We start from the raw sequence: 68,973 nt of genomic DNA on the forward strand, positions 1-68,973 counted from the left end.
AGTGGCCTCCCTGGGGACGGGGCTGCCCACAGAGGTGGCTGATGACCTCTGCTAGGAGGGCCCATCAGATCCAGGCTAGCCCGTTGGTCCCAGGTCAGCCCTGCAGGGCTGTAGCCAGGAGGGTGCTCTGATGCAGCCATTCAGCTTCTGGGGCTGGGCTGGGCATGGCCCAGGCCCCCGGGCCCTGTGGACAGGGGCAGCGGAGCAGCAGGTGGTGCCCAAGTGAAACCCACATGGAGGAGGCTCCGTGGCACTGGGGAAGGCTGGGCGTGGGGGCCGGGCAGGCCCTGCCTCCCTCTGACCAGCATTGTTGGGCAGGGGATGTGGGGCCCCAGGGTGAGGTCCTCAGGTCCTGGGATCCAGGAGATTCCAACTGTGCCTCCCAGGCGAGGTAAGGCTGAGACGCCCCTGTCCCTCCTTGCTTTAGGGACAGGAAGTCTGGGGTCTGTCCCAGGCTGGCAGACTAGGGGCAGAACCAAGGCCCGTGTGGGGCAGGAAGTGGCCCTAGACTCCAGCGGGGGTGGGGTGGCCTCCCAGGAGCAATTTCCTCCCTGAAACATCCTGCCTGGGCAGCAGGAGGGAAGAGGGCTGCAGCCCCGGCTGAGCAGGAAGGGCCTGGGGCTCAGCATCCCCTCGGGCAGGGCTCTGGGAGCTCCCAGGAGGGAATGACCTCATGGCATGTCTGAGCCTCCGGAGCTGAAAGGCTAGGCTGGGCCTCCCGCCAGCCCCCAACCCAAGCTGAGCTCCTGGGCCCGTCGCCTCGTGCTGGCCTCCCTTGAGTTTCTGGTGCCATCAGCCTCATCGTCCCTAGACCAGGAGCTCAGAGCTGGGCCGAGCCTGTTTCCCATATGAAGCCTGGCGGTGCCTGCACACGGCCGATGGATGGGAGAAGGGAGGGGTCCTGCAGGCAGTGAGCGGCCTACGTCGGCAGCCCAGCTGCCCCTGCTCGGGCCTAGAGGGGGGTCAGAGGCCCAGCCCCCACCCGTGTGGCCTAAATATAACCTGAGCAGGCGCCTGGCCGGGAATAGAGACCTCTGTCAGCTCCCAGCAGGTGCTAGCGGGAAGAAGGTCAGCATGATTGGCAGGGGTGCCGGCGGGCAGGCGGCCAGACTTGGGTCATGTGAGTGTCCGGTGGCACGGTCCGAGGGTAGGGCGGCGTGTCCTCACAGGACAGCTGGGTGCCCGGCCCGCCCTGCTCCAGGCAGCCCTGGCCCCTGCCCTTGCCTGCGCCCACGACTAAATGTGCTGCCAGGCCGGGGGAAGGCGGGCCAGCTCGGCACTGGCAGCATGGCTGAGCCCTTGTGCATGGGCCCAACCCTAACCGGCGTCCCTCTGTCCCTTGTCCCTGCAGGGTTCTTCTGTCCCGCCACCCTCAGGCCCCATCTTGCCCTGCGCGATGGTCCTTGGCCCGCCCCTCCCACAAAAAGAAAAAAAAAAAAACAACCCACAAAACTCTCCTCAACTAGCCCAGCTGATGGCGCTTAAGCCAGTGTCCCCTGGAGTCCCCTCTGGTCCTCGGCTCCTGTCCTGGCCTCTAGTTCCCCAATTGACTGTCAGGTGAGCCCCCTCGAGCCCCACATCACTGGGTCCAGGGCTGTAAGAACAGCACAGGGGCCAGCCAGGGAGGAGTCCCTATCCCTCCCTCCCTCAGCTGCCCTCCCCTGCCTCTCAGGTGGCATCCTGGGCCCCAGGTCCCCTGGCCTGTTTGGGAGCCCAGCATCGCACCCCTCCCTCTGCCTGCCACCCTTGAGAACGGTTCTCACCAGCTGCCCCTGCTGCCGTCCACCAAAGCACAGCCTTCTCTCCCAGTCTGTTCTGGAGAGAGGAAATGTCATGCTAAGAATCTGCACATACACTGGAAATACCAAGCAGACACGGAAGAGAGAAATCCTCCCTAGTTCCTAGCAGTGGCCCTGTGCGAGGGTCCTGGGGCAGGAGCAGCGAATGCAGGAGAGGAGGGGCCTGTGTGAGGCACTGCGGGCTGCCGTGGTCTGCCTGACCCTGAGAGAGAGAATGGGGAGGGCTGGCGGGGGGGAGGGTGGAGGCCGAAGAGCCTGAGGTACCCAGCCGCCCCGGGCGCCGTTGAGGTGTGTGCTGATTGAATAAGCCAGTGTTTGCCCAGCCCCTACGAGGTGCCCACCACTGTGCACACCGTGAAACATGTCACCATCTCGGGGGACAGAATTTTAGCGCCTTAGGCTCTGGAAGGGAGTCTTGGGTCCAGGGACTCTGAACAGAACCTTTGGGGAGTCAGTCCTACCCGGCCAGCCTGCCAGGCTTCTGGTACACCCCTAGCGATGAGAAGCCCACTCCCCAGAGGTGGCCTGTGGCATCTGGGGCAGCTGGCACAGCAGTGCTCACTGTGCAGGCTGGCAGGTGGAAATCCCCTCCACTGGGGGATGCACAGGGCCAATGTGGGGTGCCTGGTGGGGCAGGCCTTGAGCTCAGGGTCGGGTGGGCCTATCATTCCTGCCCTGGGCCTCAGGGCCCTTTGGGGACAGAAGTCCAGCTCTGAGGCCCTGCGCACACTGCTCACCCTAGGCTTGTTAGCTCTCAGTCTAGTTTTTCTGGTTTGGAGCCCGGGTACCCAGGCTGGGCCAGGGGGCTGGGGATGGGCAGAGGGGGGCTGTGGGTGGGGACTGGGCCTGGTGCGAGGGCATCCTGGGCCTGGCCTCACTGCTACCTCGTGCCCTCCCCTGCCCTTGCCTGTGGACAGGCGGGTGAGCTCCACCCTGGGCTGCTGGGGGACATCCCATGGGTTCCACGGGCTTTGAGGAGGGGGCCTGGTTTTGAGCCTGTCACTTGTAGCCTCTGGCTGGGTCACAGACCTGGGAAGGGACCCAGGGTACAGCCCCACAGGAGATTCTGTGGTCAGTGTCTGGGGCTGAGGATGGGACAGGTTTCCGGTGATCCCCGGCCTTAGTTCTCAGCCATTGGCCTTCCTCAAAGAGGCCTAGAAGCAGGCTCTGGGTGCCTGGGATGCTGCCTGAGGCTGCGGAGGTGGCAGGGACTCCACCCAGGCCAGTCCGGTGCCAGGGGCTCAAAGGGACGTCACCTGACAGGTGGGGCACAGGAGCCTGGCACAGGGGCTGAGGGCCAGCGTGAACTGCAGAGGACGCCACAGCGGGTGGTGGCCGGCACTCCGGCCCCAGGCAGGGGGAGCCCCCCCACCCACATAGAGGCGTCCTGCCCACCATTCAAATCCTGGCTCCTCCACTCGGTCTGGTGAGCCCCTGACCTCTCTCTGCCTCTGGAGGGGACAGACAGGGGACTTCCTTCCTCCCCACCCTAGCCCCCCATGTTTCACTGCCTGCCTCTTCTCTCAATCCTAAGTGCCTGGATGCCCTCTCCTCTCCTCACCTCCAGATCTGCCATCTGTCACTTCCCAAGACACATGTGGGGAAACTGAGGCCCAGAGGGTGAAACAAAATGCTGAGAGGAAGCGATGGGGCTGTGAGTGGGGTTGTGGGCGGAGCTGTGGGCGGGGGTGTCACGGGCCTTGCCAGCAGCAGTAGGCCCCCTAGGCAACCTGGCTTCAGCGCCCCCACACCCCCCCAGGCACATTCCCCGTCCCCCACTGCCTAGCAGGAGTCTACCCACAGCAGCGGCCTGGCTTCTGAACCTGGCGAGAGGCTGGACCAAGGGCCTGTGGATAACATCTGGGCCCCGAAAGTGGGAAGTGGGGCTACAGAGGCCCAGGGTGGGCGCCACCCCTAACTTTCCCACCAGCTACCCTTCCTCTGGGCAGCTCAGGGCACCTGGGCTCAAGACCTGCTGGAAAGCTCAATATTTCCCATCTCCATTTCAGAGCTGGGGAAACTGAGGCACAGTGACGTCATGTGTCTGTCCTCACAGCATGAGTCCAGCACTGTCCTGTGAGGTGAGTGATAGGGCCAGGCCTGGGACTGCCCGACATGGGTTTCCCGTAGGCATGGACAAGGAATTCCCCGCCAGGGGAGGGCTGATGAGTGCCTGGGCTAGCTAGGAAGCAGGGGCCATTCCTGCGTTCATGGTTTAGGCAGGTTTCCATCGGGTTTCAAGGGCGCACAGTAGGGCCAGCGAGGAGCAGACTAAAGTCAGGCGGTGACACCCTCCAAGCCCCCATGGGACAGTCGGGGCTCAAGGTGAGCAGGCAGCGCCTGGAGACGGGACATGGCCACGCTGGACTCACGCTCAGCTGGCCAGAGCTCCGTCCCTGCTCCAGACTGAGGCAGGAGGGCCTCAGCGGGTGGTGGGGAAAGAGTCCACACGGCCAGGCCAGCTGTAGGCTTTCTGGAAGCACTGTCCCCACCCTGTGCCTCGGTTTTTCCACCTGTAACATGGTGGAGAGGAGGCTTGTTGGCTGGCGGGTGGGGGCCGGGGTCCTTAGGATGGCCTACCTTGGGAGAAGCTGGGGAACGTCTCTCCCGCACACCCCCGCTCCCAGCTGGGCCTGGCTGGGCCTGCCTCTGAAACGTTTTTTGAGATAAGGCCTTCATTATTAGGCCTTAATCCCTCACTGGCCAACACAGCCCCTGCCTCCCTGCTCTGCTGTCCCCGACCCAGTCACCCCTTCACTTGTGATGCTCCAGCCCTCAAGGGCTCCCAGGAGGCTCCCAGAAGGAGGATGGTACCACTGAGTCCCAGCGTGGGGCCTGGAGTCTGGAACTCACGCCCCTGAGCCCAGGCCAGCTTCATTCAGCCTTAGCTGAGCATCAGGCTGCTCTGTGGTCCAGGCGATGGGGAGTCCTTTCTATATACAGAGAAAGAAACCCTATCATGGCCAGGTGGGGTGGCTCATGCCTGTAATCCCAGCTCTTTGGGAGGCTGAGGAGGGAGGATCACCTGAGTCCCAGAGTTCAAGACCAACCTAGGCAGCATTGCAAGAGCCTGTCTACAAAATTAAAAAAAAATAAAATAAATTAGCCAGGCACGGTGGTTGTCTGTGGTGCCAGCTACTCAGGAGGCTGAGGTGGGAGGACCCCTTGAGCCCAGTGGTTCAAGGCTGCAGTGAGCTGTGATTGCACCACTGCCCTCCGGCCTGGCGACGGAGCAAGATTCCATATGTTGCAGTTCCAAGTGAGGGAATTCTGCAGCACCCCAGGCAGACATCACCAATCGATCCCGGAGCTCTTGGCCTCTCAGCCAGGAAGCTTCAGGTGTCAGCCCTGAGCTCCAGGTGGCTCCTGCCCGTGGCTCAAAAGCAGCACGTGAACATGCCCGCCCTGCTGGTGGTGGGAAAGGGAGTATCTGTGGGCTCCGGGCCAGGCGAAGCCAGGCCTAGAGGGGTTCAGGGCTCCCATCTGGTGCTGGCAGCCGCGAGCAGGACCAGCAGAGTGAAGAGCCCACAGCGGGTCCCCCGCCCTCAGGTTTCAGGGAACCTCAAGGTGCCAAAGGGGTTCCAGCCTCGCCCCCACCTCCTGTCACCAGAAACTGCCGCCCAGGGAGGGGCAGGATTGGTTCAGGGCAGGGGTTCTCTCCTCCCCTCTGGCCCTGCCCCCACAAGGCCCGGGCGGGCGCCGAGGCCCAGCTCGGGCTCCAGAAACATTTGCTTTAAGTCTTAAAATATCAGGTTCCCGCATCATGGGGCTTCCCTTGGGGCCTGCTGGGCAGGCGGGAGGGATTTTAGGAGTAAGAAGATTCCCGCTCTGGCCCCCACCCCGCCAGCAGCTCTGCCTGCCCTCGGCCTCAGCTGAAACCAGCCAAGTGTTTTTGGGCTGGCTGGCTGGGCACCCACTCTCCTGCTTTAGAGGAGCCCCCAGTTGGCCCAGCCTCTTAGGATCCCTGCACCCTGCTCGGAACACTGGACAGGTGGAAGCCAGGCCCCAGTGCCCTGGGTTCCCACCCAGAGCTCAAGCTTGCTCCCATAGGAACATGGATGCCGTCAGCCAAGGACAGTTCAGATGAGGAAACTGAGGCATTGGGAAGGAGGCCTCCTTAAGGAGTGAGCCTTTTGTTTCTGGGGGTGGAGGTGTGCACCCCAGTCTGGTGCTCAGCCTCGTGCCAGTTGAGGGGCATTAGGAGCCTTGTAAAGAGAATAACACCAGCTGGGCAGAGGACCCAGTATTTGAAGTGGTGTCCTGGGGCAGGGACACTTGCATGGGGTCTTGCAGGTTAAGTAGGAGTTTTAGGATGGCCCTGGTGCAAAGGGTCTCTCGACAGGAGGAGCAGCCACAGCAGAGGCCTGGAGGGTGTGGGCTGGGGCCAGGTCCGCCAACAGAGGCCCGGGGAGGAGGTGGGCTTCAGTGCCAGTGAGGGGATGGGGGGTGGTTCCAAGGCTTGGAGCAGGCTTTGGGACCTGCTGCACATGGGGCTTGGGGGGACCTGAGAGCACTCCCTACTTTCGGGCTGTGCCACTCAGCTCCAAGGCGGTTCTCTCCTACCTCTGCTGCCCGGGGACCACTGACTGGAGGAAGACATGGCCCCCACGCTCCCTCACTCCCTCCCAGGCAGACCACCGGCCTCGGCCCCAGGGACAGGCCTCGGTGCAGAGTGGGAATTGGAGCCGGGCAGCAACAGCTGGGCCCACTGGTGCATCCCCCGCCAGGGCCCCCGCCTCCGTTCCCAGGCCCCCGAACCAGCCCGTTCCCAGGCTGCACCCCACCCCCGAAAACACACTGCCTGGGATGTGGGCAGAGGAGGCTTCGAGGGGCCCACCGGCTGGGAGGTCTCGCCTGTCCCCTGGCTACTGGGACGCAGGACCAGCCACCCGCAGGCCCTCAGGAGGCCCCACCTCCGTCCCTCGAGCTTGTGTTCATGGGCACTCCCCCTGCAGGAATACGCACTCCAGAGTCGGGGCCCGGGAACACGGCAGCGCTTGCCCTCCGTCCATCGAGGACCATGTCGTGGGGTGAGAACCCAGCAGTTCTCGGATCTGTGTCTGTGTAGAATCGTGTCGTGTGAGGGCTGCTGGACCTTCTCCGCACCACGCATGGACTCTCTGCTTGCTTCCCTGGGAGCAGGCACCTATGCTCCGCTGGCACACAGTTGGGGGTACCAACTTCCGTGGCCAGCGAGGCTGTGCCTGTGTGGCTGCCTGGTGCCCTTCGGAGAGACCCGCCCCAGGATTCTGGGATGTCTGACCATCCAGCTGCCTGTGCCCCAGGCCCCCGACACCCTGTGCTGGGGTGAATCTCCCGTTTTACATGTGGGGAAGCCAAGGCCGTGGCAGAGCCCTGTGGAGTGGCAGGGGCGTTCTGTGGCTCAATAGCCAGGGCTGCCAAGTGACACAGAGACACAGGGGAGGGGCACGGATGGATGCCTAAGACCCTCACTGTCTGGGCCGAACCCTTCGTGTCTGGGGCCGCAGAAGGCAGGGCTGGAGTGGCTCCCTCAACTCGCAGGAAGCAGGCGCTGTGTCCCGAGGATCTGCGGTCGCTGGAGCCCCTGAAACCCGAGCCAGCGGCTGGCCCTGGGAATGGGCGTCTGACCCCACTGCGGCCTCCGGGATCCCAGAGAAAATCCTCGAGGCCGAGTTAATACCACGACCAATTTTTATTTCAACAAAGTTAATTCTCAACAATGTGATACTAAGGGAGAGGGATTTTCCTGCTTTGGGGGAGGGGGCGGGGGGTCCTGACATGGCGCCGCCCCTCCCCCTACAGCTGTCCTCACCACAGGGCAGGGAGCAGGCCAGGAGGGTGCGGCGGGGCACGGAGCAGTGCCCCATGCCCCCAAGGAGGGCTGCCTCCCACGGCCCCGCCTGAATGCCCTCCCCCAACTTTCACACCAGCCCCTCCCCAACCCTGAGATGGGCCAGAGGACCTCTGAGCACCCCCACCTCTGCTTATCTCCTCTCTGACGGTCAGGTCTGTCTGTGACCTGAGCAGGTGGACTGGGAAGGTGTGCTAAGGAATGCATGCACTCCAGTCCCTAGTGGACCCCTGACCACGCCCTGTGGTCCCACCTGGGGAGCCCTCAGGGAGTAGGAGGGGAGACTGGGGGAGGGGGGCTCTAGGGCTTGACCTCACTGACCTCTCAGCTGAGCCCACGGCCGGACCCGGAAGCCACTCCTCCTGCCGGATAATCGATGGTCAGGGGGGTCCCAAGCCCTGTCAGAAATTCCTTCTGACAATGACCACATGGGCTGTCTCACAGGGCTAGGCCCTGCCATGGCCGCCCGGCCACCTCTCTCTGTCTTGGCCCACTCCATCTACCTTAGCCTCGGCCCCTCCGGCCTCGGGTGAGCGCCCACTATTCCGCACTGGACAGAGGGGATTCGGGGCCCAGGCTGGGTATGCCCCCGTCCCTGCTGGGCCTGTGCCCTCCCACCCCCTGCCCAGGGCCTGCCACCCAGTGCTGCAGGGGTGGCTCCCATGGGCACAGCCAGAAGAGCCCGTGATAGGAGGACAGACGGGTGCAAGGGAGTGACGTTTCCAGCCAAGAGACCAGAGTGTGCACAAGTTGAGGGGTTCCTCGCTCTGAGGGCACTGCTAGAGGGCAGGGGTGAGGCCCAAGGGCACCGCCGACAGGCCAAAGTCAAACCAGATGGGCTGAGGGCCCTGGGGGGCAGGCGGGCCATTCGTCACCGTTATCTGCCTCGCCGCCGAAATCACAAACACATTTTTAAGTGAAGGACTGGCTGCCACTGGCCTGCGGGCCCTGATGCTGCCCAGCTGTGGCCATATTGGGGGCGGGGGTGGTGTCAGAGGGAGGGGTGCCTGCTGCTCTGGACCCACACCCTCCAGGCTGTATACTGGGGGCTGCCTGAGGGGACAGAGGGGCTCCAGGTAGGGGGTGTAACTTCTGCATGGGGCTGGTGGCTCAGTGGTCATTCCATAGGATGGGGTTGGGGACAGAGACCCAGGAGAGAGACGAAGACAGAATAGGGGCAGTGATAGAGACAGAGATGGGTGCAGTGGGCCTGGTACTCATCGGAAACCCTCCCATGTGCAGCACCAGCCATCCAAGTGGCTGTGGCTGGTCCGTGTGATGTGGGCAGGGCCATGGGAGGCTCAGGGTGGCCTGTGGCTCCCCATCTCTTGGGTGCAGGTGACGATGGGGTCGGCGCTCCATGGGGCCATTGCTCTGGGAGCCGAATGCAGGTCCTGCCCGGTACCCGGCAGCCCCCTCAGCCCGGCACCCTGGACCCCTGGGCAGGCCCTCAGGGTTGGGGGGCGCCGAGAGAAATGGCCTGTGACGGGGTGGGCGTCCAGGGCGGGAAAGCAAACAGTGTCAGCGGCTAATGAGCGGGAACCGGGCCTGGGGCCGCGGGCCAGGGAGGGGCATGGCCATCCCTCATCCTGACAGCGGGCGGTGCGGGGGGGGCGAGAGTTGAGATGGGAGGGAGCTTGAGAGCCGACAGAGGGTCCCCTGGAGACCCGACCCTGCACACAGACAGACCGACGGACAGAGGGGAGGCAGCCAGGTCCCAGCCCCCAGCTGTCGCCTTGATGGGACCAGCTTGCCTGCTGAGCCTTCATTTGGAGGCCCCACCTCCAGACTTTGCAGGACAAAGGAGGCTCCACAGGGAGGGATGTGCCCGGGACCCCGCTTAGTGCGCACTAGGGAGTAGGAATCTGGCATCCTGAGGCCCTCTTATCCCACCCATGCGGCCTGGGAACTCTGGTCTCCCTGGGCCTCCGTTTCCCCATCTTTACAAGGCAGAGGAGGGCAGGTGAATCTCTGCTCTGATTCAACATCCTCTCTGCTCCTCCTCCCTGTGTGCAGCCCCAGCTGCCCTCGAGGCCCCGCACCCTTTCCGACAATCCTCCCCAAATCTGGATGCTCCCAGCAGGGCCAGTGGCAGTAGGTGGCTGACTCAGCCCCTGAGGGGGCCGCCCGCACACCTGCTCTCCTGGGGCAGGGAAGCTGTCCCCTCTTTGACAGGTGGGAAGACGAGGAGGCGACTGGAAGGGGGCATGGAGGCGGGACATTGGGCTGGGCTCTGGGCCTCCATGCCTCTGGCAGGCGGGCAGCTCCTGGGCCCCCAGCCTTCACCTGGGCAGAGTGGCCTCGCCTCTCATTGCCCTGAGCACCCTGAAGTTGCAGGGTTTCTGAGCAAGATGAGACTTTGGGAACACTCCTGAGTCCCTCCTGGCCCAGCCCCTGCCTCCATGGCCCCCCAACAGCCCAGTGGAGTGGCCTGGAGGTTCCTGCCTGAGAGGTATCCCAGCCCCTGTCCTGCCTCAGCCAGGAAGGGGGTGCAGCCATAAATTCACACCGCCAGCCGCCTGTGGGATAAATGTGTCATCGACTGCACGATTTACGAGCACACCCCTGGCCCGAAAGGCAGAGAAAATAAGCCTCTGTGTACACATGGTGCAGCAGCGGGCAGGGCCGAGCTACCATGAAGGGCGCACGGCAGGGGAGGCGGGGCAGGAGGTGTGAGGACACACGGGGGCATGGGACACAGACAGCGAGGTGGGACTGCACATTTCTGGCACATCCGCACTCACACACACAGTGGTGGCACTGGCACACTTAGAAGGTGGCCTGGCATGCCTGGGGCCACTGCAGGCTTGCCACCCAGAAGCTGAGTGGTTAGCCTTGAGGGTGACCCACTGTGGGGCTGTGACCTCTCCCAGGGAAGGGGGCCTTCCGGACCCGCATGTCACGTTCTCACCCACCCCAGAAGGCCCAGGAGGACGCTGGCGGGGAGGGGCCCTAGGGCGACTGCATGGGGAGTCAGAGGCAGAGCTGGTACTGCCTGACACAGGGGATAGCATCGGGAGATGGGGCACGTGGGAACAAGGGCTGGGGCAGGTGACGCCTTGGCTGTCCTTGGGGTCCCACCTCCTCCGAGGCTTGACTGGCCTTGTCCCGGAGGCCAGGGGACACAGACGGCCACTGAGCACACCCAGGCACCAGTGGTAAGGGAGCAAGACCATGCAGCCCGAGCCCTCACAGGCCTGCCGTCACACCTGGGCACTGCCAACCCCCGGGGAGGTTCCAGGTTTGTGGCTCCACAGGCGTCAACAAAACTCCGGCTCCGGCCACCTGCCACGCCGGTCCAGGTACACGCCTGAGAACATGGGGAGGACCACAGGGGGATTCCGGGAGCACTCAGGGCGGATGCGAGGAGGATCCAGGAAGGACTGGGAGGACCCAGGGGCACTTACAACAGCAGCACTGAGTCTAGCTAGGACTTGGGAGGTCCGTGGAGTCTTCCGGTTGGCCTTAGCGGGAAACGTCCTTCTGCCTGTGATCTGGGGATGCTCTCTGTGCTCCAGCTGGTCCTCCTGCTGGCCTTGCCACAAGGGACTCAACAGTGTGGCCCTCTGGGACAAGTCCCGTTAGCAGTGGCTCCTTGGCTCACAGAGAAGGGGCTGACTGATGTCCCAGAGACATCCCTGGCGCCCCTAGGGAGAAAAGGCCCGATCGCTGACCCCTAGACTACACATCCCGAGTAGGTACCTGTCGACCTGCTGAGCTGGAACTCCCCGAGCAGGGACCCAGAGCGGGACTCTCCAGGCTGAGAACCCCAGACCACGGACTCACAGACCAGAGTTCCATAGACCAGGGATTCCCATACCAGAGAGTCCCATGCCAAGGACCCCTGCCAAGGACCCCAGGGCAGGGGGGTACCCAAGTGAGGCATTTAGTGCCAGGGGAGGCCCTGGGCTCCCACGAACAGGTCTGCCCCCACTTTCCCCACAAAGAAAGTCAATGGTCTCCCACTCCTCAGCATGGATGCCTGGAACCTGCTTGGTCTAAGAGTGGCCGGGTCCCCCGGCCTCACCTATCACTCTGGGCACTGGTGCCTTCCCGGCCCTGGCCCCCAGGACACCCTCCTGGAGGAAGCCAGTGCAGTCTGTGCCAAGCGAGTACTTTAAGTGGGCAGTAAGGGCACGGGGCAGGCATGCTGGAACAGGCGCGGCTGTCGGGGTATCCCCCCCCTCTCTGGCCCTGCTCAGACAGCAGCCCCTTCCTCGGCATCCACAAGGACTGGCTGGAACTCTTCAAGAGCATCTTTAAATAAATAAAGCATAGAGAAAAGCAACCTTCCCCCAAATATAAATCACATCTAAATAGATTTTGAAGCAGACACCCAGGCAGAGCTCAGCCCTGGATCTGCCCATAGGCATCTGCTTGAAGCCCCACCCCAGCCTGGGCTGCCCTGAGAGGCAGGTACAGTGGCCGCATGGGGCAGGGCAGAAGCCTTGGTCTGCACTGTGGGCTGATGCTGCCCGGGACCCTCTCCCCTGGCTCACTGGACCCCCAGCCCTAGGCTGAACCTTTCTCCCCAAGAGGCGGGCACCCTAATTCTGTCAACATGGCCCAGCCAAGAGAAGTGGCTGTCATGGGGACCTGCTGGTGCCCTGGGGTCTGTGCCCCCACATCCCAGGGATCTATCAGGTAAAGTTTGACGGCTTCCCTTCCAGATCCTCCCATATCTGAGGGTTCCTGTATCCCACCAGGAGTGCAGTGACCTTGTGGGGCCGGCCGCAAGGTCCTGTGTGCGGGACGAAGACAGTGGAGTCGCACCTACGCAGCCAGGGGAGGGCAGGGGAGGCTGGCCCCTGTGGTTGAATGAGCTCTCGCCTCCCGGCCTCTTGCAAATCTGCTAGGATTGGAGTCCCTCCATTTGTCAGACATGCTTAAACACAGCTAGGTGAACGTCAAAGGACTTCGTACTGGGGGAATCCCAGTCGGGGGAGGAGGGAGCTGGCCCCTCAGGAGGGATGGAAGAGGATGTGGTGCCTCTGTCAGGTGGGGGTCCAGGGCCAAGGGATCTGCAGCCTGCAGCTCTCGACCCCGGCGGCCGGCGGGTTCCAGACAGGACTGCACACTGGTGAACGACTGATGATGGGAGATGTGCTCCCCTGACACCCCAGCACCCTACTCTCCTCTTTCTCTTCTCCCTGGAACGTTCTGGAAAAGCCAGACCCCCAAACAGGCTGAGCCAGGCACACCTCCAGCTGCTGCACGCCCCAAGCCCTCCCCTGAGGCACTGCCAGTGTTGGACTCAAGAGTTTGCTCTGAGGATGAAGGTGACGGTCCAGGGGACAAAGCCCAGGCCAGCCCAAGGACCGTCAGTGCCAGGCGCAGAATTCTAACATCTCCAAAAGTCTTGCTAGGCAAGGAACAGCCCCATTCCCAACCCCTATGGCTCTTTGAGACAAGCTGGGGTGATGTCACAGTGGACATTGGTGTTTCCTTGTGTACAATGCCCTTGTGCCCACCACGGGGACCCTGGGGGCTATCTGCAGGATGGACCCTGGAGAGGGGTTGCGGAGGCTGGCCCAGCTGGAACTACAGTGCTGAGGACACCCCACAGTTCCAGGGAGCACTCCCCGGGGCCCTCTCAAGCTTCTCCCACTGGGTACTGACTTTGCACCTGCCCTATGTGTATGCATAGGGGGTGCACTCATTTGTGGGGGCCCGCCTGGCCTATCTCTCACCACCTTCTGTCCCGCTGGCCCTCAGCACCCTGGAGGGGGGTGGCAGGAAGACAGGATGGAAGGAGGCACTTCCCCTGGGCAGAGACGACCCCCAGGAGGGCTTCACTGGGTGGCACATGCTGACTCCCAGCTCCTGAGGGGCCAGCAACAGGGGGTCTCCTGATGAGGACACAGAGTCACTCCCCACAGACGTCTCCTGTCTGGAGAGAGAAAGTAACGATGTGAGTGTGTACCTCCAGTGTAGACTGTGCTGGGCTGGGGGTGGGGCTGCTGGGGTTCTCCTCAGGGCTGTTTATTTATTTATTTATTTATTTATTCATTTTGAGACGGAGTTTCCCTCTTGTTACCCAGGCTGGAGTGCAATGGCGCGATCTCGGCTCACCGCAACCTCCGCCTCCTGGGTTCAGGCGATTCTCCTGCCTCAGCCTCCTGAAGAGCTGGGATTACAGGCACGCACCACCATGCCCAGCTAACTTTTTGTATTTTTAGTAGAGATGGGGTTTCACCTTGTTGACCAGGATGGTCTCGATCTCTTGACCTTGTGATCCACTCACCTCGGCCTCCCAAAGTGCTGGGATTACAGGCTTGAGCCACCGCGCCCGGCCTCTATTTATTTATTTTTTGAGACAGAATTTAGCTCTGTCACCCAGGCTGGCACGCAGTGGCGTGATCTGGGCTCACTGCAACCTCTGCCTCCCGAGCTCAAGCCATCCTCTCCCTGCAGCCTCCTGAGTAGCTGGGATTACAGGTGCCCACCACCATGCCTGGATAATTTTTGTATTTTTAGTAGAGACAGGGTTTCACCATGATGGCCAGGCTGGTCTTGAACTCCTGGCCTCAAGTGATCTGCCTGCCTTGGCTTCAGGGCTGTTTAAAGAGGGACAGACACAACCAAGGCCAGGCCCAGTCCCCAGGACCAGTGACCCTGAAGCCCCTCCTTCGGCCTGGGGTGGGCAGTGCTTTGAGAGCCCCTGCTGATTTATGGTCCTCCAGGGTGGGACGGAATTATGGCTGCAAAGGTCTGCCTCCCTCCTCCACCTCCCTGTTGGGGGTCAGCCAGGGTGGGGTGCAGTGGCTGTCAGCTGGTTTCCAGATGGGCTTTGCGGCAGGGGCACCCAGAGTGCGGAGCCCAGACACCCAAGCAAGGGCCCTGGCCCATGTCAGCAGGGCCACCACAGTGCCACTGTCTCTGTCTCTCCTCTAGACGTGGCTCCCGTCTCTCTCAGTCCCCATCTCTGTCACATGCAAGCCCCCCTTCCCCACCCGTTGGCGGGGTGGGTGGGGGTGGGACCCGGTGATTTATCACCTTCAGCCTGTCTTCCATCGGAAACACAGGGGGTGGGCGCAGACGCTGTGCTGAGCTATGGGCCCCCAGGGCCCCGCCACCCACTCCAATGTTGTTTCTCTGTCTGGGCAGGGGGTGCAGTCCTCCCCCACGTGGCTGGGGCTTCAGCTCCCTAGACCTTCCCCACGACCTCCTCCTCCACGGGGGCCCCAGTGAGGCCTCGGCTCATGGGGGTCAGCCCGGCTCTGAAGCTGAGGCTAGTGCCGCCCCAGGCTGGAGGGGATCCATGAAGGACCCCACAGGCAACTCTTCCCCAGGCGGAGCCAGAGGTGACAGAGCCTCTTTTCCTGCACCGCTGCTTGTCGCCGCCCCGGCATCCCTGGCAGAGGCTGTGCAGCCCAGGCTTTCAGGGTTGCCGGCCCCTCCCCCGCCGCGGGGCGCACAGCAGGGGCCCAATAAGTGTTTACCGAGCAAACACCAGCGGGACGGGGACAGAGCACCTGGGTTGACCCCCATCCCGTGCCCGGCGGAAGAAGTCCCTTATCTTCCCAGTTGACAGGCTGTCAGGGGGCCAGGGGAGGGGCGGGGGCCGCGCTCATCCCGCCCCGTCTGTCAGCGGCCACGCGGCGACCCCCTCCCCGCCCCTACGAGGGGCGGCCTCCCCGTCCCACTCGGTGCCGCTCGCCGCCAGCCTGGACAATCCACCGCCCCGACTCCAGGCCTCCGTTTCTCCGCGGACCCCCGCTGTCTGCACCCACAGCGCCCACCTCTTTCTACGCTCACCCCTTAGCCCCCGTTTTCTGCAGACCGCGAGCGCCCTCTGGTGCCTGCCTAGGGTTGTTCACGGCCTCGGTCACTCCCTCGCTCACTCACTAGCTGGCTGTGGACAGGCCTGAGATGTTGCTTGAACCCCCAGGTGGACCTTGAGGACACAGGCCTGAACGCCGTCCTGCACCACTTTCTCCTGGGCTGTGCATTTGCACCCCAAAGGCCTCAGTGAGGCAGAGAGGGGTCCCAGGGGGCTGTCTCAGCTCTGCTTCCAGCACAGACACAAAGAAAGCTCTGGAGCCCAGCAGAGAGCCCCCTTCCGGGATCCAGTTTCTTATGGAAAGTGGGGAGCACATCCCCTCCCTGTGCCCTGCTTAGACTGAGTTTAGAGTGTTGCACACGCGCTGTGTATGATGACGCTTACCTCTGACCGCCACTAGGAGCTCTGGAGGTGCCAGGCCACCGCTGGGGAGGGCAAGCGTTGCAGTTCATTTGTATAACGGGGGCCACTGTCCTCGATGTGGCGATAAGGCCGGATGGACGACCACAGTCGGCCGCAGCCCACAATGGGCCGGATGCCCTGCACCTGCGCACAAAGGCGGGGGTGGCTCCTGCCTCAAGTCTGACTGGCAGCCTGGAGATAGCATCAGCCCTGCAGGAGGGCCATCTATCTTGTCCCACAAAGGACAAGACAAAGGTTGTGTCACTGGCAGCCTCCCCGACCCGGTCAGTGGTGGTCAGTGATGGCCATTGGGGGCCGAGGGCCTTCCTGGGCCGGGTGGCCAGGACCTGAGGATCCTCATCTGGGGCCTCTTGGGATGCATGGGGAATAGTCTCCATTGTGCATAGGGCCAGCCAGGTGGGGGCCACACTTGACAGTGGCAGAGGGACCCTGTCCCTGGCACCCCAGGCCGGCTCCAATAGTGAGAAAGGCATTAGTCACCCCCTAAGTTGGGGACCCTGTGCTGACCTGGGCACCCGAAGAGGATTTGGAAGACCTGGTTGCTCAGCTCCAGGGTCTGGGAAGGGCAGTAGGTAGCCAGAAACTGGGGACTCTGAGAAGCTCCTTGCTGGTCTGGGCAGTCAGCGAGGCCGTCCCAAGGGAGGCGGCAGCCTGGTGGAGGACTCGCCAGACGCACAGGAGATGAGCAAGGAGCAGTGCCAGGCAGAAGGAACGGTGTGTGCAGGCCCCGAGTGGCGCAGCCTGGGGGCCTGGAGAAGGTCTCGGCTGTGGGCAGGGACAGGGACGGTCCTCGGCTGGTAGGAATGGGCTGTGAGCCCTGCGCACTGGCAGAAGGGGTCTGGGGCTGGGGCTGCTGCTGTGGGATGAAGAGACATGGCGCGAGGAAGGTTTGAGGGTGTTGGTGGGGCCAGGGGTGGTGGGCGGCTGGGTCACTCCAGGACACAATGATTCCAGACCCTGCAACCCCCAAGGCCCACTCATCGCTGTGGGGCCCTCCACGAATCCCCACCGCCCATGGCTCCATCACACAGAGGCCGTCTTCTCACTCCGATGGTCCCGGGATTCCCAGATGGAGCAACAGACCCGAAACAACCCTGCTCGCCTGCCTCAACACTCCCCTAGTGAACTGAATGATGCCAATGCCAACGCGGGCCTACGTCCTCACCCTGCATCAGAGAACCCACCCAATCCTTGAGATGCTACGGTGTCCTCACAGCCAGCGTTGTGCGTGAGAACCATCCCCTGGACATGCTCAGATGACTAGGTCCACTGCTGGGACTGTCCTCATTGCCTACAGTGTCCTCACCATCCCCAAAGGCATCCTACTGCCCCACGGCGTCCTCACCATCCCCAAAGGCATCCTACTGCCCCACAGCGTCCTCACTGTCCCCACGGCGTCCTCACCGTCCCCACAGCGTCCTCACCGTCCCTGCAGCGTCCTCACCACCCCCACAGTGTCCTCACCATCCCCAAAGCATCCTACTGCCCCACAGCGTCCTCACTGTCCCCACGGCGTCCTCACCATCCCCAAAGGCATCCTACTGCCCCACAGCGTCCTCACCATCCCCACAGCGTCCTCACCATTCCCACAGCGTCCTCACCGTCCCCGCAGCGTCCTCACCGTCCCCGCAGCGTCCTCACCGTCCCCGCAGCGTCCTCACCGTCCCCACAGCGTCCTCACCGTCCCCGCAGCGTCCTCACCGTCCCCGCAGTGTCCTCACCATCCCCACAGCGTCCTCACCATCCCCACAGTGTCCTCACCGTCCCCGCAACGTCCTCACCGTCCCCACAGCGTCCTCACCACCCCCGCAGCGTCCCCGCAGCATCCTCGCCACCCCCACAGCATCCTCACCGTCCCCACAGTGTCCTCACTGTCCCCGCAGCGTCCTCACCACCCCCACAGCGTCTTCACCGCCCCCACAGAGTCCTTGCCGTCCCCCAAGCGTTGTCACCTAGCACGTCTCTCATGCCTTCCCACGTGGCCTTTTGGGAGTGTGTCTGGAAGGGGGAGTTCGCCCACCGGCCCCTGTCTGCCCCTGACGTGGGAAGGGGCATATGAGGATGTGCTTGTGTCCCCTTGAACGCCTTTTCCTGAGCTTGGCGAGGGGAATTTCCAGGTCAGTCGGACAGAGAAGGCCCGATCAGAAGGATTTATTCAGCACCAGAGTTTGGAGGAAGAACCAGGGTCTGGACCGCATTGTGCCCCACGGTCCTCCGAAGCCTGGAGGTGCGGGTTCGCCTCCCTCGGGGTAAAGTGGGCAGGAGTTCTGCCCCACGTGGGTCTGGGCCTGCAGGTGGGGCGGGTCTGAGGGATTGGGCAGCGGAGGAGGCCGAGGCGGGTCCAGGTTGGCGCGAGGGCTCCTTGGGCAGGGTCCTGTCGAGTTTGCAGGCCCGCGTTGCTCAGCGCCGGGTCTGTCCTCAGGACGCGCCGGTTCCAGCCGACTCGTCCACCAGCGGGACGGTCAGCGACAGCGGGGACGCGGCGCGAGCGCGGATGCGCAGCCTCCGCAGGCGGCACAGGAGCAGCGCCAGCAGCAGCGCGTGCAGCAGCCCCAGGCCCAGCAGCGCGAGCTGCGCCGCCAGCGCCCCCGAGCAGAGCGAGCCGGGAGCGCAAGCGGCGCGCAGCTCGTCCTCCGCCAGGTAGGGCAGCAGGCGGCCGCGCAGCGCTGGGGGCGCCACGCAGCGCAGGTCGCGGTAGGGGGCACGCTCGGGGCGGCCGGCCAGCCAGGCGCGCAGCGGAACCAGGTGGCAGTCGCAGCGCCAGGGGTTGGCGCCCAGGTGTGCGGCGCGCAGCGCGGGCAGCGCGTCCAGCAGCCCCGGCGGCAGCGCCGTCAGGTTGTTGCCGGTCAGCACCAGCTCGGTTGTGTCGACAGGGAAGGCGGTCGGCAGCGAGGCCCAAGTCAGCCCGCGGCGCCCGCAGTCCACTAGCGTCCCCGCGCAGCTACAGGGCGCCGGGCAACCTGCGGCCGGGCGGCTCGGCGGCGCCAGCAGCAAGAGCAGTAAGCTCAGCGCCCCGCGCGGCCCTGCAAGGGAAGGCCGCAGTGAGCCGGGGAGTCAGCGGGGCGCCTGGACGACGTCTCTGAGCGCCCAGAGCGTCGGCCCGGCTCCATCCAGCCCCCTGATGCCCGGCGTCCCGGTAGCCTGCCAGCCTCTCTACCCTGACCACCCCTGTACGCTGGCTAGAAGTGCCCTCTAAGTCTGATCCAAGTCTCTCCCTGCTGCAAAGGACCAGGGTGCCTCTCAACCCGGATCGGCCTAGGGAGCAGCCGGGGTGGGGGCCCAACCAGACTCCAGACTCACCAGAGCCCATGGCGAGAGGACGGCGGCCCGGCTTGCTCTGGAGCGAGAGGCGTAGGAGGGAGAGCCGACCCATGAGGCCGCCCCGCCCCCGCAGGGTCCCGGCACGCCCGCACCCACCACAGTGCCGCGGCCGGGCCAGAAATAGCCCAGACCCGCGCCGCAGCGGCAGATAGCGCGCTATCGTCGGAGGCCGAGGCCGCCCGGGTTTCCGCTCCCACCCGCTTTCAGGGGCACACGGAGCACTCGGACACCTACTGCGACGTTCACCAATATTGTTCTCCTGTCACCAGGACAGGTTGCGGCATTCACAACGGAACGAAACGGAAAATCGTGTGGCGGGAAAGGATCATGCGGGTGGGAAGATGGGGAGGCCGAGGCTCGGGATCCCGGCACACGACTGTGGTGCTGGGAGGAGAGGCCTCGGGCGAGGGCAGTGGACGGCACCGAGAGTTGCCAGGAGGTGGCTCCGCGCCCAGTGCCCCTGGGGCCCCCCAGGTCGGGCATGGCTGTAGAGAAGGGGTGTAGGCGGTCACGCCCGCCCTCCTCACAGCCTCTGACCTCCTTATGTCTGGAGGGCTCCCATTTGATTCAGCCCAATCCTGCCCGCTGGGCTCCTCCGAGGCTAAGGGAAGACCCTGCCCGCCTCGACGGAAAATGGGGTCTCAGCACTCGCTGGGTGACCCGTGGGAGCAGGCAAAGGAGGGCTTCCAAGTCCGTTCTGCAGCTCTGGGGCAGAGAACAGACCCTGGACCCTGGGAATCAGTTTCCCTCTTCTGCCTTGGTTTGCCTGCCTGCCAGAGCAGGGCCTGCAGTTTGGGCGCTGTGACCTCCCGGGACGAGGGAGGAGCAAGAGAGGCGGATCTCTGAAGTCCTGCCCAACTTCGCTCCAGATCCCCCAAGGCCAGAGAGGGCCAGCTGGGAGGGGGCCATGCCAGGCCCCTTGGAAGCAGATACGAATGGCCTGGGAGGGGGTGGTGCTGAAAATAAATTAGGGTCAGCTGGGGGCTGTGGCCCCGCGTCTCCGGGTCGGGAACAGTCCGGTCTAGGGTCCAGGGGTGGGAGGGCGTCCCGGAGACGGACGGTGTGTCCGCGGCGAGCGTCACTGGTCCTGCATCTGCTGCTTCATTCTCTGCAGCATCTCCTGCATGCGCCTCAGCTGTGGGCGGAGACAACGGGGCGGGTGAGCAGCACCGCCGAGGTGCATCCCTGCCGCCCGCCCCTGCCGCCCCACACACCTCCTCATCCTTCATCCTGATGAGCTTCTCAGTCTCGGCATCCGGGGTGGGCAGCGGCAGAATCGGGATGGGGCTCTCCATGCGGCTGTCCTGGGTCAGTTTGCTGGAGGGGAGGGATGGGCGGGGCGACGCTGCTGAGAGGCTCAGCGTGGGCCGGCGATGCCCGGCCCATCCCCGCCACTGCCGAGGCCCTGCCCTCCGGAGCCCTCACAGCCCTTGACTGGCTCTAGGGAGGCCAGGCTCTGGGGGACCGATTTGGGGAATGGAGCGAGATTCAAGTCTGGGTGGGTTGGCAGGACCTGCCCTCAGTTACGGAGACGTGGGCGGGGCCTGGCTCGCGGCGGCGGCGCGCACCTGGTCATCTGCTGGATGCAGTGCGCGCGGTAGTTCTCGTAGTGCACGTCGCACGTCACGTCCTTGAGGTCGTGCATATGCGTGCGGATGAGCATGTTGCGCAGCTTCACGAAGTCGCAGTGCGCCTGGTTCTCCACTGCAGGGTGGGAGTGGGCAGTGGGCGGGCGCCGGCCTGGGACAGCCTTCCCACCCCAGACCTGGTACCCCAAGACTCCACTCACCCTCCACGATCCCCCAGGGGTACAGTCGGCCCCGGACCCGCTGCCCCTTGGCCTCCACCACCGTGTTGCTGCCTATAACAGCGAAGGGAGCGCTCTCCTGGAGGGAGGAGGGGAAAGGGCTCACACCAGTTCAGCGTAATTGCGGGGTTAGTGATGGGAAAGGGGCATGGGCCCTCAGCTCCTGGGGCACCCCTCCAGCATTACCATCAACGACCTCTCTTCAAAGAGATCCTGGCATTGCCCCTTTCTGGCCGATCTGGCTGGAGCCAGAGCCCATGTGGCTCACATTCCAGGGCCTTACCAGGCTATGGCCCAACCATGCATGCTCCGTCCCTCCCTCATCAAGATCACTCGATCCAGCTGCCCCTTCCTTCTCCAGGGCTGAGCCTATGTCTCCTCATGCTGATGCCCTTGCCCTGGTGGCCACCTGCCCCTGGCATGGTCTCCATTATCACCACCACTCTAGATGCTGGGGCACTCAAAGCTACCAACTCTGGAGCGCAGAAATCTGGGAGCCAGGGTGTGCCACTAGACCAGGCCCTTCCTTGGGTGGTGAGCCATGGGAAGATGGTCAGGGCTGGGGTCCCGGCCCACTGCTGCACTTCTGGATTTGAGCAAGTGCTCCATACCTGCCAGGCATCATGCGGGGCCCACATGACCCACCTCAGCCAGGCAAAGACATGACCTTTACCCTGCAGCCCTGGATGAAGTACAGGCCCTCTACTCTTAGAGCAAATGACTCTTGCCCCAACCAGGCTGACCTGGCCCTCCTTCAGTAGGCTGGGTGTGAAGGAGACAGGTCCTCTGGTTCTGCCCCTCACCACCTCCGTCCCTCTTCCCCCACCAGTCTGCATGTTCACCTTCAGTTCCCGGTCCTGCTGCTTGAAGTCCTCATCCTCGTCCGAGTCACACTCAGGGAACTGGTAGACATGGATCCCGAACTTGTCAATCTCCTCCCTGATCTGTGGTGGGGGAAGGGCTGTCAGATTTGAGGCTGGCCAAGTCCCCCTGGCACTCTCAGCCCCAGGGTCCTGGCCAGGCCCCTGTGTGGCAGCAGGCTTACCCGCTCCTTCAGCTTCCGGATCTCACTTGGGACGAGACAGTCAGCTTTGGCGATGAGAGGGACGATGTTGACCTTCTCATGCAACGCCTTCATGAAACCCACGTCCACCGGCCGCAGCCTGCCGAGACCAGCCAGGGGTGGGCATGGGCACAGCCAGGGGGACATATCGCAGGGGGTGGTGCGCTCCCACGTCTGGCCCCAGGACAGCCACGCACCCATGTCCGAAGGGGGAGATGAAGTACAGGCAGCAGTGCACCCGGTTGTCCTGGATGTTCTTTCGGTTGAGGCCGCTCTCATCCCGGAAGTACTGCTCAAACTGCTGGTCCACATAGTCGGTGATGGGCTTCCAGCTGTGGGCAGGGAGGAGCGTGAGGCCAGGCCTGGAGTGCTGTGGCTGCCTAGGCAGGGCCTTTCTCAGCAGGCCTCGCTCACCACTCGGTATTGTTGACGGCATCCCCGAATCCCGGCGTGTCCACGATGGTGAGCTTCAGCTTGACGCCTTTCTCTTCAATGTCCACTGTGTGTTTTAGAATCTCCACCGTCTGGCTGATGCGCTCTATGGGGAAGGGGCCACTGGAGGGGCCTTTCCAACACTCAGCCCTTCACCTTCGGCAGCCAGGACCCTTTTCCTGATCCATCTTGGTGCCTCAGCCCTACCCCCGGGGCACCCACACTGTGAAACAGAACAGTGGGAGCTGGACCTGGAAGGGGGAGCCCTTGGAGGGGTTCCACGGCAGGGAGCTGGGGATCAGTGCCAGGACCTTCCGGAGGCCACTTACCCTCCGCACTGAGCAGCTTCCGGTCTTTGTACAAGTCGGTCAGGAAGAGGCTGTGGACCAGTGTAGACTTCCCCAGGCCCGACTCACCTGCACAGGAACAGAGGAGTTGGGTTAGGTCTGGGGCTCCAGTGACTAGAGCGTGGCTGGCTAGGGACCCCAGCCACTCCCCCGAGGAGTGCGGCCCACTCACCAGCCACCATGAGGGTGAAGTCGAAGCCCTTCTTCACCGACTTCCGGTGCACCTGGTTGGGCAGTGTGGCGAAGCCCACGTACTGCTTGTCAATGTCCTGGGGGCAGCAGGGTGGGGCAGGTTAGGGACACACAGTTTTCTCCAGGAAGTCCAATGCCGTCTCTTACCAAATGCAGGATGAAGAGACAGCAGAGGTACAGTTACCAGGGCGGGGCATTTTGTTGGCAAAAATGAGGGTAGGGCCCGTGGGCAAAGTCCTGGAGGTGAGAAGACAGGCGAGGGGGTGGCAAGAGAAAACACCCCTGCCCCAAACTCAAGGAGGGCTCTGCGGGGACGGAGACTGTCTGTCCTGGGGGAGATGTCAGGCCGCCGCAGCCACAGGCCGTGTCCTCCCTCCTTGCGCAGAGGGCAGCAGGCTTGGGACCCCTGGGACACACTCGAGGCCCTCCACAAGCTGGAGAAGCTCAGGGCCTTGACACTCACCCTCCGGAGAGTGCCAAGGGGCGGGAGGCCCCGCCTGGCCGGGATCCAGCCGCGGGGGCGGCGGCAGCGGCGGCGCGGAGCAGAGCCTATTTATAGACGGCGGAGCGGAGCCTTCCCTGCCCGCGCGCCCAGCCCCCGCAGACCCTTGGGGCCCCTGAAGGGGTCCCACGGCCGCGTTCTCCGCCCCGTTTTAGGGACCCAGAAAGTGAGGCCTGGACAGGCCACCACGTCGCCCACCCTGGGGCCGTGGACCCCTGAGGCCTCTGCAGAGGGCAGGGCTGAGCCGAGGCGCTGGCGGGCCGTGGCGCGCGGGGACGGGGAGCCCTTGGTGGCCCCTGCCGCGTCCCGGAGCCCGCGGGGTCACAGACCCACGTTCCGCCCTCTCCGCACACGCACCTTGAGCCGCCTCTGGGCCTGGGTCCGCGGCGACAGCAGCTGCTCCACCAGGCGATCCTGGGGCGCTGCCAGCGAGTCCATCGCGGCGACCCCCGTGGGCCCGCGCTCGCACCCCAGGTCTGGTCAGGCCGCCAGAGCCCGGCGGCGGCGAGGTACCCCGGCTCGGCTCTGCTTTAGGCCGCGTTCTCCTCCCCGTTTTGCGCACGCGGCGAGTGAGGCCTGGACAGGGCGCGTCGCCCACCGCGGGGGCCATCGACCCCCGCGGCCGCCCGAGCCATCCCCGTGACTGGGCGGACGGGCCCCGAGCTGTGGCGGCGTCGCAGCCCGGCCAGGCCCCGCTCCCGCACCCAAGCCAGAGGCGGGGCGTCGCGGGCGCCCGAGGAACGCGCGGCGGGGGGCGGCAGAGACGGCCCCGCCCGCCGTCGCCGGGAAACGGTCGCCTGGAAATTGGGCCGCGGGCGGAGCCACCCGAAGGCGGCTGCGGAGGGCAGGGCCGAGCCGAGGCGCGGACGGGCCGTGGCTGGCGTGGACCGGGAGCCCCGCCGCGCCCCCGAGGCCTCAGTCCGGGCTCCGGGACGGCAGGAGGGGACGACCGGGTCCCGCACGCGGGCCGGGGCGGGGAGTAGGTGGCGGCCGCGCGTCCGGCCCCCAGAGGTGCTGCGCGGCTTCCGCCCGCCAGAGGGAGCCGGAGGCCGCTCCCGGGACCCACGCGCAACCGCGCGGGAACCCGCCCCGTGCAGGGCCCGCAGCCTTCTCGCAAACTAGCCCGAAAACCTCCCGGCGACGTCCCGGCGCCCCAGTTGCCCACAGACAGGCCGCGCTCTGCACCCCTCACCTCCGCAGCCCTGCTTGAGGCTGACCTCTTCAGTGCGTGCGCGTGTGCCTGCGTGTGTGTGTGCGTGCGTGATTGTGAGCGCGCGTTTGTGCGTGTGCCTCCCTGCGGGTTCGGGTGCGGGTATGCGTGCATGTGTGCGTGCGTGCGTGCATTGGGTATGTGCGTGTGCGCGCGGATATGGGTGTGTGCGTGCGTGTCTGGGGAACTCTTCCCAATGTGGCGCCCCAAGACATTCAGGGAACCGGAGGAGGGCAGAACCCACCTCTCTTGTGAGGTCCAGCCCGGCCCACCCCCCTAGGAGGCTTAGGGTGGCTGGAAGGGGAGAAAAGGGGAGCCGGAAGGGAAGCCCCCGCCAGCCTGCTGAAAACAGGCGGCCACCCATGCCACGCCCTGCAGCCCTCAAGTGGACCTGCCCTCAGAGACGGGGATGGGGGTGGGATGGGGCCCATCTCCCGCTGGCTTCAGTGGACACTCCCTTGCCCTCTGAGCTTCCTCACCAGCGCTGACCCACGGGATTGGAGGGAGTGGGAGCTCCTGCCAGCTGGGCCTCCCTCCTGTGTGGTCACTCCAGGGAATGTGGGCCACCCACCTCCCCACCTCCAGGACCCCAGTAGAATCCTAACAGGCCAGTCCAGCAGTGGAAGACATGAGGCCTGGAAAGGTTCAAGGGTAGGACTGGAGAGGCCAAGCCCCTGTATATTAGAACATTAGAAGCTGGAGGCCCCAAACCCCCACCCCCACCCCCATCAGTTCTCCCTTAGGCTCTCTAGGCCCAGGGACCTCCTCCCTTCCCCATCCAGGCCCTGTTCTGGCTGTGGTCCTGGAAGCCGCTGGCACCTGGGGAGGAGGCGTAGGCCCACAGCTGGGAACAGGAGAGCCTTTCATCCCAGGGAAAGGGGCTGGCTACAGGCCCCCCAGCTATGCCAGCGCATCCCTCAGTGCTTGCTGCCAGAATGCGTCCTCACTGGCCCCAACCCTCCGTGGCCCTGACCTGCAGGAAGCTTCTGGGCTGAGTCCCACCCAGCTTCCACCTGAGGGTCCACACTTTGAAGCCCAGCACCCACCCAGACAGGCTGGCATCTCAGGCGCAGGGCATCTCCAGGAAGAGAGACAGCCCTGTGCCTAGGCTCAGGCTAGGAGGTGTCTAACAGTGTGACTCTCAGACTGTCTGCCTCAGTTTCTCCATTGGTAAGGCACAGCCTCTGGGGAGGCCCAGGTCAGGAGGGCAAGAATCTCACTCTCAAAAGTTCAACCTGCCTGCCCTGCCACCCACTGGGGCCCAGTCAGGGCCTGTGGATTCCCTGGGGGAGCCTCAAGGAAGGGGCCCTACCTGCCACTCCCTTTCTCTGGTCCCCGAGTCACAAAAGATACTCCCAGGGCTTCCTGAGCCATATGACACAGCTGCACCTACCTCCTCCCGAAGCCTGAGCCTCTCAGGCACTTCCATTCTTAGAATCACCCGAGTCAGCTCTGGGAGCAGCAGCTGGAGCCAAGAAAGCCCCAGTGCTGCCTGTGAGGAGGCGGGGACACAGGGCGGTGACGGAGCTCCCCCAGTGCCTCTACGGCCCCTTTTCAAAGAGCAAAAATGATGCTGGGACAGGCTGAGGCTCAATGACAACAGTGGTAGCAGGGAAGCTGCGGAGTGCTTCCAGCTCCCCCAGACCCACTGGCAGCCCCAAACACCTGGCCCGGCTCCTGCTCTGGGGCTCCCTCCCTTGGCCGCACAGTGCCTTCTACCTCTGGGCTTGGAGGCCTGGGATGGGGTGAGGTGGACTTCCAGCTGACCTCAAAGGATGGGCACCTCAGCAGGAGGGGGTCCCCACCCTGCAGCCATGGGTAAGAGAACCCGGATGCACTGAAAAACAGCGGCTGGAGCCCAGGGTCTCGGAGTGCCCTTGGGTCAAGCTGGGAACACCTGCAGGCCCAGGAGAAGCCTCAGGGGCCTGGCCTCTGGGGTCTCTCAGCCTCAGCCCCTCCCGTCTCCCTCAAACAATAGCCCGGCACATGTGTCCCTGCATCTCAGGCTTTGTCTGACCTGCTGTGATGGGGAAGCAGCTCCCAGCCTGGCTCCCCAAGGAGCCCCTCCCAGAGAGCCTCAGATACCTCTGGGTGGGGTGTGTCCCTTCCAGGAGACTGGCGTGGATCAGCCAGTGACTCCCCAGCTCCCGGCACCCCCTGCCCAGCCCTCCTGCCCTGCCTGCTGCACCCTAGGCCAGGACTCTGGAGTCCCACTCAGCATCCATGGCTCCTAGGAAACTCCATCCCTGATAGGGGCTGCCAATGCCATGCTGGTGCCAGGATTGGGCTCTTTTCTCCTCCAAAGATGGCTGAACTCATGCCAGAGAGGCCACCAGCAAGGTTCCCCAGACCCTCCAGCCCCCCTGGTTACCAGCTCCCACCCCGCTCCAGGGGTCTCACAGTATTGTTTAACCCTGAGCTGGGCTGGGTTTTCACACGGGTACCTGGGCCAGCCTCCTGACCAGTCCTGCTTTCCTGGAGGGTGGGGCCCAGGCCAACCCTTTTGGAAAGCCACAACCCTATTTGAACCCACTGGGTCCGAGAACCCATTCTGGGCAGAGAGAATGACTCAGACCAGGCCTTGGGGGTTCCTCATCTGGGGAAGAGGTCCTGCCACAGACCAGAACACTCAAATTCGTGTTTGGGGAGGGAGCGGGGCACGAAGGTGCAGCGGAGGCGGGTGTGACCAGAGGCCCGCCACTGTGGGGGTGCTCAGGGACTGTGCTGGCTGCTGGAGCCTCAGTCCCCTCCCCCAGCGTGGCCTGCCAAGACCGTGGCCTCACCCAGGACCCCCAGCCCATGACCTACAGACCAGGTCAGCAGGAGGTGCTGGTGCTGGCCCTGTGGAAGAGGGATACTCGGCCCATCCCCCCATCCTGGAGAGGGGGGCAAGGTCCCTGCTGTGCGGGTCAGGGGAGGCCAGGGGCCCCACTCCTCCCCTCTTCAGCCCCAGGCGCGGCGGCACTGCCCGGCTAACAATCGGTGATCGCGACAGGGCCGGGTGACGGCCGGCGGGGGCGGGGTCGCGTCTGGGCGCCCGCGGCGCTGGTGCCACAATGGGTGACAGCCGGCGGGGTCTCGCGGCTGGGGAACGGCGGCGCGCACGTACCTGCTTGTCCTCTGCGGGGTCGGGATCGGGGTCGAGTCCGGGTCCGGGTCCGGGTCCGAGCGGGTCCGAGCCGGAGGGCGGGGGAGAGACGGAGAGACACGGTGAGAGGCGCGCGGACGGCGGGGACAAAGGCGCGCGCGGGCACGCGGGCGGGCGCCGGGCTCACCTGGGGTCGCCAGCTTGCTTTTGTACCGCAGGCCTGTGCTCATGGTGGCCGCTGGCGGGGGACGTGCGGGGCGGGCGCGCGGGCGGGGCGCGGCGACAAGCGGCGGAGGCCGAGGCCGGGCTGCGGGGTGAGCGGCCCCTCCGCGCCGCCGCCGCCGCCCGCCCCGCCCGCGCGCCCGGCAGCCAATCGGCGCCCGCCGCGCCCACGCGCGACCCGGCGCGGCCCGGGGGGGCGGGAACCCAGGCCCCCCTCCATGGACCCGCGCTCGCGGCCTCGGGGCTACGCCCTCGTCTCCCGCAGCCCTGGCGGCTCCCGGGTCCACCCGACCAGACCTGCGCCGCCCCGGCCCTGCACTGCTGTTCCGGGTGGCCTCCTCCGCGCCGCCTCCCGGGTGCTCCAGCCCAGGCCCAGCCCGCGCTCCCTCCGCCCTCGCTGGGACCCGGGTCCACGCCGGGCCTCGGGCCATCAGTCTGGTGGCCCTTCTCTAAAGCTGCCCTGGGTTTCTGAGTCAGATCCTGCACGCTCCGCCCCGCCCCGCCGAGATCGCGGTGGACTCGGAGGCGCTGGCTTAGGCAGGGATGGTCTTGGCGAGGCTGGCCAGTGCCCAGCCCCGCCCCTGCTGACCGCTGGGTGCTGTGCCAACCTGCTCTGCCAGCAGGCGTACCTGGCAGGCTGCAGGGTGGGATCGGGTCTGCCTGGAGCATTCCCACAGCCTATGGGTCAGCAGAGAAGGGGGCGCAGAGCTGGAGTGAGACGGTCAGGGCCGGTCCTGCCCCACATCTCAGCTCACTTCACAAATGATCCCATTTTAGAGCCCAGGAAAAGAGAGGCCGGACCATTGCGCAAAGGCCTGTGGCCTGCAGAGAAGGCTTGTAGGGGACTGGGGGGCACTGTGAAGGTAGGGCCAGAGCCTGCACCCCATTTACAGAGGAGGAAGTTCAGGCCCTAGTCTTCAGTGAGCCGACCAGACTCAGTGGCTGAGGGCAGGTTTTTCCAGTCATTTGCGTCGCTATCACATTCCCAGGTGTCCTCCGCCTGGATCTCCCTTAAGTGTTCCCAGGCGTCACCTCTGAAGGCTTTGGGACTGTCAGGCTTGGGATCATCACCTCCCCAGGCGAGGACCCCCTTGGATGGAGATGTCTCCTGTACCCCTTATGGGCAGTAGCTCCACAGCCAGGGAACTCACCTCTGCTCTCCACCCCTCCTGTGCCCCTTGGTCCCTTCCCTGGCCCCTGGGCTCCCTGGGTGGAGGGGGGTGTCGCTAGGGCCTTTCCATCTCTAAATCAGCAGCACCCGGCACAGAGCTGTTTGCTCAGTAAGTGAAAAATTCACGTAGGCCGAGTCTTTGTTCCACAGTCCTTGCTTTGCCGCATTCTGTATCAGAGCCCCCTCGACCATGACCCTCCTCCAGGCCTAGAACTCTAAGCAGTGGCTTTAAAAAAAAAAAAAAAATATATATATATATATATATATATATAGCACCAAAGATATATATATCGCACCAAAGAGGTGTGATATAATGTATGATGTGTATATATATATATATATATATATACATCATACATTATATCCATCATACATTATATCGCACCTCTTTGGAATCTGAGGCTGCTTCTCATAATCAGACCCATTTATATTTTTGGAGCAAAACATATGAGTTTTCAGGCGAACTGGAAGAAATGATGTAAATCATGGCGCATCAGCTCAGGTCCAGCGTTGCCATTGAGTTTTGAAAACTTTTATGTTTCTGAGCTTTGGAGAATTTGGAATTTCAATAAAGAAATGTGTGTCAGGGTCAGGAGATCAAGATCATCGTGGCTAACACAGTGAAATCCCGTCTCTACTAAAAATACAAAAAAAAAATTAGCTGAGCATGGTAGCATATGCCTGTAATCCCAGCTACTCGGGAGGCTGAGGCTGGAGAATCTCTTGAACCTGGGAGGCAGGGGTTGCAGTGAGCCGAGATTGTGCCTCTGCACTCCAGCCTGGGCAACAGAATGAGGCTCTGTCTCAAAAGAAAAGAAAAGAAAAGAAAAAAGAAATGTGTGTATGTGGGGTAGGGGCACTGAAGGGACCACGTAGGACTTCTGGGCACAGACAGGACTTTTTGGAAAGAATTGGAAGATGATGATGGCTGTTCGGCACGTGCTGACCCATGTAAGCCTGTGCTCTTGGAGGCAAAGGAGGAGAGACCGAAGCCCTGCCCAGGGCGAGGCACGTGGCCTGTGAGCCTGTGAAAGGGACCAGCTCAGTGCGGCTCCCCATGGATCAGGTGGGGGGGCAGCTCTGGGCAGCCTGGGGTTAAGGGGTTTGAACTTGGCCTTGGCGCAGGTGCACAGCAGGTCAAGGGCATAGGTCAGACAAAGGGTGGGAGGTGGACACGTACAGGAGTAACAGGTTTTAAAACAAATCTGAAGATAGAAGCCAAGAAGGATGAGCAATAAACATAATATAACATAAACCGCATAAACATCATATTCGAAAAAAACAAAAAAAAAAAAATTAAGGTAAGTCTGTCGAAATTACTTGCAGAAATCCAGTTAGCTTGGAGACCCGTGTTTAAGGGAGAGCCAGCGTGGAGGTTCACGGGCTATACAGGACTGGGAGCCACTCCCTGGAAGAGCAAAGTGATCTTTGCTCCATGGGTGGCCCTGGATCAGGGCCTCATGTGAAATGGCTGGGCTATGAGGAGGGGGTGCTGTCTCCCTTACCCTGGGACTTTGGTCACCATGACTGTGAGTTCAGGGACAGCCCGAGTCCCTCGACAGTCAATGAGGCAGCACCCTGTCTAGCTCGGAGGCCTGTTGGCGGCCAAGTGTCTGCAGGGAACATTTCTGAAGTCAGGAAAATGGATCATGAGGGCATCAGTCAGCAGATGCGTCTCCAGTCCTGCCGGGTGACGCTCTCGGTTGCTGGCCACAACCACGGAGGCCGACCGTCCAGTGAAACACTTATTAGGCTCCTATTCACCAAAAAGCCACGCGGGCAGGTCTAGTGGCTCACGCCTCCCATTGCAGCACTTTGGGGGGCCCAGGTGGGAGGATGGCTTAAGGCCAAGAGTTTAAGACCAGTCTAGGCAAGAATGTGAGACGCTCTTTCTCCAAAAATAAAAAATAAAAACATTAGCTGGCGGTGGTGGCATGAGCCTATCGTCTCAGCTACTCAGGAGGCTGAGGCCAGAGGCTCGCTTGAGCCTGGGAGTTTGTGGCTACATGCAGTGAGCCATGATGGTGCCACCGCATTCCAGCCTGGGCAAGAGTGAGACCCTCTCTCTCACAAAACAAAACGAAACGAAACAACCCAAGCCTTGGGGCTATGGCTGATGTCAGGGGGCTGGAGCCACAGGGCAGGGGTCTGAACACATGCACACTGACCTCTCTAAGATGCCATGGCTTGGAAGAAAACTGCCTGCCCACGTGGGTGTTGCCCACGTAGGTGTTTGCATCCACTTTCCCAGCAAGCAGAGGAAGTGCTGGCTGCCGTACAAAAAGAAGTAAATAAAGCACTCCTGCGTGAAAAAAAAAAAAATGCTATTTTTTAATTCATAAGGAAAAGAAGTTAATGAATTTAAAGAATACGCTACACCAAGAAAAATCTGTTCAACCAACTTGGGCTACAAATAGCTTGACTCTTTTCAGAAAAAAAAAACCTCTTAGTGAAGAAATTCTCCAGAGGCCGCATTTGAACCATGCTGGGTGGGCTTCCCTCAGCACACAGCGGAGTGAGCGCCGCAGGGCAGGCGCCTGGAGAAGGATGGAGCTGGGGGGAGGTGGCAAACGGGGAGGCCATGAAAGAAGAAGGCACCTGCCATCGGCACCTGGGAGCAGGTCGTGTGGGTGACAGGCTTTACAGGGGGAACAGTTTGCTCCAGGTGACACAAGTCCCCACACCCTCAAGCCTGCCACCTGCAGGTAGGGCTGAGGCCACCGTTGACAGATTCCAGATAGTTCAGTCCATCTGAGGCCGAGGATGAGGGCAGAGGCCAAGATGCATGCAGGGGTCAGGTGTCTGAGAGCCCACAGGCTTACCTGCACAGCCGACTCAGCAACCCTGACCTGTGCTGGGAATGGGGTGCTTTTTCACCCCGAGTAGAAGTAGGAAGCGGAGGTCGGGGTGCAGTGGAGATCTCCCTAAGACTAGACAGCTGAGACTAGAACCCAGGACCATGGAGCCCAGGCCTGACTCCTAGTCTAGAACCCAGAGGTCTCTGACTTGGTCACAGCCCGGCCAGGGACTGTCCCCATCAGGCAGCGGCTGGAAGTCTCAGCTCACATCCCTTCTGTCCCCTGAATTCACCAGCAACCTAATGGGGCCTGATGACCCTCCTGACTCCGGCATTTTTCTTTTCTTTTTTTTTTTTTTTTTGAGACGGAGTTTCGCTCTTGTTACCCAGGCTGGAGTGCAATGGCGCGATCTCGGCTCACCGCAACCTCCGCCTCCTGGGTTCAGGCAATTCTCCTGCCTCAGCCTCCTGAGTAGCTGGGATTACAGGCACGAGCCACCATGCCCAGCTAATTTTTTGTATTTTTAGTAGAGACGGGGTTTCACCATGTTGACCAGGATGGGCTCGATCTCTTGACCTCGTGATCCACCCGCCTCGGCCTCCCAAAGTGCTGGGATTACAGGCTTGAGCCACCGCGCGCAGCTCGACTCCAGCATTTTTCTACTGCTCTCGTGCTCCTGTTCCTGCTGTTTCTGGAGCCCGCGTCCAGCCAACCCTGTGAGATTTGAACCCGCCCCCAGCACCTGGGGGCTCCAAGGCAGGCAGTGTGATCTGTAGCTTCATGCCCCTGCACCTTGGCGCTAGTGTGTCCCCTGCCTGGGCTGTCCTTCTCCAGCGCTGCCAACCCAGGAGCAGCGTCTCCAGTCCTCCAGGCCCACCGTGCCCTGCGCCTGCCTCCCTTCTGCAGGATGCAGTCTGGCGGGCAGCCGACTCCTGAATGGCTCCCTGGCCCCCGAACTCAGCCCCTGTCTGGCACCTGGGAAGCTCAGCAGCATCAGCTCCCACTGAGTGGTGGCACAGGGTGCCAGGCCCAGCGTCACAGGGTGGGTAAGGAGGGCCTGGCTAAAGAGCAGGGCTCTGGGGAGATTCAGACTGCATGTTCTGAATCCCAAAACTCCTGGCTGCAGAGGGGTGCTTGTGTGCTCAGCCCAGTTCACGGGGGTGTGCGGAGACCACAAGGCTCTGTGGCGTCCTCCCTGCTCCTGAAGGCAGTGGCTGCCTCTGAGCACAAGGGGAAGTGTGTGTACTGTGAAGATTCTACTGGAGAATGTTTTCCTTGATTTCCTTGTCAGAAAAATGTAAGGGGGTCACTACACAAATCAGTCCTCATCACCGATGGGAAGACGGGCCCATTAGAAGGGCACAGAATCCACAGCAGCTGTCTCTGCCCGGAGGGTGCCGGCTGGCCCCGGTTAAAGCTGCCTATGTCTTGCAGGGGTGGACAGAACAGGGCTTCACGGGGCCTGAGCTCGGTCTGCACCAAGTCCCGGATTCCCTGGGCAGCTGGAGAGAGATCTACAAAGGGCGCCTGTGCTCCACGGCCGGGAGCCAGCCTGCGATCAAGAGCTGAGGGTCTCTGAGGGGGTGGGTCTGCAGCCACATCTAGTGGGACCTCAGAGTCTCCTGAAGGGGTCTAGGATGGCATCTGCATGAGAACGCAGTGAGCAGCCCCAGGGCAGGGACCAGGCGTGCAGTGTGACAGCCGGGTAGAGCTCCCCAGGGTAGGAGGTGGAGGGGGACCCTCCACAGGGAAGCGGCCTGAGAGGGTCATGCCCAGGGCTGCACAGGACCATCCCCAGGCTGTCGCTGTCCTGGCAGGTTCTCTGTCCTTGCTGCACTTCTGTGATTTTATGAGAAGCCGAAGGTGGAAGAATAGCAGATGAATGAAGAAATGTGAAATGGCACCGAAGCTAATATTCTCCTATGTCATGCCTCGAAACATGACCAACATCCCACGGGAGCACGCGCTTGCGAAAGGCAGAGAGCGGAGCCAGAGCGTGGTGACCTAGATCCCGAAGCTCACCCCACCCCTCCATCACGAAGAGCTCAGCGCTGGGCTCCAGGGCCTGGCTCCTGCTCTCCACCACATCCACCTCCCAGTCAGGCAAGAGAGATCTGAAAATCACTCTGGAATAAACGGGACCCTGCCGTCCCATCTTCAGGACCTCCGTCTCCTGGGTCCCAGTGCACACCCTGGCTCCCACAGGGAAGGTGGCCGCCAGAGCCCTCAACTTGACAGCCCATCACCTGGTTTCGAGGCCTCAGGTCATGGCCGTACCTGGGTGAGGACAAGGACCCCAGTCTTAGCTCATTCCCTGCCATTGTCTCCTCTCTGGCCCTCTGGACGGAGTGCCACGATGGCCGCTTCTTCCATGGAGAACGGCCAGAGCTCGGCCTGCCCCAGACTGCACAGCACACACTGCTCTGGGGGCAGGTGGTGGGGCTTGGGAGGGTGAGGGGCTGCCATCCTCAGGTGCCACGCCAGGGCTGTTGGCAAGCGGGACCTGCCTGCGTGAGGGCTCCTGCTCCCGGTTGCAGGGTGTGGCAGTGGCTCTGCCCTGTCCATTGGCCCCAGGCTGGACTCCATTTCCCATCAAACGTGTGTTGCACCCACCGTAGGCCGGAGTGACGATCGGCCCTAGGGATCCCCACTGATGGAGACAGGCACACCCTATACCAGGATGCTGCCAAAGCCCTTGCACTTGACTGGGGAAAGCATGCGACCAGTGGCCAGCCAGCTGTCACATCCGAGGCCGAAGTGGATTCCTGCCCCTCCTTGTTCCAAAGGCTCCCTTGAAAATGGTGGAGTCTTTGAGGGTCCCCTAGAGATTGGGGGAGCAGAAGGAGGCAGATCCCCCAAGGCAGGGTTGTTTTTGAAGGAAAGGAGGGGCTCCTCGTCCTCACCGGAAAGGCGAGCAGGAGGGACGAGGCTTGGCATCTCCTCCGAGGTGGCTGAGCAGGTTTCGGCCAAAGAGGGAAGCATGACCAGGTGCACCTGGGAGCTGGACGTGGGGAGACCCAAGTGGGGCCTTGCAGGACAGAGGAGTCACTCTGTCCCCTCCCCGGGGCTCTTCACAGCCACTGCAGCTGCTGGTCCGTCCTGGGTGGGTCCCGCCTCCTCTCGCCTGGTGAGCAGCTGCGTGTGGCTCCCTTGGCAGGACGGTGCCAGCGTGCCACCCAGTCCTCCCTCTAGGACTTCCCAGCCAGCAAGGGCTGCAGGCGGAGGGCACTGACAAGGGCAGGACTTGCACCTCTGGTCTGTACTGAAGCCGACAGCCCCAAATCTCACAGCGGCACAGATAGGAGGGCCCCGTACACCCAGCGTGGTGGCAGAGACACTCTTTCCTAGGGGCTTCATGGTCGGGGATCAACATGCCACAGGCCTTCATAGCCAGGAGAGCGGGGTTGGACCTTGACGGCTGTCTCAGAGGCCACAGGGGCCACCTGGAGCCCAGCAGAGGGGCCCTGGGCAGGGGCTGGCCATGGCAGGTGGGGTGGGGGAGGCATGATACGCATGGCGAGGCCCCGGTGAGCGCCTCGTTAGGCGGGTCTCCCGCTTTGGCTGCAGATCCAGCATGCCATCGGCCATGTTTGAGCCTCACTGCCAAAACGGCCTGCAAGACCTTGCCCGACTCTGGCCCAGGGTCAGGGCCCATGACTCCCAGACAGGCAGTGGTCAAACCAGGGGTCCAACCAGAGATGCCAGCGTCCTCAGAAGCCCCTGTCCCATGCCGGAGGCCAGTCATCCTGCAGCATCGGGCATGGCCCGGCTCAGTACCCCTACTCGTGCCTCAGGGGACTGTCCTGGCTCCCCTGATCCTTGAGGTTATTTTGAGAATCACAAAGAGAGACTATTATTGTCAAGAAGACAACCTGATTCAAAAATGGGCAAAGAACTTGATTTGGCCAGAGATGGGGGATGGGGGGTGGGGAGGAATTGCCGAGACCCACCTCCTCCCAGGCTCCTGGGCCCCCAGCCATCTGCAAAGACGTTTCTGAGTGCAGGCTGAACACCGGGGCCCCCACCTCTATCACTACCGCCCCATTTAAGCAAGCCAGTTGGTGGGACCTTGTTACAGCAACCTCTGCAACCAAATACAGGGTGTCGCAGTCTGTTTGGCCTGCTCTAACAAAACTCCTTAGACTGCAGGGCTTAAGCAATGAACATTTATTTCTCAAGGCTCTGGAGGCTGGAAGTCCAGATCAAAGCAATAGCAGATTTGGTGTCTGGAGAGAGAGGAGCCCACTTCATAGATGCTCATCTTTTCTCTGTAATGTCATATGGTGGCAGGTGCGAGGGTCTCTCTCAGGCCCTCTTACTATTTTCTATTTTTATTTTTGTAGCGGCAGAGTCTCACTTTGCTGCCCAGGCTGGAGTGCAGCTCACTGCAGCCTCGATCTGCTTGGCTCAAGGAATCTTCCCGTCTCAGCTTCCTGAGTAGCTGGGACTACAGGGACACACCACCTAATCTGGCTAATTAAAATAATTTTTTTTTTTTTGTACAGACAAGATCTCTCTGTGTTGCCCAGGCTGGTCTTGAACTCCTGGGCTCAAGTGATCCTCCCACCTAGGCCTCCTAAAGTGCTGGGATTATAGGCGTGAGCCACTGTGCCTGACCCCAGCCGCCTTCTTCTTTTTCTTAAATTTTTTTTTTGAGATGGAGTCTTGCTCTGTTGCCCAGGCTGGAGTGCAGTGGCTCGACCTTGGCTCACTGCAACCTCCACCTCCCGGGTTCAGGGGATTCTCCTGCCTCAGCCTCCCAAGTAGTTGAGACTACAGGTGTGCACCATCTCTGGCTAATTTTTGTATTTTAGTAGAGATGGGGTTTCACCGTGTTAGCCAGGATGGGCTCACTCTCCTGACCTTGTGATACGTCTGCCTCGGCCTCCCAAAGTGCTGTGACCTCAGTCTTCTTTTTTTTTTTTTTTTTTTTTTTTGTTGTTGTTGTTGAGACGGTGTCTTCCTTTGTCTCCCAGGCTGGAGTGCAATGGCGCCATCTTGGCTCACTGTAACCTCTGCCTCTCAGGTTCAAGTGATTCTTCTGCCTCAGCCTGCCAAGTAGCTGGGGCTACAGACAGATGCCCGCCACCACGCCCGGCTAATTTTTGTATTTTTAGTGCAGGTGGGGTTTTACCGTGTTAGCTAGGATGGTTTCGATCTCCTGACCTCCTGACCTCGTGATCCACCTGCCTTGGCCTCCCAAAGTGCTGGGATTACAGGAGTGAGCCATGAGCCAGGCTTGAGTTTGCATTTCAAGGGGCAGGAAGTTCCCTCCTGGGACCCCCTGTGGCCAGGCCCTGGGTGGGATCTGTGTGACCCCCTGTGCTCTGCTGAGGATCCCAGGACTGCCCTACATGCTGGTGCCTGGGACTATGTTGAGCATGGGGTTTTACCCAAGGAGATCTGGAGAGAGGGCTTGTGGGGTGAACGGGAGCCCAGAAGCAGAGAAGAGGGGCTGGGCCAATCCAGGCTGGGCCAGCACGTGGGCTGAGAGGGGAAGATGTACTGTGTGCAGCGGCAAAGGTGAATGGTCTGCCCCTGCCAGTGCTGGCGGCCCGTGGGACCTGGGGTGTCTCTGCCCCTACGAAACAGTACACACTCACCTGTCCACGGTGGGACTTGGCCCAGGTGATGGCTGAGGACCCTTCTAGCTCTCAAGGCTGCTGTGCCTCCCACTCAACAAAGTACAGGGAGACCAAAAGCAGCTCCTTCAAGAGGAAGGAGACCAGGGAGCGGCTAGGAAGAAGGCAAGGCTGGGATAGAGAAACTGAGGGAGCTGTGAGCAGACCAGTCCCGAGCAGGCGCAGGGCCTGGACACTCTCGTGGGGTTGGCACTTGCTGTCCCCACAGGCTGGGGATCGGGGACAACAGCTCGTTCAGAGCAGCCACCTGCGTGCTGGGGTCTGAGACCGCCCAGGTGTTTTCTTATAGCAGCGCCCAGAGAGGCGATCAGAGCCCCGGGGGGTGCAGTCAGGGCTCCTGGTTGATTTTGGAGTCAGAGCTGCACCACCTCGCCATAGTCCCTGGTTCAGGCAAGAACAGGCTATTGGAGCCATGAGGAGGAGTGTGGTGGGCCCCCTCCGCTCCCCAGAAAACCAAACAGAGGCACAACCAGGTGACTCTGCTCCGGCCTGAAATCAAGGCTGGTGCCAGACCCCCTCCCACCGGCTACCTGCACTGGGAGCTCTGCTTGGCGCTGCCCTGCCCAGGTGCACAGCCCTCCAGCCGCTGGAGTGTCAGTCTGGCTCTGTGTTTCTGTCAATGACAGATGCCATCTGTCACAGCAACTGGCCTGAACTTTATGCTGGGACTTTCATTGCTCTGTCAATGCCATGCATTTTGAAAATTCACTCAGTTGAAATGCTCTTCAAAGAAATTAACCACTTTCTGTTGTCATTTGAAAGGCTTCTGTAGCACACAGAGGAAAGGCAGCACACAGGAAAACAAAACACCCAAATTAGGTGCGAACAGTAATGAGGAAAAAGAGAAACGATCAATTTCATAACACCGCCCCCCCAACAAACCCCTCTCTTTAAAAACAGGCAGCAACATAGAAAGGCGGCAATCTGTGCTGCACAGCGGTCCGGCTTCCAGCGAATGACAGCAGAGCAGGTATGGATTGTGCCAAATGCTCAATAACTCCTTCCTCCCTCCTACCCCACCTGGGTCCCTGAGGGAGAGCCACCCTGTCTGAGGACACCTGGCCACTCCACCTGCAGAGAAGCACCTGTGAAGGGAAGGACGCCAGGGCTCTTTGTAACTGGCTCACACACCTGGACCAGAGCTTGGGCTCCTCATCTGTGCAGCGGGACAGCAGCGGAAGGTGGCTCCCTGGTGCAGTGAGGTCCAGATCAGACCGTGGGTGACGCGCTTAGTGTGGGGCCGCAGAGAAAGGGCTCCACTCTTATTGCTAAGTAGCTCTCCATGGTCCATGGATGGACCGGTGTGTTTGACCCTTTGCGCATTGAAGGACATCTGGTTGCTTCGTTTCTTCCTGTTCTGAATATGCAGGTCTTTGTGTGAACACAAGTTTTGTTTCCCTGGGATAAATGTCCAGGACTCCAGTGGCTAGGTCATATGAGAGTTGCATGTTGAGCTGTTTAAGAAACTACCAAACTGTTTCTTTTTTTTTTAATTTATTTTTTTATTGCATTTTAGGTTTTGAGGTACATGTGAAGAACATGCAAGATTGTCGCATAGGTACACACGTGGCAGTGTGATTTGCTGCCTTCCTCCCCATCACCTATATCTGGCATTTCTTCCATGCTGTCCCCCCAACTCCCCACCCACCGCTGTCCCTCCCCTATTTCCCCCCAACAGACCAGAGTGGCTGTAACATTTTACAGTCCCACTAGCAGTGTATGAGTGATCTAGTTTACCCAAATTATTACCATTGCTGTTACCATCATTTAACAGTGTCACCTTTTTAGGCCATTTTTTTATTTAAGTTTTTTTTTTTTTTTTTTTAAGACAGGGTTTCACCTTGTTGGTCAGGCTAGTCTTGAACTCCCGACCTCAGGTGATCCCCCCCCGCCTTGGCCTCCAAAGTGCTTGGATTACAGGCATGAGCCACCGCGCCCGGCCCATGTATAGAATTTTTATGCTGAGAACAACAAAATGTAGAGATATACAATATTCATTGATTAGAAGACTCAGTATTGTAAAGATGTCATTTATGCCCAAATTAATATATTCCTTTCAAATTCCTATACATCAAAATATAAAAATAGAAGCTAGATTTTTTTGGTGGTTATTCAAATAGTCATAAGACTATTGAAAAGTTTGTATGGAAAGGCAAAGGAAGTGGAATAGCTATCATTGTTATTTCAACCTACTTGCTGCAGATTGTACATCAATTTCCCTTTTTGTTTGTTTTAAATTATTCTATTGAGGTGAAATTTACATGCAGTGAAATGCACAGATCTTAAGTTCTCAATTCAATGAATTTTGACGAATATGCTTATAAACCCATGTAATCAAAACCCCAATCACAATCCTATTTTCATTACCCTTGGAAAGTTTTCTGCCCCTTCGCAGTCAATTCCCACCGTCCCACCCCCTCCCCAGCCCAGACAACTACTGACCTGTGTTCTGTAACCAGAGGTTAATTCTGCCTATTTTAGAACTTTGGATATTATATATTCAACTTCTGCAAATTAATAATAAAAAATAAGGGTACAAGTTCAGTGTCAGATATGTCCCCTGAAAATATTTTCTTGAGACAATGGTTTTTTGGTTGTTATTTTTCTTTTCTTTCTTTCTTTTTTTTTGTTTGTTTGTTTTAGACAGAATCTTACTCAGTCACCCAGGCTGGAGTGCAGTGGCTCAATCATTGCTCACTGTATACAGCCTCAGACTCCCAGGCTCAGGCAATCCTCCCACCTCAGCCTCCCCAGTAGCTAGGACCATAAGCGCCCACCACTATGCCCAGCTAATTTTTAAGTTTTTTGTAGAGACAGGGTCTTGCTCTTTTGCCCAGGTTGCTCTCAAACTCCTGGGTTCAAGCAGTCTGCCCGCCTTGGCTTCCCAAAATGCTGGGGTTACAGGAGTGAGTCACCACGCCAGTATAATTTTCATTTTAATATTATCTTTTGAGAAACAAATGTTTATAATGTTGACAATCCAATTTATCAACCTAAAAATTTTATATTTCATGCTTTTTGTGTTCTCTCCAAGAAATCTTTGCCCACTGACTCCAAGATTATGCATACATTCTTCTCAGTTTCTTCTAGAAGCTTTGCAGTTTTATTGTTACGTTTAGAACTATCATTTTATCTTGAATTAGTTATTTTTTGTTGTTGTTGTTTTGTTTTGTTTTGCGACAGAGTCTTACTTCATCACCCAGGCCAGAGTGCAGTGGCACGATCTCGGCTCACTGCAACCTTCACCTTCCAGGTTCAAGTGATTCTCGTGCCTCAGACTCCCAAGTAGCTGGGATTACAGGCATGTGCCACCACACCTGACTAATCTTTTGTATTTAGTAGAGATGGGGTTTCACCACGTTGACCAGGCTGGTCTCAAACTCCTAGCCTCACAAGTGATCCACCTGCCTTGGCCTTCCAAAGGTGCTGGGATGTTAAATACAGTGAGTTTCAAGTTTCTTTTCAAAGAATCAGTATGTCGGTATGTTCATCTCGCTTATTCTTTGTTCTCCACTTTTAAGTTTGACCTCCTTGCTCTCTTGGTCCCTTGCCCCTAGTTTCAGTAAACAGTCTTCTCCCCAGTTCTAATCAGTAGCTCACATCTGTTCCCCTGGTCACCTGCTCCATCCTGACTCACCCCGTCACCTGCTCTGACCTGAGTCACCTTTAGTTACCTGTTCTGTAACCGTCTTTCCTGCTGAAACTGCTGATACCATCACTCTGGCTCGCCCCTGCTCTCTTCAAAATAGCCAATTAGCTTAGAATTAGCTTTGATTGTGCTGTCCAACCCTAGCCAATAGGGGAATGAGACAGTAGTAGGGGCTACCTGTGTCAGGGATAAGAACCTCTTTCCCTCCCCTGTTCAGGTGTGCTCTCGCCATTGCTCCATCCGTGAGACACCCCTTTCTGTAAAAGTAAATATTGCCTTGCTGAGAAAAATTACACTCGAGTGCTATGTCTTTTGTGGCACCAAAAATTTGCTTCTAACATGGGCTTATAGGCATGAGTCGCTGTGCTCCACCTTAAATTGTTTTTTGTGTATGGTGTTAGGTGGAAGGCAAAGTTCATCCTCCCAATTTGCCTAACAGTTTTGGCACTATTTGTTTCAAATATTTGACTTTCCCCATTGAATTGCCATGACACCTTTAATGAAAATTGGCTACATGTTGTGGGTCTCTTTGTGAATGCTATTCTGTTATGAAATGGTTGTCTGTTGCTGCGTAACGACTCAAAACTTAGTGATTTAAAATAGCAATTTAATCTGACTCTCTATCGTGGTTTCTGTGGGTCAGGAATTCAGGATGTCTCCGCTGGAGAGCCCATGCAGTTCCAGACGGTGGCTAGAGCTGGAGCAACTGGCTGCACATGTTTCTTTTCATGAAGTCTTATATCATTTCTGCAGGTAGACTAGCCTGTCAACCATCTCTGCAAGTGGGCTAGCCTGGCAACCACCTGTACAGGTGGGCTAGCCTGGCAACCTGAAAGCATGGTGGCCACAAGTCTCTGTGCATAGTGCTCCAGCACCTAAGGGCAATTATCTCTTGCACCCCACCCCAGCCTCAGGCTCTGCAGCGTCAGTTCTGTGGCATTCTATGGCTTATAGGGGGATGAGATCACCGAGACACACAGGATATCAGGGTTCTGGAAGAGCATGTGGGATAGAAGGCAGTGTTGTGGCCATCTTTGAAAAATCTGTAGAATCTCATTCCTTTAAATAACTTTGGTCCATCTTTTTTCTGTCTGTCACAGACTGGATAACGAATATTGGTCTGTCTCTGGACAGCAGAGCAGGCAGCAGGAGGACTCCCCAAAGGCACAGCAGAGGCTTGAGGCCAGTGCAGACAGCAGAGAGGAGGCGGGGGCCATCCCCCGTGTGTAGCTGTGTGGCACCAGATGTGCTGTGGGAGGTGGGGAAGGTGGGGGAGGCATCCGGTGACCGGCTGGATGGGCAGGGCCATCGGTTGTCTCTGTGACAGCCTCTGAGATACGGGCACAGGGGTCTGGTGGGAGCTGTGTAGGTGAGCCTAGAATGCACTGGGAGTGTGTCTTGGGGGGCTGGGGGCTGCAGGGGGTGTTGGGGAGGAGACTCCAGAACAGAGCAGGAAAGCCAGGCCAGCAGTATGGGCTGCTGGGGAGCTGCTGAGGCCCCATCCCGCCCTGCTGTCCTGTATCCTGACTGGGGAAGAGACACCCGCACAAACAAAGGTGTTTGGGTTGGCTGGGGTTCCCCGGGAGGACGGCAGCGCTGAATGGAGCCGCCTCAGGCTCCAGGAGAGGCGCTGAGTGAGAGAGCACATTCCGTGGTGACTGTCGGCCTGGCACTGTCCTGCTCAGTTTGGGGAGGGGGCTCTGTGTTGTGCTTGGCCAGCTCACGCCAAAGCAGCAGCGCCCGGGGCAGCAGCGAGTCTCTAACGCCCACGTTTTTCCTGTGCAGACGACTCCTCCTCCCTGAAACTCACAATCCAAGGAGATGCTAAAAAAGCCCTCCTGACAGAAGGCGGGTGGCTGGGACCCTGGCCCAAGGTGGCTGCACTGCTTTCTGCAGGTACCCAGTGTCTTAGGTCCAATCAGGGGTGGGGGTATGCTCTGAGGACCTCCCTTGCCCCCCATCCCGCCCCGGGTAGCCTCCTTGCCTGGCCACGTCCTGGCAGTATTTCCCGCCTCCTCGGGACTGCTTGCTGGCCTCTGCTGGCTCTGGGCCTTTGTTCAGCCTAGTCCCCATTTTGTAGCACGTTTTAAGCAAAATTTAGAGGAAATGTTTCTAAATTTTGGTAAAAATTTGAACTAAATTAAAAAATTTAGCAAAGCGTTTTTTTTTTTTTTTTTTTTTTTTTTTTTTTTTTTTTTTTTTTTTTTTAGAGCAAATGTGCTTTCGAATGTGCTTTTGTCTGGAGGCCAGCTCCTCCTGGCTGTGCTCTGAGCTCGCTGGCCTCCCGGGCAGGGCCTGCTGCCCTGGCACGGCTGCTTGACGTGACGGGTCCCTCTCCTGCACATTTCATTTCTCACTTACACATTAGGCTCTCCCTCAAGGGAATCTGCCTTCTGCCGGTCTTGTCTACACTGCTTCCCCAAGCCGCACAGAAATGGCTTCTCCCAGCCCCGTGCAGTGGCTTTTTCCTGTAATCCCAGATCACTTGAGCTCAGGAGTTTGAGACCAGCCTGAGCAACGTGGCGAAACCCCATCTCTATCAAAACCAAACCAAAACACCCAAAAAATAGCCCGATGTGGTGGCGCCTGTCTGTGGTTCCAGCTACTCAGGAGGCTGAGGTGGGAGGATCGCCTGAGCCTGGGAGGTGGAGGTTGCAGTGAGCCGAGGTTGCACCACAGCATTCCAGCCTGGGTGACAGAGTGAGACCCCATCTCAAAAAAAGAAAAAGGAAAAAAAAAAAAAAAAAAAGAAAAAGGAAAGAAAAAGAAGTGACTTTTCCATGCAAAACTGACCCAAGGGCGTCTCATGGTTTTTGCTGTTATTTTGCTTTAGGTGGTGTGAAGACCTCGCCTGAGTGTGCCCCCAGCAGAAGCCACAGGCCTCAGCTCCAATGAGGGCTCGTGCCACCGCTGCCCGCCCAGGACGGCTCCGCATCCTCCTCCCAGAAGTCCAGACTCGCCCGGTGGGCCGCCCACCCGGCCGCGGCTCCTCAATGTCTAGTAGGCATTGCACGCTTCATGGATGCACCTGCAAAGAAACTGCACTGCCCTTGCCCGGGGCGACTGTGATTGCTCCAATAAAATCCTCAGGGTCACCTGCTTGTCCTGCGTCGGGTCCATCAGCAAGTCCTGCCGGTTCTACCCCCGGATGCGTTCAAAATGTTCTCTCCTGGCCTTGTCCCCACCTGTGTCTGCGTCCTGAGGCACCGCAGACCTGGCGGCTTAACCACAGACGTTTATTATCTTGGAGTCCTGGAGGCTGGAAGTTCAAGATCAAGGCATGGGCAGGGCTGGTTCTGACGGGGGCCTCTCTCCTTGGCTTGTGGATGACCATCTTCTCCCTGAGCCCTCCGGGGGTTGTTCCTTTGTACATGTCTGTGTCCCAATTTCTTCTTCTTGGAAGGATACCAGTTATATGGGGTCAGGGCCTACCCTCATGAATTTATTTTAACTTAACTACCTCCTTAAAGACCGTATCTCCAAATACATATTCGGAGGTCCTGGGGTGAAGGCTTCGCTGTGGAGTTTTGGCAAGGGGAGCATAAATCAGTGCCTAGCATCGCCCATGCCCCCCTCATCCCCGCTGCCTCCGCTCAGGCCTCCCATCTGGCACCATGCTCGTCCTCACACAGCAGTGCGGACCATTCAGGTCGCCACTCCGCCCGAGCCATGCTCACAAGACCCACGTGAGGAGGCCTGAGCCCTGGAACTTGGATCTTGGGCATCAGGTCAACAGGCCTCCTCACTTCCCCAGACACCCGGGCCTGCGCTCTGCCTGGAGTCTCCCAGCCCTTCTCTGTCCCAGCACTGATTGACATTTTATTGTAAATGACAGCTTTATTGAGACAATTCGAAGACCATGCAATCACCCACTTTAAGTGTACCAGCCAGAAGTCATTAGTATATTCACAGAGTTGTGTATCCATCACCACTGGGTAATTCTAGAATGTTTTAAACTGAGACATAGTTCACACCCTATAAAATCCCGACACATGCTCCAACACCGAGGAGCCTTGAGGATGTTATGCTAAGAGGAAGAAGCCAGCCACAAAAGGACAGACCCTGTGTGGTTCCACGTATGTGCGATGCATAGAGTAGTGAGGTTTGTAGGCACAGACAGTAGAATAGGGGTTGCCAGGCGCTGAAGGCAGGGGATGTGGGGGCTATTGTTTAATGGGGACAGAGTTTTAGTTTTGCAAGATGAATAAAGTCCTGGAGATGGATGGTGGAGCAATTATACAACACTGTGAATGTACTTAATATCAATGAGCAGGGGCTCACACCTGTAATCCCAGGCTGTGGTGGGCAGATCACCTGAGGTCAGGAGTTTCCAGCCTGGCCAACATGGTGAAATCCTGTCTCTACAAAAATACAAAAATTAGCCAGGTGTGGTGCTGTGTGCCTGTAATCCTAGCTACTTGGGAAGCTGAGGGAGTAGAATTGCTCTAACCTGGGAGGCGGAGGTTGTAGTGAGCCGAGATCGCACCACTGCACTCCAGCCTGGGAGACAGAGCCAGACTCCATCTCAAAACCAACCAAACAAACAAAAATTCAAATGGTAAATATATGTCACGTATATTTAACTACAATATTGTTTTTTAAAGTAAATAATTAAAAATCAGTCAAACAAAGAGTTGCAGACCAATGAGCCTACAGTGCTGCCAGGTGTATTAATATAACAGCCGAAGAAAAAAGATGCTCCTGCATCCACGCATACATGTGCCTGTACTTGAACACACCGCCCTGGAAGGATACCAAGGAGCTGCCCCGTGAGCGGGTGACAAGGACGGCTTTGGGCAGGTGGGCGGCAGCCCCGGGCAGGAATCTCCACAAGTGAGTCCTTTCATCTCTTGGAACTTGGAATCATGGGACTCTGTTACCGATTGGAAAAAGTTAAAAAACGAGTTGCTGAGGAAAATGAGCTAAAGCTTCCAGCAGTGACAGTGGCCCCACCCCTCCAGGCCCCACCTTGGGCGGGGGCTCCCAGGAAGAAGCCAGCCTGTCCGGTGAAAGCTTGAAGCTCCTGTTCTGTAGGGAGCTGAGTAATGGTGACATACCAAGGCAGGTCAGCAGGGAGGAAGGTGGCTGTTTATTTATTCCTTCACTCCTAACCTCAGACATCCGCTCGGTGTATGATCGGGCCTGTCCCAGTGGCTAGACAGAGCGATCTCCTAGACCACGGAATTCTGAGCAGAAGGCGTTCCCAGCAGCCACGCTCACACCCAGAGCACAAGCTCCCGGCCAAAATCCACCTCCCTCGGCTGCACAGGAATCTTAACATGCGGGATTACCCACCGAGGAAAGAGCGAAATGGAACAAACAGAAAAAGCAAAGGTTCCTGTAAAGGCAATTAAAATCGACTTAGCTGGCAGGCGGGACGGTTCACATGGCTGCAAAGCTTTAAAAAGAAAGCCGGCCATTTTATTCAGAATTGACATCCCAGCAGCCCAGGAAGCCAGGCTTTCACCTACTTAAGGAGCAGTACCGAGGCATATTACTTGCTTCTGTTTTTCCTTTTACCTTTCAGAAAATTTCCAAATAAATTATTACCAGGCTGTTTTGAGTTTTGAGAATAAGAAGAAAGTGTGGTGTTCAAAATAAGGAGTCGTTTCACGGTCTCTGACTGATAAACAGACATCCATTTGCAAAACGAGAAGTGGGGGGGAGAGAGAGAGAGAGAGAGAGAGAGAGAGATTTTCCTAGATCAGATTTCCAGAGAAATGCAAGTGTCTTGTGTTTTCTCTCCAAAACGCTGGCTGTCTCTGGTGCTTTGATGAAACAATTCCCTCTGGAGAATGAGAAGCTTCTGGAAGTGTCCTGTGTGTTTGGAGGGCTACAAAGATGATCGATACAGTGATGCTGTTAGCAGTTAGGGCTCGCCTCTCATGGAAAGAGGCACAGATATGGAATGACAGACACAAGGAGCCTGCAGGTCCAGGCAGGACTAGGAGTGACTGAATTCATGGTCTGAGTTATTATGGATGTGTTATAACTAATTACAAGGGTAATAAAAATTAATAGTACAATCACATATTAATAGCACAACCATATTAATAATATAATCACAATTCAATTATGTTTAACATATTATTATTAATTGTATATTTATTTATACATATTATAATAATCTTACAAATAATTTTTTTCTAGGATCTAAAACCTACCCTGGTAAAGTGAGCACAACCCACGCCTGGACCCCGGTGTGGAAGAAATATTCCGCTTTAAGAAAGCTGGGCTTGGTCACGCATGGTGGCTCATGCCTATATTCCCATCACTTTGGGAGGCCAAGGCAGGCGGATCACTTAAGCCCAGGAGTTTGAGATCAGCTTGTGCTATACATAATGAGACCTCATCTCTTTAAAACATTTTACAAATGTAGTCGAGTATGGTGTTGGGCACCTGTAGTCCCAGCTCCTTGGGAGGCTGAGACAGGAGGATCCCTTGAGCCATGATCCTGCCAGAGCACTCCAGCCTGGGTGGCAGAATGAGACTGTCTCAAAACAAATAAACAACAAGAACAACAACAAAAAAGGAAGCAGCGCTCCTCAGGGAAGAGGCTGCGTCCAGCGCTGCAGTGGTTACTGTGCAGGGCTGAGCCTGGTGCAGCGGTGGTGCCAGGAAGCAAGGGCGTGCTCCACCATGACCGGGACATGTGTGCAGGACTCAGGGCCGGTCAGCCAGCATCCAAACAAGCACCACCGTCACTGAATATAACTCACTGAATCAAAGAAAACCCCACAAGCCCTCACTGGTAATGGGAGGGGAGACTAGGCAGCTTTCCTCATGGTGGAAAGCCAGCTGCTAAATGGAGAAGAAATGAAGCAATTAGAAAATTGCTGTCTTTTTTTTTTTTTTTTTTTTGAGACGGAGTTTCGCTCTTGCTACCCAGGCTGGAGTGCAATGGCGCGATCTCAGCTCACCGCAACCTCTGCCTCCTGGGTTCAGGCAATTCTCCTGCCTCAGCCTCCTGAGTAGCTGGGATTACAGGCACGTGCCACCGTGCCCAGCTAATTTTTTGTATTTTTAGTAGAGACGGGGTTTCACCATGTTGACCGGGATGGTCTCGATCTCTTGACCTCGTGATCCACCCACCTCGGCCTCCCAAAGTGCTGGGATTATAGGCGTGAGCCACAGCGCCCGGCAGAAAATTGCTGTCTTGATTGTGTGGGCACAGGGGGTCACACCTATAATCCCAGCACTTTGGGAGGCCGAGACAGGAGGATCGCTTGAGCTCAGAGTTTGAGATCAGCCTGGGCAACATGGTGAGACCCCAGATCTACAAAAAAAGTTTTCAAAAAATTACCTGGAAGTGGCCAGCCTCGGTAGCTTACCCCTGTAATCCCAGCACTTTGGGAGGCTGAAGCGGGTGGATCACAAGGTTAGGAGTTCAAGACCAGCCTGGCCAACATGGTGAAACCTTGTCTCTACTAAAAAATCCTCCCCCTCCCCTCCAAAATTAGCTGGGCATGGTGGTGTCTACCTGCAATCCCAGCTACTCGGGAGGCTGAGGCAGGAGAATTGCTTGAACTGGAATCCGGGACAGGGAGGTTGCAGCGAGCTGAGATCACACCACTGCATTCCAGCCTGGGCTAGAGGGCAAGACTCCATCTCAAGAAAAACAAACAAACAAACAAACAAAAACATTACCTGGATGCAGTGGGATGCACCTGTAGTCCCAGCGATTTGGGAGGCTGAGGATGGAGGATCCCCTGAGACCAGGAGTTTGAGGCTACAGTGATCCGAGATTGCAGCATTGCACTCCAGCCTTGGTGGCAGAGCGACACGTTGTCTCAAAAAAAAAAAAAAAAAAGAAAAAAAGAAAAGAAAAGAAAAAGAAAGGTAACACAATGTAGATTTTCACAGAAAGAGCAAGAAAGGCCAAGAAACAAAATGTTTAAAAGCAACGACTTGAAGTGAAAGGTTTTAGGAGCTCATTGTGCTTTGCTTTTCTCCAGAAGAGCTGGAGAGAGCCCTGAGTGGGTCTGTGGCCACTGGGAGTCTCTGGGTACCACAAGAGAAGCCTGTGGCCCTGTGGGAGCTGATGGGTCGGCATCGCCTGGGCCAAGTGTCCATGTCTGCCACGTGACTTGTGGTCATCCACAGCAAACACCCAGCTCTCTGCATACAGGCGTGGCTGGGAAAAAAAACCACAGGGGGTCCCCCAAGACCCCGGCTCAGGGTCAGACGTGGGATGTGGCCAGCCCAAGACTCTCTGCTCTAGCTGGGCTTTGCAGCCTCACCGGGGCTGGCCCTGCCGTGGGCGCCTCTCCCAGGCCTTGCACCAGGAGGCTTCCACGCTGACCTGCGAGGAAGCAGCGCTCTGTGGATCTGAGCCACACACTTCGTTCAGGACGGGTTTCTCCCAGGATAGCACTGATGGCAGCTTCCTGGGCACATCTGTTGGGCTATGCTTCCCCTCGGGACGCCTGTTTAAACAGGAGTGGGCCCTGTGTCGGGGCAAGGGGCTTCTCTACTCCCTCCATGCCCCACCTGCATCTGTGCAACCACCTTCTGCATCCATCCACGCTGACGGGTTCACACTGATGGTCAGCAGGGACTCACCTGGCAGTGAGCTCTGCCCCTTGCACCGGGGGACGAGGGCTGGTCTGTCCTCATGTTCTGCCCCAGTGGCCACCCCAAGCCCCAAGGGAGAAGAGGCACAAATGTCTGCTGCCTGCTGTGTCAGGTCACCTGCTCCTCTTTCTGCCGGCCGCTCCTGGCTGCCCCACACCCACAGCCTGGGGGCAGAGGGTGGCAGGAGGAAGAGGAGGTGACAGAGAGCCCAGAGACAAAAGCCAATGTGTGGGCCGCTCCTGGAGGCTGCAGGCACAGAGACAGGGGCGCCTGGAGGGGCTTGGAGCTGAGGGGATTCCCAGAGCCACAGGCAGAGAGCAGAGGTCATGGCCAAGGGTACTGGCCAGAAAACCAGGCATGGGGCTTGGGGAAACTTCAAGCAAACAGGCCCAGGGCTGTGGGCTGAGGTGGGGCTCTGGAGAGACAGCTCCTAATCCCCAAGCCAGCAAGGCCATGCCGGGTCCCTGACCTCCAAGGCCATTGCTCTGGGGGATAAGACATGCCCAGTAACCACGACCCCACATCTACTCATCCCTGCTGCCTCTGAGCCTCTGCACACCCTGCTTGGGAGGAAGAGGAGGCTGAGGGGGAGGCTGCACCAGGCGGAGCTTTTGGGGAAGGCCTCTGGATGCCATGTGTGAGCCTCAGAGAGGACAGGTGTGTGGGCAGGGGTGGCTGGACCGTGGGAGCACGTGTCCAAGCAGGAGAGGGCAGCAGGCCTGGGCTGAGCAGGTTGGGGGCCCTGAGACAGAGACCAGGGAGGTTTCCAGAGGAGTGGTGTGACCAGGGTTTTAGGGAGATGGATGTGGTGGCAGCAGATCACTGCGGAGGCGGGGTGAAGGTGTCACCCCGGAGGATGCAGTCAGCCAGCCAGCTGGGGTCTGAGGGGCCGGTCAACAAAGAAAGAGCCAGGGGCCAATGCGCCCAGGAGGAAGGAAGGAAGGAAGCCAGGCCAGGCTGGGACAGGTGGCGAAACGCGGGGTGAGAACACAGCCGTGAAGCAACTCCCGCGGCCGCTCCACTCACGCTGGTGCTTCGGCGGTTTCCACACTCCTTGGCTGTGACCACAAATTAAAAAGTCAACTGTAGCCGTGACACCCCTCCCCACCCCACCCACTATGCCTCTGACTCCCAGCCAAGGGCCGAGAGCCCCTCCCGGGCACACCCCACCCAGGTCCACAGCATGCACAGGGCGTGGCAGCTCGGATGCAGAGACTCGCCTCTCAGCCTCTCCAACAGGTTCCCCCTGGCCCGGTGCCAGCCTTGCCCGGGTTGTGCAGGGACCTGCGGAGCTGTGTTGCAATTCGCTTCTTTGGCAACAGCGACCCGAGAGAGCCCGGCCTTAAGAGCGAAGATAAACGGACTCTTCGACTAGGATGTCCTTGCCAGGGGGAGGGAGAGACGCAACTGGCCCTGATTCCTTACCCCTTTGCGCAAGGTGAGGAGCCCACGGACCACACTGAAATGCAGGGTGCCATGGGGTTCTCCAAGGAGGAGGCTAGGTCCCTGTCCTCAGCTCAGCCCTGGGAGAGGAACCCAGGGAAGGGGAGAGAAACTTTGCAGGGATGTGGAGTCCCAGAGAGCAGGGCCCCCGTGCAGAGCCCAGGAGGGGCCGCACGGCGTGGGGACAGGAGGAGGTCCAAGGGCTGGGCACCAAGGACACGGATCCACAGCCGGCTCCTCAGAGTGCGGCTGAAAAGCTGAAAAGCTTTGAAAATGCCACGTCTGCATTGGGCCCGTGGCTCGTGCCCAGGCAGTGAGAGGGCAGCAGGCCTGGGCTGAGCAGGTTGGGGGCCCTGGGACAGAGACCGAGGACATCTCCAGAGAGGTGGCATGAGCAGGGCTTTAGGATCATGCCATCACTCTCTGAGAGTGGCCCTGGATGCTGCCATTTTTTTTTTTAATGCAGATACTGCTTTAAAACGAGACAGTCTCCTAAAAAAGCCCCCTACAAACAAACAAACAAAAAAACCTAGACAGACTCTCAGTTAAGTGAACACCAGCCTCAAACACTTCATAATCCAGACGTGTTCTGCGCGACCCAAATGACACACGGCTGACTGTTAGGTGGTTTAAAATTTTTTTTAATGAATTTTTTTCTGTGGCGATCATTGTGGATTCACAGGCAGTTGTAAGAAATAACACAGAAAGGTCCCTGGCACCCAGCAGTTCCACCTTGCAAACGGTGGGACCCCACAGGCTGGACCCTGGCACTGGTGCAGTCAGGATACGGGGTATTTCCGTCACCAGAGGCTCCCTCCCGCCGCCCTTTTATGGCCACACACACTTCCCTCCCACCAAAGCCCGTTCCTAACCTCTGGCAATGGCTGACGTGTCTTCCATTTCTATGTCATTGTCATTTCCACAGTGCTCTGTAAGCGGACGTGGAATCACATAGCGTATCATCCTCCAGGCCCGGCTTTTTCCACTTAGCGTAGTTCTCTGAAGATTTATCCTGGTTGTTGCATAGATCCATAAAAACTTCATTTTTTTCCCCCTATCAGTATTGTCTAGTTTTCAGGGTTCCAATTCTGTATATTTAAGCTTTTAATTTTTTAATCCTTTTAGAGATGGAGTCTCACTCTGTCACCCAGGCTGGAGTCCAGTGGCATGGATCATAGCTCCCTGCAGCCTTGAACACTTAGGCTCAAGCGATCCTCCCCTCTCGGCCTCCTGAATAGCTGAGGTTGCCAGTGCACACCGCATACATAAGGTCTGTATATGTTAGATTTACACCCAAACGTTTCATTTTTTTGAGGGATTTTAAATGGTATTGTATTTTTTTTTTTTTTTTTGAGACGGAGTTTCGCTCTTGTTACCCAGGCTGGAGTGCAATGGCACAATCTCGGCTCACCGCAACCTCCGCCTCCTGGGTTCAAGCAATTCTCCTGCCTCAGCCTCCTGAGTAGCTGGGATTACAGGCACGCACCACCATGCCCAGCTAATGTTTTGTATTTTTAGTAGAGACAGGGTTTCACCATGTTGACCAGGATGGTCTTGATCTCTTGACCTCGTGATCCACCCGCCTCGGCCTCCCAAAGTGCGGGGATGACAGGCGTGAGCCACCACGCCTGGCCAGTATTGTATTTTTAATGTCAGCGCCCAGTGTCTGCTGCTAGCATATGGAAATACAATTGACTTGATAGTTTATCTGATACCTGGCAACCTCGTTAAACTCACTTGTTAGTTCTAGGATGGCTTTTTTTTTGGGAGCGGGGAGGGTGGGTAGATTCCTTGGGATTTTCTACGTAGACAATCATGTAATCTGCAAACGAGGGCAGTTCGGTTTCTTCCTTCCTGTCTGTGTGTCTTTTATTTCCTTTTCTGGACTTATTGCACTGGCTAGAACTCCCAGCTCTGTGCTAAGTAAGAGTGGTGAGAGCAGGTGTCCTCTCTGTCTGGATCTTGGAAGGAAAGCACTTCGTTTTCACCATTAAGTATCACATTAGCTATAGGTATTTGGTAGCTGCCCTTTATAAAGTTGACAAAGTTCCCCCGTATTCCTATTTTTAGAATTTCTATCATGAATGGGTGTTGAATTTTGTCAAATGCTTTTTGTGCATCAGTTAATATGATTTTTCTTTGTTCGCCTGTGAATACAGTGGATTATATTGTTTGCTTTTTGAAAGTTCAAGCCGTCATCCACGCCAGGAGTAAACTCCACTTGGTGATGGTGTATAATTATTTGTATGTAGTGCTGAATTCTATTTACTAATATTTTGTTAAAGATTTTCTTGGGCCGGGTGCAGTGGCTCATGCCTGTAATCCCAGCACTTTGGGAAGCTGAGGCGGGCAGATCATAAGGTCAAGAGATCGAGACCATCCTGACCCACATGGTGAAACCCCATCTCTACTAAAACTACAAAAATTAGCTGGGTGTGGTGGCGCGCACCTGTAGTCCCAGGTACTTGGGAGGCTGAGGCAGGAGATTTGCTTGAACCCGGGAGGCAGAGGTTGCAGTGAGCTGAGATCGATGCCACCATACTCCAGCCTGTGACAGAGCAAGACTCCATCTGAAAAAAAAAAAAAAATCTCTTGAAACTCCTCTTTTTCCTATGGATTACTTACAAATGAGTTGTTTAGTTTCCAAGTTATTTGGAGGTTTTTCTATTATCTTTCTGATGATTTGTAGTTTGAATCCATTGTGTTTGGAGAACCCATACCACGTGACTTCAATTTTTAGAAAATTGTTCAGGTTTGTTTTATGCCCCAGAATATGGTCTATATTGGTCTATGTTTCGTGGGCACTTGGAAAGAAAGAATATTCTGCTATTGTTGGAATAAAGTGTTCAGTAAATGTCAGTTAGATCCTGTTGCTTCGTGATGTGTTTGCATGCTTCTATTTTCTTGCTGATTTTCTGTGTAGTTCTCTCAGTTATTGAGAGGAGTGTTGAGATATCCAACCACATTGTGCATTTGTCTATTTCTCCTTTCAGCTCTATCCCTTTTTGCTGTATGTATTTTTCAGTTCTGTTGTTTGTTACATAAACGTTCAGGATTGCTATGCCTTCTTGCTGCATTGACCCTTTTATTATTGCATGTCAGTCTTTTCCCTGGTAATTTTCTTTGCCCTGAAGTCTGCCTCATTCGACACTAATATAGCCACTCCTACTTTCTTTCTTTTTTTTTTTTTTTTTTTTTTTTTTGAGACGGAGTTTCGCTCTTGTTACCCAGGCTGGAGTGCAATGGCACCATCTCGGCTCACCGCAACCTCCGCCTCCTGGGTTCAGGCAATTCTCCTGCCTCAGCCTCCTGAGCAGCTGGGATTACAGGCACACGCCACCATGCCCAGCTGATTTTTTGTATTTTTAATAGAGACGGGGTTTCACCATGTCGACCAGGATGGTCTCGAACTCTCGACCTCGTGATCCACCCGCCTCGGCCTCCCAAAGTGCTGGGATTACAGGCTTGAGCCACCGTGCCCGGCCCTACTTTCTTTTGATTACTATTTGTGTGAAACATCTTGAAGTGAATTTCTTGTAGATAGTGTATAGTTGATGCATGTTTTAAAATCCATCTTACCAATCTGTTTTAATTGGTGAGCTAAGACATTTACATTTAATGTAATTATTGATATGTTAGGGTATGATTTTGCCATTTTATTCTGATCTGTTTTCTGTCTGCCCTCCATTTTTTCTGTTTCCTTTGTCCTGACTGCTTATGAGTTAAACATTTTTTTAGAATTCCATTTTGATTTATTAATAGTGTGAATTTCTTCTTTCTCTCTTTCTTTTTTTCTCTTTCTTTTTTTCTTTTTTTCTTTTTTATTTTTTTCAGATGGAGTTTCACTCTTGTTACCCAGGCTGGAGTGCAGTGGTGCAATCTCGGCTCACCGCAACCTCCGCCTCCTGGGTTCAAGCAATTCTCCTGCCTCAGCCTCCTGAGTAGCTGGAACTACAGGCACGCGCCACCATGCCCAGCTAATTTTTGTATTTTTAGTAGAGACGGGGTTTCACCATGTTGACCAGGATGGTCTCGATCTCTTGACCTCATGATCCACCTGCCTCTGCCTCCCAAATTGCTGGGATTACACGCGTGAGCCACCGCGCCCAGCATCTTTCTTTCTTTCTCTTTCTTTCTGTCTTTTTTCTTTTTTTGAGAAAGAGTCTTACTCTGTTGCCCAGGCTGGAATGACATGGATCTCTGTAACTTTGAAATGCTGGGCTCAAGTAATCCTTCTGCCTCAGCCTCTGGGTAGATAGGACCACAGCCATGTGCCACCATGCCTGGCTAATTTTTTAATGTTTTGTAGAGTCAAGGTCTTGCTATGTTGCCCACACTGGTCTTGAACTCCTGTCCTCAAGCAATCCTTCCACGTCAGCCTCCCAAAGTGCTGGGATTATAGGCGTGAACCACTGTACCTGGTTCTCAATTGTGTTTTTGAGTGTAGATCCTTATACAACCTTTTAGTGGGTATTCTGCGTTACACATAACTTATCACAATCTACTGATGGTGTCATTTCGTTCAGTCTGAGTGAAGGGTAGGAAACTTACCTCTCTTTTTAACACATTATCCTGCCCCATATATAATGTAATTGTCTTAAATCTTTCCTCTGCATATACTTAGAATTGTTGCTGTTTCTTGACACTGCTCTGGCCCCTTGTTACTGCAGGGTGGATAAAGCCCGGGTTCCCCGCTCCGTCCCCATTTAGACCCAGGGGAGCTCTTTTTCTTTCTACTGGGCAGGGTCTGGCTCCCCATGTGCTTTCTGCTGACACCCCATTGGGGTGGCCTTATTACCACTGGGTGGTAGTGAAGATCCAGGCTCCTCCACTTTGCCTCCCCTGACGCGCCCCCGGCAGGGAGGGGGCGGGGGCCTCATTACCGGCAGCGGGGGTGGAAGCTCAGATTGTCCCACAATGGGGTACGGATCGGGGGTGGGTGTGGTGGTCTCAGCTCTCTCCCTGGCCTCTCTGACACCACAGGGGGAGATGTTGGGAGTTCTTTGTTACGGCTTCCCAAAGGTGGGGGTCTAGGCTCCTGCTCAGCCTTTGCTGGGGATCACGGGTGTTTTGGTGGTGACCGCTAGAGCAGATGGTGATTGTCTAAACATTTTGGCCTTCTGAGGCTGCTCCCTCCTGGTCCTTTGGCTAGGCACGGCAGCTTTTATTGGAGCAGATTCTGTGTCTGTTGGCATTTCCAGGTTGCTGGCTTCTTCAGCTCCAGGGGTGAGCTATATGAGGCCAAAACAAGCCACCGGAGGCCGCCCGCCCCGTCATCTTCAGGTCCTGAGGTCCCTGGTGGGTCTCTGCTTTTCTCACCACCTTTCAGAGTCCTCTTTCATTTGCTTCCTGTGTGGTCTCCAGGCTTTTAGCCATATATAGTGGGAGGAACAGGGAAAAGGACTCCACTCAATTTTCCTGGAAGTGGAAGTCCCTGTATTTTTAGAAACCATTTCCCCTGGGTGACTCTTGCACAGTCAGCTCTGGAAGGCTGTGCGGTGGGCTTGGGAGTTGCCTTGGTCTGCTCTGGCTGCCCTTCCGCCAGTGGACACCTGAGAGGTCCCCAGCGTTTGAGGCGACTGGGACAATAGAGGACCACTTCTATTAAGAGATCTGAGCTTACAGAATCCACCAGGGCCTTGGAGATGCCCACCCAGTGTGGTGGGGTCCTGGTCTGCATGCGGGGGCTCCAGGGACAGCAGCTTCCTGCAGCCCACACCGCCCCCTGGTGGCTGAGCCTGACCACAACCAGGCTAGGGCCTGGTCCCGGCTTCTCCTCCCCAGACAGCGGGACCAGGCGTCCTCTGGAGCAGGTGCTGGGAGCGGAGATGGGAGCACCCTGGATCAGGGTGGGGATGCATACAGAGCTAGTGTATGCACTTTCTAGAAAACCTCCCCCAGGGAGCGCCCACCACCCTGTCCTGCAGATAAGTGGCCCAGGTGTGGGACACCAGCTGGTCCCAACACACTCTCTGAGCTTGAGGAGGTAGCCCCGGGAGTGCCCCGACAGGCTTTCTGTGTAGCTGGGGCGCAGCCAGGGGCCGAGGCTTAGTTAGATGGGACCGTTATTAAAAAATACCATAGGCTGGGCGCAGTGGCTCACGCCTGGAATCCCAGCACTTTGCGAGGCTGAGGCAGGCGGATCACAAGGTCAGGAGTTCAAGACCAGTCTGACCAACATGGTGAAACCCCATCTCTACTAAAAATATGACAATTAGCCAGACGTGGTGGCGCCTGTAATCCCAGGAGAATTGCTTGAACCCGAGAGGCGGAGGTTGCAGTGAGCCGAGATGGCACCACTACACTGCAGCTTGGGAGACAGAGCAAGACTTCGTCTCAAAAACAAAACAAAACAAAACAAAAAACAAAAAAAAACTGTAAACTGAGTGGCATAAATGCAGAAATTTATTCCTCACAGTCCTGCAGGCTGGAAATCTGAGACCAGGATGCAACGTGATTGGGTTGTGGTGGGAGCCACTTCCAGCTGCAGATTTTTGAGTTCATGTTTAATCCTCACATGGCAGAGGGCAGAGACCCCATTCATGAGGACTCCACCTTCACGACTTCATCACCTCCCAAGGGCCCCATTTCTAGTACCACCCCCTTGGGGGTTAGGATTTCAGCAGTGAATGTGGAGGGACGCAGACATTTCATGCGTAAGAGGCAGGGCTGATCCTCGGAGGCTGGCTGGGCTCAGGACCCCAAATGTCACCAGGCAGTGGGTGTTCTGCAAATGCCCTCCAGGGTCAGGGCCTCGAGGAGACGGCCTCTCCCTTAGCTTACGCCTCGGCATGGGGTTCATAGTACCAGGCCTATAGAACTGCCTCCCCGTGAGCTGTCCCCTCCCCCCGCCAGGAGCCTCTTCAAGTCTCACGTCACCCTCAGGCCAAGTCTTCCCCTTTCCTTCTCCACTGGCCTCCTGGAGCTCAGAGCCCAGACATAAGTGGGTTCAGAAAATGAAGAGGGCTGGGCATGGTGCCTCATGCATGTAATCCAAGCACATTGGGAGGCCAAGGGTGGGGTGGATCACGACATCAGGAGTTCAAGACCAGCCTGGCCAACATGGTGAAAACCTGTCTTTACTAAAAAAAGACAAAAGTTAGCTGGGCATGGTGGTGTGTGCCTGTAATCCCAGATACTCAGGAGGCTGAGGCCGGAGAATTGCTTGAACAGGGACCCAGGAGGCGGAGGTTTCAGTGAGCTGAGATCGCACCACTCCACTCCAGCCTGGGCTACAGAGCAAGACTCCATCTGAAAAAAAAAAAAAAATTTTTTTAATTTTAAATTTAAAAAAAGAAAATGAAGAGAAAACTCACACACAAAGGAATAGGATTGGCTAACCAACATTGGAAAAAATGGTCCTCTCACTGATTTTTTTATGTGATAAAATATACATGACAGGCTGAGTTCAGTGGCTCACACCTATAATCCCTGCACTTTGAAAGGCCAAGGCAGGAGGACTACTTGAGCCCAGGAGTTCAAGACCAGCCTGAGCAACATAGGAAGATCTCATCTCAAAAAAAAATTTTTTTTTTTTTTTTTTTTTTGAGACGGAGTTTTGCTCTCGTTACCCAGGCTGGAGTGCAATGGCGCAATCTCGGCTCACCACAACCTCTGCCTCCTGGGTTCAGGCAATTCTCCTGCCTCAGCCTCCTGAGTAGCTGGGATTACAGGCACACGCCACCATGCCCAGCTAATTTTTTGTATTTTTAGTAGAGACGGGGTTTCACCATGTGGACCAGGATGGTCTCGATCTCTCGACCTCGTGATCCACCCGCCTCGGCCTCCCAAAGTGCTGGGATTACAGGCTTGAGCCACCACGCCCGGACAAATTTTTTTTTTTTTTTTTTGAGACGGAGTTGCACTCTTGTTACCCAGGCTGGAGTGCAATGGCGCGATCTCGGCTCACCGCAACCTCCGCCTCCTGGGTTCAAGCAATTCTCCTGCCTCAGCCTCCTGAGTAACTGGGATTACAGGCACGCGCCACCATAGCTGGGCATGGTACTTTGGAAACTTCGAACGATATAACCTTGGACCTTGGAACCAGTGAACCATGGAACCATCTAACCCTGGAACTATGGTTAGATGAGCCGGGTTGCGGTGAGCCGAGATCGCGCCATTGCACTCCAGCCTGGGTAACAAGAGCGAAACTCCGTCTCAAAAAAAAGAAAAGAGAAGAAAAAAGAAAACTGCCCTGGGAACCGACCTCACCCACAGGACATGGTGCATGGAGGGCGGTCTGCAACCAGGAGGTTGTCAGAATCACTCAGGGGGTGTTCCCAGCCTCCTCTGCCCAGCTCTGCCCCAGCTGTGACTGGGCAGGTCTGAGTGGGCTTGGCTATGCCAGGTGAAAGTGTACCCCCACTCTATGATTCTGGCACAGCCAGGTTGGCCTCTCTGGACAGTGGGATTGCATTCCTTTCTAGCCTCTCTGTTAGGATCTTCCTGTCAGCTAGCATCATTTTTATAACCACATAAAAATTTCTTTTTTAAAATAGAAGACAGAGGCTGGGCGCAGTGGCCCATGCCTGTAATTCCAGCACTCTGGGAGACTGGGGCAGGCAGATCGCTTGAGGTCAGAAGTTCAAGACCAGCCTGGGCAACATGGTAAAACCCCATTTCCATAAAAAATATTTTAACATTAGCCAGGTGTGGTGACACCAGTCTGTAGTCCCAGCTACCTGGGAGGCTGAAGAAGGAGGATTGCTTGAGCCTGGGAGGCAGAGGCTAGAGTGAGCTCAGATCACACCACTGTACTCCAGCCTGGGTGACAGAGTGAGACCATGTCTCAAAATAAAATAAAATAGAAACCAGAAAAAAAAAATGTGTTGTTCCTTCCTCATTTGGATTGTCCCTTCTCCAGCCTCAGCTGTGAGCACCACGGAGCTTTGTTGAGTGTCTAATTCTCTAGAATAAAGGGCCCAGGTCCAAGCCAGAGGTCTGACCTTCCCCACTCCCTAGGGGCTAAGCTGGGTTTCACTTCCTCAGGAATCCACATATTCTGAAGGAATTCTCATGTATTTCTTGCTGCCAAAGTCTCCAAATGGGACTTCGTCCCTGCCTTGGGTTGTTCAGCTGCTAATAAAACAAAATACCTGAGACTGAATAGTTTATAAACCATGGAATTTTTTGTTCCTGGTTCTGGAGGTTGGAAAGTCCAAGATCAAGGTGCTGCAGGTTTTGTGTCTGGGGAGCCTTGCTTGCTGTTTGCCGGAGCTCTCTCTCTCTTTTTTTTTTTCTTTTTTTTTGAGATGGAGTCTCACTCTGTCTCAGGCTGGAATGCAGTGGCGCAATCTTGGCTCACTACAAGCTCCGCCTTCCGGGTTCAAGAGATTCTCCTGCCTCAGCCTCTCAGGTGAGGGAATGTGTTCTCTTTCTGGGTCCACAAGGGGATGTAGTTTTAAGGGCAAGAACTTCCCAGCGCCACGACCCCTCTCCCATCTCTGCATCCGGGAGATTTAACTATTTAAATTTTGCAGGTGCAGGAAGAATGAAAAGTCAGTCACTCCAGCGGAAGTTCTAAGGAACTCCTTTCATTGGCCTGGGGTCTTAGAGAAAGTGGGGGTTCCTCCCAGGTTAAAAGTCCCCTTTTTCCACACCCCTCTGGACTCCGTGTTTGGGTCCCCTTCCACAAACACTCTCGTGGAAGCTGCTTTTCCTCTCCTAAACTCCATCTCTCCCTCTCAATTCCCTTCCATCAGTGTGGAAACTTTCCTCTCCTGGATTCCATCTTTCTGGATTCTCTCACTCAGTGTGAGAGTTAGCTGTTTCTCTGTCTCTTCATCTCCTTTTTCTTTCTCTACCTAAAGAAATTACTTTCTGTAAACACTTTTGAGTCTGGCATTTACTGTGCACTGCGCCATGGTCCCCTCTCTCATTCTTGAGAGGGAGGGAGACCAAGAACCTGGAGAAATGTCCTCTCAGGGGAGCTGAGGGCACCCTGAACCCCAATATTACATAAGTAGCTGGGATCGCAGATGTGTGCCACCATACCCGGCTAAGTTTTGGATTTTTTAGTAGAGACGGGGTTTCCCCATGTTGGTCAGGCTAGTCTCAAACACCTGACCTCGTGATCCACCTGGCCTTCCAGAGTGCTGGGGTTACAGGTATGTCACCGTGCCCAGCCAGGTCCTACCTCTTAATAGCATCAATTTGGGGGTTAGGTTTTTCAGCATATGAACTTCAGGGGGGACACATACATTTGTATCATAGCACTTCTATTGTGTCAACAGGAAACTCATTCGTTCATGCAAAGATTTCTGTGTGCCCACTGTGAGCAAAATGCTGTGGCCAGCTCTTCAGTATTTCTCATCCCATCTGATACAGTTTGGGTGTGTGTCTCTCCCCAGATCTCCTGCTGAAATGTAATTTCTAGTGTCGGAGGTGAGGCCTGGTGGGAGGTGACTGGCTCGTGGGGGTGGTTGAACAGTTTAGCACTGTGAATGGGTTAGCACTCTGCTCGTGGTGCCGTCCTGGCAATAGTGGGTGGGTTCTTATGGACCTGGTCATTTTAAAGTGTGTGGCATCCCTACCCCACACGCCCCCCCCACCCCCGCCCCACCACCTCGGCTCCTGCTTTCACCATGTGCTGTGCCTTCCACCGAGACTGTAAGTTTTCCGGAGGCCACCTCGGAAGCAGATGTCGCTTTGCTTCCTGTGCAGCCTGCAGAATTGTGAGCCAAGTAATTGTTTTTGGTTTTTATGAATTATCCAGTTTCGGGTATTTCTTTACAACAATGCAAGAATGGCCTAATACAACATCTAATCTAAAAAATGACAAAACCACACAGTGGATTCCATCACCCCAACTCTAAAGAGGAGGAGATGGAGGAATGAGAGGCCTGAAAGGATTACAAAGGGCCAGAGCCTCACGCTGGGTGCTCCCACTCTGGACCAAGGGCCAACGCACCTGCTGGTGAACGCTCAGACAAGCAAGGGGTCGATCATTTCTACACGCTTCTGCAGCTGACAGTGTCTGAAGTGGCTCCATAATCCCGCCTCGTGGCAGGCATGGTCTTGTGCCTACTCGTTGAGTAACTTCCTTCTACCAGAACGCAGCAACACTGAAGATGTTGCACTGTGATTAGATTACAAAAGACTGGGATCTTACCCTTGCTAGTTTTGGTGCAGGAAGCTGCCACCATGGAAGGCTCACGCAGCAAGGAACCAAAGTTGGCCTCCAACCGAGAGACAGCCGAGCGAGAGCTGAGACCTCGGTCCAGGACCAGAAACGTCCTGGCAAAGAGCGCATGAGTGAGCTCGGATGGGCAGCCGCACCCAGCAGGGCCCCAGATGAGCCCACCGGCCTGGCAGACACCTTGACTGCAGCCTCAGGAGACACCCAGACGCAGAGCGTCCAGCTGAGCCACACTCAAATGCCTGCCTCGTGGACCGTGAGGCTGCAAACAGGTGTCATCTCAAGCTGCGGTTGGTGGTGATGAAATGGGAAAAGTGTCCTCACCCCTTGCAGGGCATGCGATGGGGGTGTGGCTCATTTCTTCAGTGCCCCACCGCTCCTCTCGGGGAGCACACAGACGGGCGGGCTGTGGGGCTCTGAGCTCTGACAAGTGTCCAGGGGTGAACGTTTACAGCTTTTGAAGCCCCAGGGGGCATGTGTTACAGGGTGCTCCTTTAGCTTTGCCATGGCTTATGTTGACCGGCTCAATTAGACGCTGGACCTTGTTACAAGGACACAGAGCTTTCTGTAGCCAGGTTCTTGCCTGTTGTACCAGAAGAATCAGAGAATGAGAGCAAGGTTGTGTTGAGTGGAAGTAGCTCTCAGCAGATGCGAGAGCCGGAAGAGGTGGTTTTCCCCTGGAGTTGGGTGCTCAGTGGCCCAGGCTCTCTTCTGACTGCCCCTGCCAAGCTCTGTGTCACTCTGCTGGGTCGGTGGCCTGCCGGCCTGTCAGCATCTGTCAGTGTGCTCCCCTTGACGCCCCGCCACCTGAGTCTTCTTCCACCAATCTGCTTCTCTGGGTGACATCCAGCCACTTGCGTGTCTGTCTGCCTGCTAGAGTGTTGGGGGATTTTACAGGCACAGAATGGGGGCAGGCCAGGGTGGTCTTGGGAAAGGCAACATTTGGGCAGGAAAGCAAAAATACCTGTCCTCACCTAGGTCCGTGGGGGTGGAGCCCTAGCCAGAAACCACGCCCTCCTCTACCCAGCACTTTCCTTCCCCTCTTGGTATCATTTAAAGCAGGTGTCCCCAGACTATGGGCCCAAACTATGGGCCATTTCTCCGGCCCCCTGCCGCACTTCAGGAAGGGGCACCTCTTTCATTGGTGATCAGTGAGAGGAGCACAGGATGCGGCGGCCCTCCAACGGTCTGAGGGACAGTGAACTGGCCCCCTGTGTAAAAAGTCTGGGGACGCCTGATTTAAAGGGACCACGCTCTTCCCTTCCCAGCACTCCCTTATCAGTGATTTGTCACTAGTGGAAAGCCAATACCTCTTCCTAATGTAGTGACTGCAAACGCATTGCCGCTTGTTTAGCTTGTTTCCCACTGGAGGGTTCAGTGAACAGATGAGGGCATCCTCCTCCGGCCGGGAGGGGCAGGGTATCGGCCCCTCAGCTGTCCCTGCCTTGAGTACTCAGTGCCAAACAGCCCTCTTGCCCCTCTACTGTGCCGTCACACAGTCACACATCCGGGGCCAGAGGAAGACGCGCTAGCTGCAGGGCAATGCCGGTGTCCCCAGTGCCGGCCGCGCTTCAATTTGAAACCTCAGTCAACAAAAATAGACATCCCATTGAAGGACATCAAGCCTTTAAAGAGGAAGGCCGGGGGTGGGAACAGGCTTGACTTTAGACTACAGACATTCCAGGAACTTCAGGATGTTCCCACGATACTGACTGCATTTGTTAAAAATACCTTTAATACCAAAAATTACAAAGAGTGTAACTAATCCTGTTTCCTGAAGCCAAGAAAAACACACCAGAGTCAAACACAATGTATGGCCGCAGGAGAGAGATTCCCACTAACAGGGAAACGTGCAGCTGCCCCACAGGCCAGGCCGGCACCCAACACCACAGGCATCTCCCCTGCACCCAGGCAGCCACGGCGGAAAACGGGCTTGGTGGCCCCCGGGCTTGGCGCCTCCGGGGGCTTCTCGGAGGCCCATGCCCTCCACCCATGAACTCCAGCCCAAGCAGGCTGTGTTGATTCCTAGCGGGACTCTTGTCTGGGCGGGGGTCGTTCGGTGGCCAGAAGCATGCCAGGAGGGGGGCCCCCCCATCATCTGTACCCAGAGAGGAAGGCAAATTGCTCATCTAGACTGGTACCCTGAACTGGGGGCAGGGCCAGGTGGCTGCAGAGTCACAGACAAAGGAAGCAGGGAGTCCCAGGTGGCAGAGACAGCCACGGACTGGGTGCGACTTTCACCGAAGCCTCTTGCAAAACCCTCCAGAGCGCTGTGAGGGGCTGCTCAGCTCATCTCTCAATCCAAAATGGTGAGGCCCAGGGAATTGCACGGGTGTCCAGGTAGCAGTGCTGCCCTCGAGAGACGAGCAGATGCTGAGCCCTGGGCCACCATCCTCTGGCCCCGTCCCTGTCTTTACTCCAGCGGGGATGTCTACATGCTTTCAGGTGCTCCGAGGGCCCTCCCCGGCCTTCCTCTGAAAAGAGGAGATCTTTTGCCTGGGCTGTCCTCCTGCTGCCAACCCTTAGCTTCAGGCCAGGTCTCTGGCTGATCTGGAGATAAGGGTGCACCTGTGAGTGACCCAGGGTGGCACTTGTGGCTACTGTGCCAGAGAGTGCAGGAGTGGCAGGTTGGTTGGCACTCACAGGACCAGCAGGGGCAGCCTGCACGCCAGCATTCCAGAGGCTCCCTGAAGGCCCCAGGGCCAGGCCTCCCCCCCCGTTCTGCCAGCCCAGCTTCTCCCAGAGTGTCAGGACAGGGAGTGCCAGCTCGTTCGGGGCCTGGGAAACCCCCAACAGCCCCCTCCCACCTCACTGAGCCTGAATTTTACTTTTAAAAAAGTTTTAGCTGGGCGAGGTGGCTCACGCCTTGTCATCCCAGCACTTTGGGAGGCCGAGGCGGGTGGATCACGAGATCAAGAGATCGAGACCATCCTGGTCAACAAGGTGAAACCCCGTCTCTACTAAAAATACAAAACATTAGCTGGGCATGGTGGCGCATGCCTGTAATCCCAGCTACTCAGGAGGCTGAGGCAGGAGAATCGCCTGAACTCAGGAGGCGGAGCTTGCGGTGAGCCGAGATCGCGCCATTGCACTCCAGCGTGGGTAACAAGAGCGAAACTCTGTCTCAAAAAAAAGAAAAAAAAGTTTTAATAGACTTTATTTTTTAGAGGCATTTCAGGTTCATAGAAAAACTGAGCAGAAGTTACAGAGGTGTCCAATATGCTCCGCTCCCACAGCACAGCCTCCCTCCCGCTGTCAGCTCCCCCCCACAGAGGGGCACACTTGCTAAATCCACAAAGCCAGGTCAATGCAGCCTAGCACCCAGAGCCCGTAGCGCATACTAGGGTTCATTCAGGATGCTGCACTTTGTGTGAATTCGGACAAATGTATAATGATGTGTCCACCGTTACAGAATCATGCAGAGTGGTTTCGCTGCCCGGAAAACCCTCCCTGCTCCACACATTCACCCCGCTCCTACAATCCCTGGGAGCCACTGATGTTTTTATGGGACCCACTGATTTTTCTTCTTCTTTTTTTTTTTTTTTTTTTAGATAGAATCTTGCTCTGTTGCCCAGACTGGAGCACAGTGGTATGATCTTGGTTCACAATCTCCACCTCCTGGGTTTAAGCAATTCTTGTGCCTCAGCCTGAGGAGTAGCTAGGATTACAGGTGCCCCCACCTCCCACCACCACACCTGGCTAATTTTTGTATTTTTAGTGGAGATGGGGTTTTACCATGTTGCCCAGGCTAGTCTCAAACTTCTGGGCTCAAGCAATCCACCTGCCTCGGCCTCCCAAAGTGCTGGGATTACAGGCGTGAGCCACTGTGCCAGGCCGGGAGCCACCGATCTTTTTAGGTGGTTTGGCTGTTTTCAGACTGTCATAGAGTGGGCATTGTACAGTGGGTAGCCTCTTCAGACGGGAGTCTTCCACTTAGTACAATGCATTGAAGTTTCCTCCAAGTCTTTTCATGGCTTGATAGCTCTTTCTCTTTAGCATTGACTAATATTCTGTTGTTTAGATGTACCACACTTTATTTATCCACCCACCCACCGAAGTGGTTGCTTCCGAGTTTTGGCAATTGTAAATAAAGGTGCTATAAACATCTGTGTGCAGGTTTTTGTGTGAACTGAAGTTTTCAATTCATGTGGGCAAATGCCAAGGAGTGCGATTGCTGGATCGTATGGTAAAAAGCGTGCTTCGTTTTGTAAAAAACTGCCAAAGGTCCTGCAAAATGGCTGTACCACTCTCTGTCCCCACCAGTCATGAATGAGAGAGTTCTTGCTGCTCCATGCACGTTTACATTTTAAAGCAATATATTTTTTTTTAGTATAAAATGTCTTCTTTGTAGAAAAGTTGAAAACCAAAGGAAAGCATAAAAAATAAAATGAAACTTATTAGCGATCCCTTGACCCTTCATTGATTCAGCAAATAGCTGCCTGTCTACCACGTGAGGCAGGCTTCAGGGGCCGCGCTGCCTTGGCCACCAGCACAGACAGCTCTGTCCCTGAGCGACCTGTCTTCACAGGGAGGAGATCCACTGACCTCAATACGCAAATAAGTCATGGCTACAACCCGTGGTGGAGCGTGGGATGGGGACAAGCGCCAGGAGAAAAGAAAGCAGGGGAGGGAGGCGGAGTCCCAGGGGAAGGAGAAGGGAGGGGCACAGCAGGCCGCTGGCAGATGCAGGAGCTGGCGGATGCTCTGCACAAAACGAGTGCATTTTCCAGAACCTCGCAGTGACTGAGTCCGTGGCCTGCTCCTGGTCTGTACTGACGGATCTCCCATAGCGTGGTAAACGCCCACCCCCAGCCCATCCACTCTCAGGCCCTACAATGTGACGCAGCACTGGGGCCAGGCATAGCTGGACAAGGCATCTGAGGACCAGCCTGCACCCTAATTAGGAATCTCCAAACTTGAGCCTGGAGAAGTCTAAGAAAATTGACTTGGGGATGAGGGGAAGGGGGTTGGGGGAAGGAGACTAGAACAGAGAGAGGGAAGGGAGGCTATGAAGCAGAGAGAGAGAGAGAGAGAGAGAGAGAGAGAGAGAAAGAGAGAGAGAGACCACGGAGTGGGAGGAGGGCTCGGGGCCAGGGCAGCTGCCCCAGCTCCATGGGCTGCAGCTCAGCCCAGACGTATATCCTGAAAGCTGGTTCTGTGCCACCCCCGGCCACATGCTTCCTGCTCTGCTGCAATGTGACCTTAAACCGTGGCACGGCCATCTGTGGGATGCAGCCAGTGCCCTGCTGGTAGGTGTGGGGCGGTTTCCAGGACCTGGCAGTGCTAGATGACAAAGCAGTGAGCATCCTCGCGGACAGCTCGGGCGCCTCTGCGGCTGCAGCACCTGCTGAACCCGGCGTGGGCACTTTTTGGAGTAATTCCATGCCAGTCTTCATCTTAATCATCTCTTGTTTTTCCAAATTTCATCATTCTCATTTCTAAAGCGGTAAAATCAGAATATTATTTATTTCTGTTCAAAGAGAACAAAATCATTTAAAAGTGAGTTTGTGGGTCAGGCAACGATGGCTCATACCTGTAATCCCAGCACTTTGGGAAGCCGAGGCAGGTGGGTCACCTGAGGCCAGGAGTTCGAGACCAGCCTGGCCGACATGGTGAAACTCTGTCTCTAATAAAAATACAAAAAAAAAAAAAAAAAAAAAAAAAAAATTAGCTGGGCGTGGTGGTGCATGCTTGTAGTCCCAGCTACTCGGGAGGCTGAAGCAGGAGAATAGCTTGAACCTGGGAGGCAGAGGTTACAGTGAGCCGAGATCACACCACTGTATTCCAGCCTGGGTGACGGAGCAAGACTTGATCTCAAAAATAAATAAATAGATGAGTTAGTGGAGAAAACATCTTTGAGGGTGCACTTCCAATCAGCCACTTTTCAATGAGAATTCTGAAAAGCATATATATATACACACACATACACACACATACTATATATATTCATATATACACATATATATACACACACACATATATACTATATATATGAGTAGGAGAGAAAATATTAAGTGGAACCCCATATACTCATCAGCTAGATTTAAAACTGTCAACATTTTGTTTTATCTGCTTCATCTCTCTTTTTCCTTTGTCTAAAGTATTTCCAGCATCGGCCAGACACATTTGATCTCTAAATATTTTGAGATCCATGAAAAGATAAGAATTTTAAAATCTCATCCCATTATACTGTCATGACACCTGACAAAATAAAAAACACTGAAACACGATGTTTTCCATTATCCAGCAACAGCCCACATCAGTTCAGTGTCTCCCCAGTGGCTCCCCGGCTGACTCTCCCTTGGGCTGCGACATTCTGAACTCTGTTGCCCCATTTCACTCCGGGACTAGAGGCCTCGCTCCCAGTCCGTGAGCAGGGAGTTGTGAAGCAGTGGCAGAGGCTGCCCCCATGTGGTTCATCTGCCCTGTGAGGGAGGAAGGCTACTTCTCAACAGGACAGGGGGCAGCGGGCAGGGGTGGGAGGGGGGACCTTTGCCCCACCAGGTGGAAATACATTCCAGCAAATTTACTCATAAC

General features: G+C 57.1%; 2 protein-coding genes across 4 annotated transcripts; both read right to left on the reverse strand.

Annotated features, from left to right (window-relative positions):
• Nucleotides 1-17,974: 17,974 nt before the first annotated feature.
• Nucleotides 17,975-19,309, reverse strand: GP1BB (glycoprotein Ib platelet subunit beta). Its single transcript, XM_010330559.3, has 2 exons — nt 19,139-19,309; nt 17,975-18,861 (listed from the first exon to the last, which is right to left on the reverse strand). Exons 1-2 carry the CDS (start codon nt 19,209-19,211, stop codon nt 18,257-18,259), a joined length of 678 nt encoding a protein of 225 aa, XP_010328861.2. The 5' UTR covers nt 19,212-19,309; the 3' UTR covers nt 17,975-18,256.
• An 87-nt stretch (nt 19,310-19,396) lies between these two features.
• SEPTIN5 (septin 5) lies at nt 19,397-28,147 on the reverse strand. Of its 3 annotated transcripts, XM_039462427.2 has the most exons (12): nt 27,988-28,147; nt 27,822-27,832; nt 22,981-23,077; nt 22,791-22,877; nt 22,444-22,567; nt 22,227-22,361; nt 22,012-22,129; nt 21,809-21,910; nt 20,949-21,045; nt 20,728-20,863; nt 20,374-20,476; nt 19,397-20,294 (listed from the first exon to the last, which is right to left on the reverse strand). In XM_039462427.2, exons 1-12 carry the CDS (start codon nt 28,028-28,030, stop codon nt 20,238-20,240), a joined length of 1,110 nt encoding a protein of 369 aa, XP_039318361.1. In that variant the 5' UTR covers nt 28,031-28,147; the 3' UTR covers nt 19,397-20,237. The 3 variants fall into 3 exon arrangements, with proteins under 3 accessions (XP_039318361.1, XP_074247469.1, XP_010328811.1); XM_074391368.1 differs by lacking the exons at nt 27,822-27,832; nt 27,988-28,147 and adding an exon at nt 24,101-25,379; XM_010330509.3 differs by lacking the exons at nt 27,822-27,832; nt 27,988-28,147 and adding an exon at nt 23,860-24,035.
• Nucleotides 28,148-68,973: the final 40,826 nt, after the last annotated feature.

The sequence above is a fragment of the Saimiri boliviensis genome, chromosome 21 (assembly GCF_048565385.1).
Source record: "Saimiri boliviensis isolate mSaiBol1 chromosome 21, mSaiBol1.pri, whole genome shotgun sequence".
NCBI classification, from domain to species: domain Eukaryota; kingdom Metazoa; phylum Chordata; class Mammalia; order Primates; family Cebidae; genus Saimiri; species Saimiri boliviensis.

Bases quoted from the DNA above. Each gene is read 5' to 3' on its own strand.
- SEPTIN5 (XM_074391368.1), bottom strand. From the start codon at position 24,826: ATGCACGCATACCCGCACCCGAACCCGCAGGGAGGCACACGCACAAAC. The intron at 22,568-22,790 runs GTAAGTGGCCTC...CCTTCCCCATAG, and splicing joins GAAGCTGCTCAGTGCGGAGG to AGCGCATCAGCCAGACGGTG. The intron at 21,046-21,808 runs GTGAACATGCAG...TCCTCCCTCCAG, and splicing joins AGCAGGACCGGGAACTGAAG to GAGAGCGCTCCCTTCGCTGT.
- GP1BB (XM_010330559.3), bottom strand. From the start codon at position 19,211: ATGGGTCGGCTCTCCCTCCTACGCCTCTCGCTCCAGAGCAAGCCGGGC. The intron at 18,862-19,138 runs GTGAGTCTGGAG...CTTCCCTTGCAG, and splicing joins TCCTCTCGCCATGGGCTCTG to GGCCGCGCGGGGCGCTGAGC.